Genomic DNA, 72,089 nt, shown 5'->3' on the forward strand with positions numbered 1-72,089 from the left:
CATGTTCACACACCACCAAGAAACTTGAAGACACAAAAGAGCATAGTAAAATCAAAAACACTCAGTTTCAAAAAATCACAGTAATCCGCAAGTGCTAGTAAAAAGATGTAACAAACAGGGTATTTGGTTGATACGTTTTTTGCAAAAAATGTATACTAAGCTGCTCCACCAAACGTCAATGTATACTCATATAGAGCAGTCCTAACTGACGTATGCAATCCCTATCTGATGTATTTAAAAACCTGATCATCTGTTTATTACCTCTGTGAACAGAGTTCAGAGAGGAAATGTCCATGTGGACATGCTGAGTGGAAGAGCTTTTGTGCAGATAGCCCACAAGGAGTGGTGGGTAACTCCCTAGTCTTGTAGACACAAGAGAACAATTATGGAAACAGGAACACGTGGGCTACTTGCACAGTGATCAAATCTGTAGGAACATGTTCACACACCACCAAGAAACTTGAAGACACAAAAGAGCATAGTAAAATCAAAAACACTCAGTTTCAAAAATCACAGTAATCCGCAAGTGCTAGTAAAAAGATGTAACAAACAGGGTATTTGGTTGATATGTTTTTTGCAAAAAATGTATACTAAGCTGCTCCACCAAATGTCAAGGTATACCCATATAGAGCAGTCACACACCACTTGTTCACTGTGCAAGCAGCCCATGTGTTCCTGTTTCCATAATTGTTCTCTTGTGTCTACAAGACTAAGGAGTTACCCACCACTCCTTGTGGGCTACCTGCACAAAAGCTGCTCCACTCAGCGTGTCCACATGGACATTTCCTCTCTGAACCCTGTTCACACAGCTAATATACAGATGATCAGGTTTTTAAATACATCAGATAGGGATTGCATGCATCAGTTAGGACTGCTCTGTATGGGTATACCTTGACGTTTGGTGGAGCAGCTTAGTATACATTTTTTGCAAAAAAACATCTACCAAATACCTTGTTTTTTACATCTTTTTACTAGCACTTGCGGATTACTGTGATTTTTTGAAATTGAATGTTTTTGGTTTTACTATGCTCTTTTGTGTCTTCAAGTTTCTTGGTGGTGTGTGAACATGTTCCTACAGACTTGTTCACTGTGCAAGTAGCCTATGATGTGTTCGTATTTCCATAGTGCTGTATAGAATTAGAGTATCAGACAGCAAAAAAAGAGGTATACCGGCATACACTGCCCAAACTTGGAGCATGCAGATATATGAGGGCTGTCACGGAAATACCACACTGGCAAATATGTGGACTTTTTTATGCTAAATAGTGCAGAATAGAATTATAGCATCAGACACCAAAAAAAGGGGTACACAGGCCTATAATGCCCAAACTTGGAGCACGCACATATATGAGTGCTGTAACGGAAATACCACACTGGCAAATATGTGGCATTTTTTTATATGCAAAACAGTGCTGTACAGAATTACAGTATCAGACAGCAAAAATAAGAGGTACACCGGATTGCAATGCCCAAACTTGGAGCACGCAGATATATGAGTGCTATAATGGAAATACCACACTAGCAAATATGTGGAATTTTTGTTTCTTATGCAAAATAGTTCTGTATAGAATTATAATATCAGACAGCAAAAATAGAGGTACACAGGCCTGCGATGCACAAACTTGGAGCACGCAGATATATGAGTGCTGTCATGGAAAAACCATACTGGCAAATATATAGCCTTTTTTATATGGAAAATAGTGCTGTATAGAATCACAGTATCAGACAGCAAATAAACGAGGTACACCTGTCTACAATGCCCAAACTTGGAGCACGCAGATATATGAGTGCTGTAAAGGAAATACCACACTGGCAAATATGTGGCGTTTTTTATATGCTAAATAGTGCTTTATGGAATTACAGTATCAGACAGCAAATAAAAGAGGTACACCAGCCTACAATGCCCAAACTTGGAGCACGCAGATATATGAGTGCTGTCACGGAAATACCACACTGGCAAATATATGGCCCTTTTTAAATGCAAAATAGTGCTGTATAGAATTAGAGTATCAGACAGCAAATAAAGAGGTACACCAGCCAGGAATGAGCAAACTTGGAGCATGCAGATATATGAGTGCTGTAAAGGAAATACCACACTGGCAAATATGTGGCCTTTTTATATGCATAACAGTGCTGTATAGAATTTCAGTATCAGACAGCAAATAAAAGAGGTACACCTGTCTACAATGCCCAAACTTGGGGCACGCAGATATACATAGTTACATATAGTTACATAGTTATTAAGGTTGAAGGAAGACTTTAAGTCCATCTAGTTCAACCCATAGCCTAGCATGCCCTAACATGTTGATCCAGGGGAAGGCAAAAAAAACCCATGTGGTAAGAGTAAGCTCCATCATGGGGAAAAAAATTCCTTCCCGACCCCACATACGGCAATCAGACTAGTTCCCTGGATCAACGCCTTATCAAGGAATCTAATATATATACCCTGTAATATTATACTTTTCCAGAAAGGTATCCAGTCCCCTCTTAAATTGAAGCAATGAGTCACTCATTACAACATCATACGGCAGAGAGTTCCATAGTCTCACTGCTCTTACAGTAAGGAATCCGTGTCTGTTATTATGCTTAAACCTTTTTTCCTCCAGACGTAGAGGATGCCCGCTTGTCCCTGTCACTGGTCTATGATTAAAAAGATCATCAGAAAGGTCTTTGTACTGTCCCCTCATATATTTATACATTAACATAAGATCACCCCTTAGTCTTCGTTTTTCCAAACTAAATAGCCCCAAGTGTAATAACCTATCTTGGTATTGCAGACCCCCCAGTCCTCTAATAACCTTGGTCGCTCTTCTCTGCACCCGCTCCAGTTCAGCTACGTCTTTCTTATACACCGGAGACCAGAACTGTGCACAGTATTCTAAGTGTGGTCGCACTAGTGACTTGTATAGAGGTAAAATTATGTTCTCCTCATGAGCATCTATGCCTCTTTTAATGCATCCCATTATTTTATTTGCCTTTGTAGCAGCTGCCTGACACTGGCCACTGAATATGAGTTTGTCATCCACCCATACACCCAGGTCTTTTTCATTGACGGTTTTGCCCAGAGTTTTAGAATTAAGCACATAGTTATACATCTTATTACTTCTACCCAAGTGCATGACCTTACATTTATCCCCATTAAAGCTCATTTGCCATTTATCAGCCCAAGCTTCTAGTTTACATAAGTCAGCCTGTAATATAAAATTGTCCTCCCCTGTATTGATTACCCTGCAGAGTTTACTGTCATCTGCAAATATTGAAATTCTACTCTGAATGCCCCCTACAAGGTCATTAATAAATATGTTAAAAAGAAGAGGGCCCAATACTGACCCCTGTGGTACCCCACTACTAACCGTGACCCAGTCCGAGTGTGCTCCATTAATAACCACCCTTTGTTTCCTATCCCTGAGCCAACTTTCAACCCACTTGCACATATTTTCCCCTATCCCCATTATTCTCATTTTATGTATCAACCTTTTGTGTGGCACCGTATCAAAAGCTTTTGAAAAGTCCATATACACTACATCTACTGGGTTCCCTTGGTCCAGTCCGGAACTTACCTCTTCATAGAAGCTGATCAAATTAGTCTGACATGATCGGTCCCTAGTAAACCCGTGCTGATACTGGGTCATGAGGTTATTCCTCTTCAGATACTCCAGTATAGCATCCCTTAGAATGCCCTCCAGGATTTTACCCACAGTAGAGGTTAAACTTACTGGCCTATAATTTCCGAGTTCAGTTTTTGTCCCCTTTTTGAATATTGGCACCACATTTGCTATACGCCAGTCCTGTGGTACAGACCCTGTTATTATGGACTCTTTAAAGATTAAAAATAATGGTCTATCAATGACTGTACTTAATTCCTGCAGTACTCGGGGGTGTATCCCATCCGGGTCCGGAGATTTGTCAATTTTTGTGATTTTTAGACGCCGCCGTACTTCCTGCTGGGTTAAGCAGGTAACATTAAATTGGGAATTATTATCACTAGTCATATTGGCTGCCATGGGATTTTCTTTTGTAAATACTGATGAAAAAAAGTCATTTAGCATATTGGCTTTTTCCTCATCCTCATCCACTATTTCACCCAGACTATTTTTAAGGGGGCCAACACTATCATTTTTTAGTTTCTTACTATTTATGTAGTTAAAGAATATTTTGGGGTTATTTTTGCTCTCTCTAGCAATGAGTCTCTCTGTCTCAATCTTTGCTGCCTTGATTTGCTTTTTACATAATTTATTTAATTTTTTGTATTTATTTAATGCCTCCTCACTACCTACTTCCTTTAATTCTCTAAATGCTTTCTTTTTGTCCCTTATTGCGCCCCTTACAGCTCTATTTAGCCATATTGGTTTCCTCCTATTTCTAGTATGTTTATTCCCATACGGTATATACTGTGCACAGGTCCTATCCATGATGCTAATAAACGTCTCCCATTTTCTTTGTGTACTTTTATGTCTCAGGATATTGTCCCAGTTAATTGCACCAAGATCCTCTCTCATCCGTTGGAAATTTGCCCTCCTGAAGTTTAGTGTCCTTGTCACCCCTCTACTACACATCTTATTAAAGGAGACATGAAAACTTATTATTTTGTGATCACTATTCCCCAAGTGACCCCCAACCCTTATATTTGATATGCGGTCTGGCCTGTTGGTTAATATTAGGTCTAGCAGTGCCCCCCTCCTTGTTGGGTCCTGAACCAGTTGTGAAAGGTAATTGTCTCTCATAGTTGTCAAAAACCGATTACCTTTACTGGAACTGCAGGTTTCTGTTCCCCAATCTATTTCAGGGTAGTTGAAGTCCCCCCTAATAATGACTTCTCCTTGAGTCGCAGCTTCATCTATTTGCTTTACAAGGATATTCTCCATTGCTTCCATTATTTTTGGAGATTTATAACAAACCCCTATCAGTAATTTATTATTTTTTCCCCCTCCCCTTATCTCCACCCACAGGGACTCTACATTTTCATTAGATTCACCTATATTATTACGCAGGATGGGTTTTAAGGTCGATTTTACAAACAGACACACCCCACCCCCTCGCTTATCTGTACGGTCATTTCTGAAAAGGCTATAGCCCTGCAAGTTAACAGCCCAGTCATGGCTCTCATCCAGCCATGTTTCAGATATCCCCACCATGTCATAATTATGTTCCAACAACATTAGTTCTAATTCGTCCATTTTGTTGGCAAGGCTTCTGGCATTAGTATACATGCACTTGATGTTCCTCTCTGTACCTCTATTCTTTCTTAAATTATTAATTGTTCTAACCCCACCCCCCATGCCACCGCCACCCCCAACTTCCTTATTTGTGCCCAGGTCTCTATCTGCACTATCTTCCCCACCTATAAAATGAATACCCTCCCCCCCATTCCCTAGTTTAAACACTCCTCCAACCTTCTAACCATTTTCTCCCCCAGCACAGCTGCACCTTCCCCATTGAGGTGCAGCCCATCCCTAGCGTAGAGCCTGTAGCCAACTGAGAAGTCGGCCCAGCTCTGCAGGAACCCAAACCCCTCCTTCCTACACCAATTCTTGAGCCACTTATTAACCTCCCTAATTTCCCGTTGCCTCTCTGGCGTGGCACGTGGTACAGGCAGTATTTCAGAAAATACCACGTTGGAGGTCCTTGCTTTCAGCTTGCAGCCTAATTCCCTGAAATCATCTTTAAGGACCTTCCACCTACCTCTAACTTTGTCATTTGTGCCAATGTGCACCATGACCGCTGGGTCCTCACCAGCCCCTCCCAATAACCTGTCAACCCGATCAGCGATGTGTCGGACTCGAGCGCCAGGTAGGCAGCACACCGTTCGACGATCCCTGTCTTTGTGACAGATTGCCCTATCTGTTCCCCTAATAATCGAGTCCCCCACTACCAGCACCTGTCTGGCCTGCCCTGCGCTCCTATTTCCCTCCTTACTGGAGCAGTCACTCCTCCGACTTTCAGAGGACATGCCTGGCTGCAGCAGTGCTACCCCTGTACTGGCACCCCCCTCATCTGCCAACTTAGCAAACTTATTGGGGTGTGAAAGATCAGGACTAGCCTCCCTGGCACTCTTCCCTCTACCCCGCTTCCTAACTGTCACCCAGCTAACTGCCTCACTGTATGAGCACTGTATGTCACTATATGAGTGCTGTAAAGGAAATAACACACTGGCAAATATGTAGCCTTTTTGTTTTATATGCAAAATAGTGCTGTATAAAATTACTGTATCAGATTGCAAAAAAAATAGGTACACCGGCCTACAATGCCCAAACTTGAGGAACGCAGATATATGAGTGCTGTAGCAGAAATACCACACTGGCAAATATATGGCCATTTTTTATGCTAAATAGTGCTGAATAGAATTATAGTATCAGACTGCAAAAAAAAGGGGTACACTGGCCTATATTGCCCAAACATGGAGCACGCAGATATATGAGTGCTGTAACGGAAAAACCACACTGGCAAAATGTGGCCTTTTTTATATGCTAAATAGTGCTGTATAGAATTACAGTATCAGACAGCAAAAAAAGAGGCACACCGGCATACAATGCCCAAATTTGGAGCACGCAGATATATGAGTGCTGTAACGGAAATACCACACTGGCAAATATGTGGCCTTTTTATATGCAAAATAGTGCTGTATAGAATTATATTATCAGACAGCAAAAAAATGGGTACACCGGCCTACAATGAGCAAACCTGGAGCATGCAGATATATGAGGGCTGTAACGGAAATAACACACTGGCAAATATGTGGCCTTTTTATATGCAAAATAGTGCTGTACAGTATAAAATTATAGTATCAGACAGCAAAAAAAGGGGTACACCGGCCTACAATGAGCAATCTTGGAGCATGCAGATATATGAGTGCTGTAACAGAAATACCACACTGGCAAATATGTGACTTTTTTTATAATAAGCTACATAGTGCTGTATAGAATTACAGTATCAGACAGCAAAAAAAGAGTTAAACCGGCCTACAATGCCCAAATTTGGAGCGTGCAGATATATGATTGCTGTAATGGAAATACCACACTGGCAAATATGTGGCCTTTTTATATGCAAAATAGTGCTCTATAGAATTACAGTATCAGACATCAAAAAAGAGGTACAACGGCCTACAATGCCCTAACTTGGAGAATGCAAATATATGATTGCTGTAAAGGAAATACCACACTGGCAAATATGTGGCCTTTTTTATATGCTAAATAGTGCTGTATAGAATTAGAGTATCAGACAGCAAAAAAAGAGGTACTCCAGCCAACAATGAGCAAACTTGGAGCATGCAGATATATGAGTGCTGTAAAGGAAATAACACACTGGCAAATATGTGGCCTTTTTTGTTTTATATGCAAAATAGTGCTGTATAAAATTACAGTACCAGACAGCAAAAATAAGAGGTACACCGGCCTTCAATGCCCAAACTTAGAGCATGCAGATACATGAATGCTGTAAAGGAAATACCACACTGGCAAATATGTGGCCTTTTTTATATGCTAAATAGTGCTGTATAGAATTTCAGTATCAGACAGCAAAAAAGAGGTAAACCAGCCTACAATGCCCAAACTTGGAGCATGCAGATATATGACTGCTGTAACGGAAATATCACACTGGCAAATATGTGGCCATTTTTTATATGCAATATAGTGCTGTATAGAATGATAGTATCAGACAGCAAAAAAAGGAGTACACTGGCTTACAATGAGCAAACTTGGAGCACGCAGATATACGAGGGCTGTTACGAAAATACAAGACTGGCAAATATGTAGCCTTTTTTATATGCAAAAGAGTGTTGTACACAATTATAGTATTAGACAGCAAAAAAAGGGGTACACCAGCCTACAATGAGCAAACTTGGAGCACGCAGATATATGAGTGCTGTAACTGAAATACCACACTGGCAAATATGTGACTTTTTTTATTATAAGCTTAATAGTGCTGTACAGAATTACAGCATCAGACAGCAAAAAAAAAAAGGCCGGCCTACAATGCCCAAACTTGGAGCATGCAGATATATGATTGCTGTAACGGAAATACCACACTGGCAAATATGTGGCCTTTTTATATGCAAAATAGTGCTGTATAGAATTACAGTATCAGACAGCAAATAAAAGAGGTACACTTGTCTACAATGCCCAAACTTGGAGCACGCACATATATGAGTGCTGTAAAGGAAATACCACACTGGCAAATACGTGGCGTTTTTTATATGCTAAATAGTGCTGATTGGAATTACAGTATCAGACAGCAAAAAAAGAGGTACACCGTCCTACAATGCCCAAACTTGGAGCACACAGATATATGATTGCTGTCACGGAAATACCACACTGGCAAATATGTGGCCTTTTTTATATGCAAAATAGTGCTGAATAGAATTAGAGTATCAGACAGCAAAAAAAGAGGTACACCAGCCAACAATGAGCAAACTTGGAGCACGCAGATATATGAGTGCTGTAAAGGAAAAAAAACACTGGCAAATATGTGGCCTTTTTGTTTTACAAGCAAAATAGTGCTGTATAATATTACAGTATTAGACAGCAAAAAAAGAGGTATACCGGCCTACAATGACCAAAATTGCAGCACGCAGATATATGAGTGCTGTATGGAAAAAACACACTGGCAAATATGTGGCCTTTTTTATATGCAAAATATTGCTGTACAGAATGACAGTATCAGACTGCAAAAAAAAGAGGTCCACCGGAATACAATGCCCAAACGCAGATATATGAGTGCTGTAACGGAAATACCAGACTGGCAAATATGTGGCCATTTTTTATGCTAAATAGTGCTGAAGAGAATTATAGTATCAGACTGCAAAAAAAAAGGGGTACACCGGCCTATATTCCCCAAACATGGAGCACGCAGATATATTATTTCTGTAACGAAAAACCACACTGGCAAAATGTGGCCTTTTATATGTTAAATAGTGCTGTATAGAATTACAGTATCAGACAGAAAAAAAAGAGGCACACTGGCATACAATGCCCAAATTTGGAGCGCGCAGATATGAGTGCTGTAATGGAAATACCACACTGGCAAGTATGTGGCCTTTTTTATATGCAAAATAGTGCTGTATAGAATTATATTATCAGACAGCAAAAAAAGGGGTACACCGGCCTACAATGAGCAAACCTGGAGCATGCAGATATATGAGTGCTGTAACGGAAATACCACACTGGCAAATATGTGACTTTTTTTATAATAAGCTACATAGTGCTGTATAGAATTACAGTATCAGACAGCAAAAAAAGAGGTAAACTGGCCTACAATGCCCAAACTTGGAGCATGCAGATATATGATTGCTGTAACGGAAATAGCACACTGGCAAATATGTGGCCTTTTTATATGCAAAATAGTGTTGTATAAAATTATAGTATCAGACAGCAAAAAGAGAGGTAAACCGGCCTACAATGAGCAAACTTGGAGCACGCAGATATATGATTGCTGTAACGGAAATACAACACTGGCAAATATGTGGCCTTTTTATATGCAAAATAGTGTTGTATAGAATTACAGTATCAGACAGCAAATAAAAGAGGTACACCTGTCTACAATGCCCAAACTTGGAGCACGCAGATATATGAGTGCTGTAAAGGAAATACCACACTGGCAAAAACGTGGTGTTTTTCATATGCTAAATAGTGCTGATTGTAATTACAGTATCAGACAGCAATAAAAGAGGTACACCGGCCTACAATGCCCAAACTTGGAGCACGCAGATATATGAGTGCTGTCACGGAAATAACACCCTGGCAAATATGTGGCCTTTTTTATATGCAAAATAGTGCTGTATAGAATTATAGTATCAGACAGCTGAAAAAGGGGTACACCGGCCTACAATGAGCAAACTTGGAGCACGCAGATATATGAGTGCTGTAACGGAAATACCACACTGGCAAATATGTGACTTTTCTTTTATTATAAGCTACATAGTGCTGTATAGAATTACAGTATTTGACAGCAAAAAAAGAGGTAAACCGGCCTACAATGCCCAAACTTGGAGCATGCAGATATATGAGTGCTGTATGGAAATACCTCACTGGCAAATATGTGGCCTTTTTATATGCAAAACAGTGCTGTATAGAATTTCAGTATCAGACAGCAAATAAAAGAGGTACACCTGTCTACAATGCCCAAACTTGGAGCACGCAGATATATGAGTGCTGTAAAGGAAATAACACACTGGCAAATATGTGGCCTTTTTTTTTAATATGCAAAATAGTGCTGTATAAAATGACAGTATCAGACAGCAATCAAAGAGGTACACTGGCCTACAATGCCCAAACTTGTTAGGAGTCGAGTCCCCGCCACTGCACAGGGGGAATCTCGAACCATGTCTGTTGCGGTCTCCCATTCTTCTCCAGCCGCAGTGGAGTCTGCTCAGCGGAGACGTCGGTCCCGGCGTCTTGCTCAGTCTCACTCTGTGCATAGGGTTACTGCTGCTTTTCCAGCTTCTGCCATTGAAGCCAGTGCTGGGCAGCGGTGAGCAGATGCTTTTGAGACTAAGTCCTGCTTTTCCCCTTCTGACCATGCTCAGGGCAAGATCTCCCATTGGAGATCGAGGGTCACATGCTCAGATACTGTAGCAGATCCCATTGGTCCTCCAGGAAGGTCCTGATGGTGCTCAACTTCTGTGGCAGCCTCCCATTGGTCCTTCTGGGAAGGTCCTGTACATGCTGCAGCTATAAAATGTTCGCATGACTGCACAGCCATGCGCTAGTGTAAACGTGTGTGTGTTGATGAGTGAAAGTCGTTCATTAATTATCCCCTCCCATGTGTATGACTGCTCGCGTAAGGTGGATGATTGCTATCTAGCGCCCGACTTAGCCATCAGCACGTAACACACAAAACAGCGTCTAATTGCTGTGACCGCCAGTGCGGCGCGGTGCGCTTTCACAGTGCTTTCCTGACCCAAGCCTGGGTGGTTAGTGGCGTCCGCCAGTGCGGCACCGCACGCACTCTCGTGCATCTTTATTATTATTTCTTTCTCTCTGACACCCCAGTTGCGGTGCCGAGCGCAAGAGGTCTATATGAACTCAAATCCTGTGTCTTGGGATTGAGTTCTGAGACTCCTTGCTTGCGCTCTTGGTGCGGTACCGCGGCCCTGTGACGCACAGGGTGAAGTTAACCCGTGTGTGTATCCACATTGTACCACCATATAGTCCGTCATTACTTGGCAGCAGGTTCCATCTCTGCCCGGTGGACCCCACGCTGCGAACGCACCTTACTCTATCTTTCTTATTATTTGGTGCATTCCGCTAGCCCTAACATTACTCTAGTGCCAGGGTCTGGCTAGTAATGAAGAACAAACAGCAATCCTTGTGGTGCATCCAGCAGCTGGAGGGTAGGTTGGCGGCTCTCGAGCGCACAACCTCAGCTGTGGGTGTAACCACAGTTGCTGTTCAGGCTGCTAGCGTGGCTGCAGCCACCTTGTCCACTGCCACCCCTGTACCGACTCTATCTCGGCTCCCGCTGCCAGAAAAATGTTCTGGTGATAGTAAGTCTTGTAGGGGTTTTGGGAGTCAGTGCTCTATACATATATCGTTTCCCTACAGAGCGGGCTAAGGTGGGGTTTATTGTGTCTCTCCTGTCGGACAGGGCGCTGGAGTGGGCTACGCCGCTGTGGGAGCGTGGCGATCATGTGGTGCAGAGTGCTTCGTTGTTCCTGAGCACTCTGAAAACAAGTCTTTTTAGGACCTCGTGTCACCCATGATACGGCGCTCCAACTGTTGGCATTGACTCAGGGCTCGTCCTTGGTCAGCCATTTTGCCATCCACTTCCGCACCCTAGCATCTGAGCTGGAGTGGTCGGATAAAGCCCTAATTCTGATATTTTGGAGGGGACTGGCTGACCACGTGAAGGACGCCCTGGCCACTAGGGAGATTCCCGTCACACTGGAGGGGTTAATAGCAGTGTCCACTCGTATTGACCTCCATTTTCACGAGCGGAGGTTAGAGCGAGCCCAGTGTAGGCAGAGGTTTCGGCTGGCTCCCACCTTCGCCAAACCTTTGGAATCTCCAGTTCAGGCTCCTGAGTCACATGAGGCCATGGAAGTGTCACGAGCGGGATCTAAGTCCCGGTCCGCTCATGCACTCCAGGTTTGTCATGTTTGCCAGCAGTCAGGACATCTTGCCACCAGATGTCCCCAGAGGTCGAGGAAACGTCAGCGTCTAGTGGTAGTAGGTGGAGGTACACTAGACACGGCAACTTATGCCTCCAAATTGTCCTTTAAGGGGACAATTACAATAGGCTCATTCACTCACTCGGTAGAGCTCTGCATAGATTCTGGGGCGGAGGGCAATTTTATATCTTCTGCCTTCGCCCAACATAACGCAATACCCCTGGTAATGCTAGCTCAACCAGTAACTGTACGAGTGGTGAATGGGTCAACACTGCCCTCACAGATAACACACCAGACCATCCCTTTCACTCTGTCCTTGTCGCCATCTCATCAGGAGATTATATCTCTGCTCGTCATTCCTGAGGGAATTGATGAGATCCTGTTAGGGATGCCTTGGCTACGATATCACTCTCCTCATATCGAGTGGTCCACAGGCAGAATTTTAGGATGGGGTGAATCTTGTGGGGGTAGATTTCAGAGGGAGAGTGTTCAGGTTGCTACTACTGAGGTTCCCGCAGATTTATCCTCTCTTCCCAAGCAATATTGGCCTTATGCGGACGTGTTCTCCAAAACCCTTCCGCCTCACCGCCCCTATAACTGTCCTATTGACCTCTTGCCTGGTGCTGAGCCTCCCCGGGGTCGAGTCTATCCTTTGTCTCTCACAGAGATGGAGGCAATGTCACAGTATATCCGAGAGAATCTGGCAAGAGGATTCATTAGGAAGTCAGTGTCACCTGCAAGGGCTGGGTTCTTCTTCGTACAGAAGAAGAGTGGAGAACTGCGTCCATGCATAGACTACAGGGGTCTTAACGCCATCACCATTAAAAATAAGTACCCACTACCCCTGATATCTGAGCTTTTTGATAGGCTACGGGGAGCAAGGGTATTTACTAAATTAGATCTGCGGGGTGCTTACAACCTGATTCGCATCTGTGAGGGGGACGAATGAAAGATGGCTTTTAACACCAGGGATGGGCACAATGAATATCTGGTGATGCCCTTTAGGCTCTGTAATGCCCCAGCCGTTTTCAAAGACTTTGTAAATGACATCTTCCGGGATATGCTTTCCACCTCGGTCATAGTTTATCTGAGTTCTGAGTTCTGAGACTCCTTGCTTGCGCTCTTGGTGCGGTACCGCGGCCCTGTGATGCAACAGGGTTTGCTTCCTTCACACAGGGTGAAGTTAACCCGTGTGTGTATCCACATCGTACCGCCATATAGTCCGTCATTACTTGGCAGCAGGTTCCATCTCTGCATGGTGGACCCCGGGCTGCGAACGCACCTTATTCTATCTTTCTTATTATTTGGTGCGTTCCGCTAGCCCTAACACTTGGAGCACGCAGATAAATGAGTGCGGTAACGGAAATACCACACTGGCAAATGGCTTTTTTTATATGCAAAATATTGCTGTACAGAATGACAGTATCAGACTGCAAAAAAAAGAAGTACACCGGCCTACAATGCCCAAACTTGGAGCACGCAGATATATGAGTGCTGTAACGGAAAAACCACACTGGCAAAATGTGGTCTTTTTATATGCTGAATAGTGCTGTATAAAATTACAGTATCAGATAGCAAAAAAAAGGCATACTGGCATACAATGCCCAAATTGGGAGCACGCAGATATATGAGTGCTGTAACGGAATTATCACGCTGGCAAATATGTACCCTTTTTTATGCAAAATAGTGCTGTATAGAATTATATTATCAGATAGAAAAAAAAGGGGTAATCCGGCCTACAATGCACAAACTTGGAGCATGCAGATATATGAGTGCTGTAACGGAAATATCAGACTGGCAAATATGTGGCCTTTTTATATGCAAAATAGTGCTCTATAGAATTAGAGTATCAGACAGCAAAATAAGAGGTACTCCAGCCAACAATGAGCAAACTTGGAGCATGCAGATATATGAGTGTTGTAAAGGAAATAACACACTGGCAAATACGTGGCCTTTTTGTTTTATATGCAAAATAGTGCTGTATAAAATTACAGTACTAGACAGCAAAAATAAAAGGTACACTGGCCTACAATGCCCAAACTTAGAGCACGCAGATACATGAATGCTGTAACAGAAGTACCACACATGGCCTTTTTTATATGCAAAATAGTGCTGTATATAATTTAAGTATCAGACAGCAAAAAAAGAGGTAAACCGGCCTACAATGCCCAAACTTGGAGCATGCAGATATATGAGATCTGTAACGGAAATACCACACTGGCAAATATGTGGCCTTTTTTATATGCAAAATAGTGCTGAATAGAATTAGAGAATCAGACTGCAAAAAAAGAGGTACACCAGCCATCAATGAGCAAACTTGGAGCACGCAGATATATGAGTGCTGTAAATGAAATAAAACACTGGCAAATATGTGGCCTTTTTGTTTTATATGCAAAATAGTGCTGTATAAAATTACAGTATTAGACAGCAAAAAAAGAGGTATATCGGCCTACAATGCCCAAAATTGGAGCACGCAGATATATGAGTGCTGTACGGAAATACAGTGCCTACAAGTAGTATTCAACCCCCTGCAGATTTAGCAGGTTTACACATTTGGAATTAACTTGGCATTGTGACATTTGGACTGTAGATCAGCCTGGAAGTGTGAAATGCACTGCAGCAAAAAAAGAATGTTATTTCTTTGTTTATTTTTTTTTAAATTGTGAAAAGTCTTTTCAGAGGGTCATTTAGTATTCAACCCCTCAACCCCTCAACCCACCAGAATTCTGTTTGGTTCCCCTAAAGTATTAAGAAGTAGTACAGGCACAAAGAACAATGAGCTTCACAAGTTTGGATTAATTATCTCTTTTTCCAGCCTTTTCTGACTATTTAAGACCCTCCCCAAACTTGTGAACAGCACTCATACATGGTCAACATGGGAAAGACAAAGGAGCATTCCAAGGCCATCAGAGACAAGATCGTGGAGGGTCACAAGGCTGGCAAGGGGTACAAAACCCTTTCCAAGGAGTTGGGCCTACCTGTCTCCACTGTTGGGAGCATCATCCGGAAGTGGAAGGCTTATGGAACTACTGTTAGCCTTCCATGGCCTGGACAGCCTTTGAAAGTTTCCTCCCGTGCCGAGGCCAGGCTTGTCCGAAGAGTCAAGGCTAACCCAAGGACAACAAGAAAGGAGCTCCGGGAAGATCTCATGGCAGTGGGGACATTGGTTTCAGTCAATACCATAAGTAACGTACTCCACCGCAATGGTCTCCGTTCCAGACGAGCCCGTAAGGTACCTTTACTTTCAAAGCGTCATGTCAAGGCTCGTCTACAGTTTGCTCATGATCACTTGGAGGACTCTGAGACTGACTGGTTCAAGGTTCTCTGGTCTGATGAGACCAAGATCGAGATCTTTGGTGCCAACCACACACGTGACGTTTGGAGACTGGATGGCACTGCATACGACCCCAAGAATACCATCCCTACAGTCAAGCATGGTGGTGGCAGCATCATGCTGTGGGGCTGTTTCTCAGCCAAGGGGCCTGGCCATCTGGTCCGCATCCATGGGAAGATGGATAGCACGGCCTACCTGGAGATTTTGGCCAATCCATCAAGGATCTTAAGATGGGTCGTCATTTCATCTTCCAACAAGACAACGACCCAAAGCACACAGCCAAGAAAACCAAGGCCTGGTTCAAGAGGCAAAAAATCAAGGTGTTGCAGTGGCCTAGTCAGTCTCCTGACCTTAACCCAATTGAAAACTTGTGGAAGGAGCTCAAGATTAAAGTCCACATGAGACACCCAAAGAACCTAGATAACTTGGAGAAGATCTGCATGGAGGAGTGGGCCAAGATAACTCCAGAGACCTGTGCCGGCCTGATCAGGTCTTATAAAAGACGATTATTAGCTGTAATTGCAAACAAAGGATATTCCACAAAATATTAAACCTAGGGGTTGAATAATAATTGACCCACACTTTTATGTTTAAAATTTATAAAAATTTAACTGAGCAACAAAACTTTTTGGTTTGTAAGATTTATGCATCTGTTAATAAATCCTGCTCTTGTTTGAAGTTTGAAGGCTCTAACTTATTTGCATCTTATTAAACCTGCTAAATCTGCAGGGGGTTGAATACTACTTGTAGGCATTGTACCACACTGGCAAATATGTGGCCTTTTTTATATGCAAAATATTGCTGTACAGAATGACAGTATCAGACTGCAAAAAAAGAGGTACACCGGCCTACAATGCCCAAACTTGGGGAACGCAGACTTATGAGTGCTGTAAAGGAAATATCACACTGGCAAATATGTGGCATTTTTTAATGCAAAATAGTGCTGAATAGAATTATAGTATCAGACTGCAAAAAAAGTGGTACACCGGCCTATATTGCCCGAACTTGGAGCACGCAGATATATGAGTGCTGTAAAGGAAATACCACACTGGCAAATATGTGGCCTTTTTTATATGCTAAATAGTGTTGAATGGAATTACAGTATCAGACAGCAAAAAAAGAGGTACACCATCCTACAATGCCCAAACTTGGAGCATGCAGATATATGATTGCTGTAACGGAAATACCACACTGGCAAAAATGTGGCCTTTTTATATGCAAAATAGTGCTGTATAGAATTAGAGTATCAGACAGCAAACAAAGAAGTACACCGGCCTACAATGCCCAAACTTGGAGCACGCAGATACATGAGTGCTGTAATGGAAATACCACACTGGCAAATGTGTGGCTTTTTTAATATGCAAAATATTGCTGTACAGAATGACAGTATCACACTGCAAAAAAAAGAAGTACACCGGCCTACAATGCCCCAACTTGGAGCACGCAGATACATGAGTGCTGTAAAGGAAATACCACACTGGCATATATGTGACTTTTTTTATTATACGCTACATAGTGCTGTATAGAATTGGAGTATCAGGCAGCAAAAAAAGAGGTAAACCGGCCTACAATGCCCAAACTTGGAGCATGCAGATATATGATTGCTGTAACGGAAATACCACACTGGCAAATATGTGGCTTTTTTATATGCAAAATAGTGCTGTATATAATTACAGTATCAGACAGCAAATAAAAGAGGTACACCAGTCGACAATGCCCAAACTTGGAGCATGCAGATATATGAGTGCTGTAAAGGAAATACCACACTGGCCAATATGTGGCCTTTTTTATATGCAAAATAGTGCTTTATAGAATGACATTATCAGACTGCAGAAAAAAAGAGGTACACCAGCCTACAATGCCCAAACTTGGAGCACGCAGATATATGATTGCTGTAACGGAAATTCCACACTGGCAAATATGTGGCCATTTTTTATGCTAAATAGTGCTGAATAGAATTATAGTATCAGACTGCAAAAAAGGGGTACACCGGCCTATATTGCCCAAACATGGAGCACGCAGATATATGAGTGATGTAACGGAAAAACCACACTGGCAAAATGTGGCCTTTTTTATATGCTAAATAGTGCTGTATAGAATTACAGTAAAAAAAAAATGAGGTACACAGGCCTACAATGCCCAAACTTGGGGAACGCAGATATATGAGTGCTGTGACGGAAATACCACACTGGCAAATATGTGGCCATTTTTTATGTGCTAAATAATGCTGTATAGAATTATAGTATCAGACAGCAAAAAAAGAGGCACACCGGCATACAATGCTCAAATTTGGAGCACGCAGATATATGTGTGCTGTAACGGAAATACCACACTGGCAAATATGTGGCCTTTTTTATATGCAAAATAGTGCTGTATAAAATTATAGTATCAGACAGCAAAAAAAGGGGTACACCAGCCTACAGTGAGCAAATTTGGAGCATACAGATACATGATTGCTGTAACGGAAATACCACACTGGCAAATATGTGGCCTTTTTTATATGCTAAATAGTGCTGTATAAAATTATAGTATCAGACAGCAAAAAAAGAGGTACACCGGCCTACAATGAGCAAACCTGGAGCATGCAGATATACGAGGGCTGTAACGGAAATACCACACTGGCAAAAATGTGCCCTTTTTATATGCAAAATAGTGCTGTATAGAATTAGAGTATCAGAAAGCAAAAAAAGAGGTACACAGGCAAACAATGAGCAAACTTGGAGCACGCAGATATATGATGCTGTAAAGGAAATAACACACTGGTAGTGTTGAGCATTCCGATACCGCAAGTATCGGGTATCGGCCGATACTTGCGGTATCGGAATTCCGATACCGAGTTCCGATACTTTTGTGGTATCGGGAATCGGTATCGGATCCATATTAATGTGTAAAATAAAGAATTAAAATAAAAAATATTGATATACTCACCTCTCCGGAGGCCCCTGCACCTTACCGCTGTTAACCGGCAGCCTTCTTTGCTTAAAATGAGCGTGTTTAGGGCCTTCCATGACATCACGGCTTCTGATTGGTCGCGTGCCGCTCATTTGACCGCCACGCGACCAATCACAAGCCGCGACGTCATTCTCAGGTCCTAAATTCCTAATTCTAGGAATTTAGGACGTGAGAATGACGTCACGGCTTCTGATTGGTCGCGTGCCGCTCATGTGACCGCCACACGACCAATCACAAGCCGCGAGGTCATTCTCAGGTCCTAAATTCCTAATTCTAGGAATTTAGGACCTGAGAATGACGTCGCGGCTTGTGATTGGTTGCGTGGCGGTCACATGAGCGGCTCGCAACCAATCAGAAGCCGTGACGTCATGGAAGGCCCTAAACGCACTCATTTTAAGCAAAGAAGGCTGCCGGTTAACAGCAGTGAGGTGCAGGGGCCTCCGGAGAGGTGAGTATATCAATATTTTTTATTTTAATTCTTTATTTTACACATTAATATGGATCCCAGGGCCTGAAGGAGAGTTTCCTCTCCTTCAGACCCTGGGAACCATCAGGATACCTTACGATACTTGGTGTCCCATTGACTTGTATTGGTATCGGGTATCGGTATTGGCGATATCCGATACTTTTCGGGTATCGGCTGATACTATCCGATACCGATACTTTCAAGTATCGGACGGTATCGCTCAACACTGCACACTGGCAAATATGTGGCCTTTTTGTTTTATAAGCAAAATTGTGCTGTATAAAAATACAGTATCAGACAGCAAAAAAAGAGGTACACCGGCCTGCAATGCCCAAAATTGGAGCACGCAGATATATGAGTGCTGTACGGAAATACCACTCTCAAATATGTGGCCTTTTTTATATGCAAAATAGTGCTGTACAGAATTATAGTATCAGACAGCAAAAAAAGAGGTACACCGGCCTGCAATGCCCAAAATTAGAGCACGCAGATATATGAGTGCTGTACGGAAATACCACTCTCAAATATGTGGCCTTTTTTATATGCAAAATAGTGCTGTACAGAATTATAGTATCAGACAGCAAAAAAAGAGGTACACCGGCCTGCAATGCCCAAAATTAGAGCACGCAGATATATGAGTGCTGTACGGAAATACCACTCTCAAATATGTGGCCTTTTTTATATGCAAAATAGTGCTGTACAGAATTATAGTATCAGACAGCAAAAAAAAGGGGTACACCGGCCTATAATGTCCAAACTTGGAGCACGCAGATATATGAGTGCTGTAACAGAAATAGCACACTGGCAATTATGTGGCTTTTTTATATGAAAAAAATATTGCTGTACAGAATGACAGTATCAGACTGCAAAAAAAGAGGTATACCGGCCTACAATGCCCAAACTTGGAGCACGCAGCTATATGAGTGCTGTAACGGAAATAGCACACTGGCAAATATGTAGCTATTTTTTATGCGAAATAGTGCTGAATAGAATTATAGTATCAGAGTGCAAAAAAAGAGGTACATCGTCCTATATTGCCCAAACATGGAGCACACAGATATATCAGTGCTGTAATGGAAAAACCACACTGGCAAAATGTGGCCTTTTTTTTATGCTAAATAGTGCTGTATAGAATTACAGTATCAGACAGCAAAAAAAGAGGCACACCGGCATACAATGCCCAAATTTGGAGCACACAGATGTATGAGTGCTGTAATGGAAGTACCACACTGGCAAATATGTGGCCTTTTTTATATGCCAAACAGTGCTGTATAAAGTTATAGTATCAGACAGCAAAAAAAGGGGTACACCGGCCTACAATGAGAAAACTTGGAACACGCAGATATAAGAGTGCTGTAACAGAAATAAAATACTGGCAAATATGTGACTTTTTTTATTATAAGCTACATAGTGCTGTATAGAATTACAGTATCAGACAGCAAAAAAAAGATGTAAACCGGCCTACAATGCCCAAACTTGGAGCATGCAGATATATGATTGCTGTAACGGAAATACCACACGGGCAAATATGTGGCCTTTTTATATGCAAAATAGTGCTGTATAGAATTTCAGTATCACAGCAAATAAAAGAGGTACACCTGTCTACAATGCCCAAATTTAGAGCACGCAGATATATGAGTGCTGTAAAGGAAATACCACACTGGCAAACATGTGGCCTTTTTGTTTTATATGCGAAATAGTGCTGTATAAAATTACAGTATCAGACAGCAAACAAAGAAGTACACAGGCCTACAATGCCCAAACTTGGAGCACGCAGATACATGAGTGCTGCAACGGAAATACCACACTGGCAAATGTGTGGCTTTTTTTATTTGCAAAATATTGCTGAACAGAATGACAGTATCAGACTTAAAAAAAAAGAAGTACACCGGCCTACAATGCCCAAACTTGGAGCACGCATATATATGAGTGCTGTAATGGAAAAACCACACTTGCAAAATGAGGCCTTTTTTATATGCTAAATAGTGCTGTATAGAATTAGAGTATTAGACAGAAAAAAAGAGGTACACCAGCCGACAATGAGCAAACTTGGAGCATGCAGATATAAGAGTGCTGTAAAGGAAATAACACACAGGCAAATATGTGGCCTTTTTATATGCTAAATATTGCTGAATAGAATGACAGTATCAGACAGCAAAAAAAGAGGTACACCGGCCTACAATGCTCAAATGTGGAGCACGCAGATATATGAGTGTTGTAACGGAAATACCACACTGGCAAATATGTGGCCTTTTTTATACGCAAAATAGTGCAGTATTGAATTATAGTATCAGACAGCAAAAAAAGGTGTACACCGCCCTATATTGCCCAAACATGGAGCACGCAGATATATGAGTGCTGTAACGGAAAAACCACACTGGCAAAATGTGGCCTTTTTTATGTGCTAAATAGTGCTGTATAGAATTACAGTATCAGACAGCAAAAAAAGAGGCACACCGGCCTACAATGCCCAAATTTGGAGCACTCAGATATATGAGTGCTGTAACGAAAATACCACACTGGCAAATATGTGGCCTTTTTTATACGCAAAATAGTGCAGTATTGAATTATAGTATCAGACAGCAAAAAAAGGGGTACACCGGCCTACAATGAGCAAACCTGGAGCACGCAGATATACGAGGGCTGTAACAAAAATACCACACTGGCAAAAATGTGCCCTTTTTTATATGCAAAATAGTGCTGTATAAAATTATAGTATCAGACAGCAAAAAAGGGGTACACCGGCCAACAATGAGCAAATTTGGAGCATGCAGATATATGATTGCTGTAACGGAAATACCACACTGGCAAATATGTGGCCTTTTTTATATGCTAAGTAGTGCTGTATAGAATTACAGTATCAGACAGCAAAAAAAGAGGTACACCAGCCAACAATGAGCAAACTTGGAGCACGCAGATATATGAGTGCTGTAAAGGAAATAACACACTGGCAAATATTTGGCCTTTTTCTTTTACATGCTAAATAGTGCTGTATAAAATTACAGTATCAGACAGCAAACAGAGAAGTACACCGGCCTACAATGCCCAAACTTGGAGCACGCAGATACATGAGTGCTGTAACGGAAATAGCACACTGGCAAATGTGTGGCCTTTTTTTATATGCAAAATATTGCTGTACAGAATGACAGTATCAGACTGCAATAAAAAGAAGTACACCGGCCTACAATGAACAAACTTGGAGCACGCAGATACATGAGTGCTGTAAAGGAAATACCACAATGGCAAATATGTGACTTTTTTTATTATACGCTAAATAGTGCTGTATAGAGTTGGAGTATCAGACAGCAAAAAAAGAGGTAAACCGGCCTACAATTCCCAAACTTGGAGCATGCAGATATATGATTGCTGTAACGGAAATACCAAACTGGCAAATATGTGGCTTTTTTACATGCAAAATAGTGCTGTATATAATTACAGTATCAGACAGCAAATAAAAGAGGTACACCAGTTGACAATGCCCAAACTTGGAGCATTAAGATATATGAGTGCTGTAAAGGAAATACCACACTGGCAAATATGTGGCCTTTTTTATATGCAAAATATTGCTGTATAGAATTATATTATCAGACTGCAAAAAAAGGGGTGCACCGGCCTACAATGAGCAAACCTGGAGCACGCAGATATACGAGGGTTGTAACGGAAATACCACACTGGCAAAAATGTGCCCTTTTTTATATGCAAAATAGTGCTGTATAAAATTATAGTATCAGACAGCAAAAAAAGGGGTACACTGGCCTACAATGAGCAAATATGAAGCATGCAGATATATGATTGCTGTAACGTAAATACCACACTGGCAAATATGTGGCCTTTTTTACATGCTAAATAGTGCTGTATAGAATTATAGTATCAGACAGCAAAAAAAGAGGTACACCAGCCAACAATGAGCAAACTTGGAGCACACAGATATATGAGTGCTGTAAAGGAAATAACACACTGGCAAATATGTGGCCTTTTTGTTTTATATGCAAAATAGTGCTGTATAAAATCACAGTATCAGACAGCAAAAAAAGAGGTATACCGGCCTGTAATGCCCAAAATCGGAGCACGCAGATATATGAGTGCTGTACGGAAAAACCACTCTGTCAAATGTGTGGCCTTTTTTATATGCAAATTAGTGCTGTACTGAATTATAGTATCAGACAGCAAAAAAAAGGGGTATACCGGCCTATAATGCCCAAACTTGGAGCACACAGCTATATGAGTGCTGTAATGGAAGTACCACACTGGCAAATATGTGGCCTTTTTTATATGCAAAACAGTGCTGTATAAAATTATAGTATCAGACAGCAAAAAAAAAGGGTACACTGTCCTACAATGAGAAAACTTGGAGCATGCACATATATGATTGCTGTAACAGAAATACCACACTGGCAAGTATGTGGCCTTTTTATATGGAAAATACTACTGTATAGAATTACAGTATCAGACAGCAAATAAGAGGTACACCTGTTTACAATGCCCAAACTTGGCGCACACAGATATATGAGTGCTGTAAAGGAAATACCACACTGGCAAATATGTGGCCTTTTTTATATGCAAAATAGTGCTGTGTAGAATTAGAGTATCAGACAGCAAAAAAAGAGATACACCAGCCAACAATGAGCAAACTTGGAGCACGCAGATATATGAGTGCTGTAAAGGAAATAACACACAGGCAAATATGTGACCTTTTTGTTTTATATGGAAAATAGTGCTGTATAAAATTACAGTATCAGACAGGGAAAAAAGAGGAATACAGGCCTACAATGCCTAAAATTGGTGCACGCAGACATATGAGGGCTGTACGGAAATACCACACTGGCAAATAAGTTGCTTTTTTTATATGCAAAATAGTGTTGTATAGAATTATAGTATCAGACAGCAAAAATAGGGGCACACCAACCTATAATGCCCAAACTTGGAGCACGCAGATATTTGAGTGCTGAAACGGAAATACCACACTGGCAAATATGTGGCTTTTTTATATTCAAAACATTGCTGTACAGAATGATAGTATCAGACTGCAAAAAAAAAAGAGGTACACCGGTCTACAATGCCAAAGCTTGGAGCACTCAGATATGAGTGCTGTAACGGAAAGACCACACTGGCAAATTTGTGACTTTTTTATATGCAAAATATTGCTGTACAGAATGATAGTATCAGAATGCAAAAAAAAAATGTACACCGGCATACAATGCCCAATCTTGGAGCACGCAGATATATGAGTGCTGTAATGGAAATATCACACTGGCAAATATGTGGCCATTTTTTATGCTAAATAGTGCTGAATAGAATTATAGTATCAGACAGCAAAAAAGGGGTACACCGGCCTACAACGAGCAAACCTGGAGCACGCAGATATACGAGGGCTGTAACGGAAATACCACACTGGCAAAAATGTGCCATTTTTTATATGCAAAATAGTGCTGTATTAAATTATAGTATCAGACAACAAAAAAAGGGGTACACCGGCCTACAATTAGCAAATTTGGAGCATGCAGCTATATGATTGCTGTAACAGAAATACCACACTGGCAAATATGTGGCCTTTTTATATGCAAAATAGTGCTGTATATAATTACAGTATCAGACAGCAAATAAAAGAGGTACACCAGTCGACAATGCCTAAACTATGAGCATGCAGATACTGTATATGAGTGCTGTAAAGGAAATACCACACTGGCAAATATGTGGCCTTTTTATATGCAAAATATTGCTGTATAGAATTATATTATCAGACTGCAAAAAAAGGGGTGCACCGGCCTACAATGAGCAAACCTGGAGCACGCAGATATACGAGGGATGTAACGGAAATACCACACTGGCAAAAATGTGCCCTTTTTTATATGCAAAATAGTGCTGTATAAAATTACAGTATCAGACAGCAAAAAAAGGGGTACACTGGCCTACAATGAGCAAATTTAGAGCATGCAGATATATGATTGCTGTAACGTAAATACCACACTGGCAAATATGTGGCCTTTTTCACATGCTAAATAGTGCTGCATAGAATTATAGTATCAGACAGCAAAAAAAGAGGTACACCAGCCAACAATGAGCAAACTTGGAGCACGCAGATATATGAGTGCTGTAAAGGAAATAACACACTGGCAAATATGTGGCCTTTTTGTTTTATATGCAAAATAGTGCTGTATAAAATCACAGTATCAGACAGCAAAAAAAGAGGTACACCGGCCTGCATTGCCCAAAATTGGAGCACGCAAATATATGAGTGCTGTACGGAAATACCACACTGTCAAATGTGTGGCCTTTTTTATATGCAAATTAGTGCTGTACAGAATTATAGTATCAGACAGCAAAAAAAGGGGTGTACCGGCCTATAATGCCCAAACTTGGAGCACGCAGCTATATGAGTGCTGTAATGGAAGTACCACACTGGCAAATATGTGGCCTTTTTTATATGCAAAACAGTGCTGTATAAAATTATTGTATCAGACAGCAAAAAAAGGGGTACACCAGCCTACAATGAGAAAACTTGGAGCACGCAGATTGTTGTGAACTCTGTTTTTGGGCTCCCTCTTGTGGTCACAAGTGGTACTGTGTGAGTGCTATCTTTGGGCTCCCTCTGGTGGCTCTTTTTGTCATTCTGCAGGTCTGTGGCTGGGATCAGCTGTCTCGTTATCTGCTGGTTGGTTTCCTATTTAGCTCACCTGGACTTTCAGTTGTTGCCTGCTGTCAATGTATTCAGTGCTATATTGATCTCTCCTGACTACCTTCGTTATCAGTCTCTCCAAGAGAAGCTAAGTTTCTGTTTGTTCATTTTTTGATCATCGGTGTTCAATATGTTTCTTGGTTTATTATCTGTCCTTGTCCAGCTTGCTAATATGTGATTTCCTCGCTTGCTGGTAGCTCTAGGGGGCTGAGTTTCTCCCCTCACACCGTTAGTTGGTGTGGGGGTTCTTGAATTCTCAGCGTGGATATTTTGTATAGGGTTTTCTACTGACCGCACAGTTTCCTATCTGTCTTCTGCTATCTAGTATTAGCGGGCCTCATTTGCTGAATCTGTTTCATTTCTACGTTTGTATTTTCCCCTTACCTTACCGTTATTATTTGTTGGGGGCTTTCTATATCTTTGGGGTTATTTCTCTGAGGCAAGTGAGGTCTTACTTTCTTTTTCTCTAGGGGTAGCTAGTTTCTCAGGCTGCGTCGAGACGTCTAGGAATTCAGGCACGTTCACCAGCTACCTTTAGTGTGTTCGGTTAGGATCAGGATTGCGGTGAGTCCAGTTACCACCTCCCTAGAGCTCGTTCTATGTTCAGTAACTTAGCTAGTCAGTTCTGTGATCCTCAGCCACTAAGGATCATAACAGTACAGCAGGCCAAAAAGTGTTTAATGCATCGCAGAAGTGGGATAAGAGAAGTCCTGAGTTCAATTTTTTTTTTCTCCCTTTGCTGCAGTCTGTCCAGCTTCTCTCATCCCCTTAATCTCTGAGTGGCTTTGAGTTCAGCTGCAGACATGGATATTCAGAGCCTGACTTCTAGTGTGGATCATCTTGCTGCAAGGGTGCAAAGCATTCAGGATTTTGTTGTTCACAGTCCTATGTCAGAGCCAAAAATACCTATTCCTGAGTTGTTTTCTGGAGATAGATGTAGGTTTCTGAATTTTAAGAATAATTGTTAATTATTTTTTTCCTTGAGACCTCGTTCCTCTGGTGATTCCGCTCAGCAAGTTAAAAATGTTATCTCCTTGTTACGTGGCGACCCTCAAGATTGGGCTTTCTCCCTGGCGCCAGGAGATCCTGCATTGCTGAATGTGGATGCATTTTTTCTGGCGCTTGGACTGCTTTATGAGGAACCTAATCTTGAGAACCAGGCAGAAAAGGCTTTGCTGGACCTCTGTCAGGGACAGGATGAAGCAGAGGTGTATTGTCAAAAATTTAGGAAATGGTCGGTGCTTACTCAATGGAATGAGTGTGCCCTGGCTGTAAATTTCAGAGAAGGTCTTTCTGAAGCCATTAAGAATGTTATGACTCAATGGCTTTGGCCATTCAGATTGATCGGCGTTTGCGGGAGCCAAATCTGCGCACCATCTGGCGGTGTTTTCTGAACAGAGACCTGAGTCTATGCAATGTGACAGAATTCTGACCAGAATTGAGCGGCAAAGTCATAGACGTCAAAATGGGTTGTGCTTTTACTGTGGTGATTCTACTCATGTTATCTCAGCATGCTCTAAGCGCTTAAAAAAAATCGCTAAACCTGTCACCGTTGGTACTATACAGCCTAAATTCATTTTGTCTGTTACTTTAATTTGTTCTTTGTCATCCTACTCGGTTATGGCTTTTGTGGATTCAGGTGCTGCCCTGAATCTGATGGATTTGTCATTTGCCAGGCGCTGTGGTTTGGTCCTGGAGCCTTTAGAATTCCCTATTCCACTGGGGGGAATTGATGCTACACCATTGGCTGAGAATAAGCCTCAGTATTGGACTCAAGTGATCATGTGCATGACTCCTGTACATCAGGAGGTGATTCGCTTTCTTGTGCTGCATAATTTGCATGATGTTGTCGTTTTGGGTCTGCCATGGCTGCAGGCCCATAATCCAGTTCTGGATTGGAAAACTATGTCTGTGTCAAGTTGGGGTTGCCAGGGGATTCATGGCGATGCTCCTTTGGTGTCAATTGCTTCTTCCACTCCTTCTGAGGTCCCTGAGTTTTTTTTGGACTACCAGGATGTATTTGATGAGCCCAGATCCGGTTCCCTACCTCCTCATAGGGATTGTGATTGTGCTATAAATTTGATTCCTGGTAGTAAGTTCCCTAAGGGACGACTTTTTAATTTGTCTGTACCAGAACATGCCGCTATGCGGAGTTATATAAAGGAGTCTTTGGAGAAGGGACATATTTGGCCGTCCTCATCCCCTCTTGGTGCAGGATTCTTTTTTGTGGCCAAGAAGGATGGTTCTCTGAGACCTTGTATAGATTATCGTCTTCTAAATAAAATCACGGTCAAATTTCAGTATCCGTTGCCATTATTGTCTGATCTGTTTGCTCGGATTAAGGGGTCCAGTTGGTTCACCAAGATAGATCTTCGTGGTGCGTATAACCTTGTGCGTATTAAGCAGGGGGCTGAATGGAAAACAGCATTTAATACGCCCGAAGGCCATTTTGAGTACTTGGTGATGCCTTTTGGACTCTCTAATGCTCCTTCTGTGTTTCAGTCCTTCATGCATGACATCTTCCGAGAATATCTGGATAAATTTATGATTGTGTATCTGGATGACATTTTGGTCTTTTCTGAGGATTGGGAGTCCCATGTGAAGCAGGTCAGGATGGTGTTTCAGGTCTTGCGTGCTAATGCCTTATTTGTGAAGGGCTCAAAATGTCTCTTCGGAGTACAGAAGGTTTCCTTTTTGGGTTTTATTTTTTCTCCTTCTACTATTGAGATGGACCCAGTCAAGGTCCAGGCTATTCATGACTGGACTCGGCCTACATCTGTTAAGAGTCTTCAGAAGTTCTTGGGTTTTGCTAATTTTTACTGTCGCTTCATTGCTAATTTTTCTGGCGTGGTTAAACCCTTGACGGATTTGACCAAGAAGGGTTCTGATGTGACTAATTGGTCTCCTGCGGCCGTGGAAGCCTTTCAGGAGCTGAAGCGCCGGTTTTCTTCGGCTCCAGTTTTATGTCAGCCTGATATCTCTCTTCCTTTTCAGGTCGAGGTTGATGCTTCTGAGATTGGAGCAGGGGCTGTTTTGTCGCAGAGAAGCTCTGATTGCTCTGTATTGAAGCCTTGTGCTTTCTTTTCAAGAAAGTTTTCGCCTGCCGAGCGGAATTATGATGATGGTAATTGGGAGTTGTTGGCTATGAAGTGGGCATTTGAGGAGTGGCGACATTGGCTCGAGGGAGCTAAGCATCGTGTGGTGGTCTTGACTGATCACAAAAATCTGATTTATCTCGAGTCTGCCAAGCGGCTGAATCCTAGACAGGCTCGTTGGTCGTTGTTTTTCTCCCGTTTCGATTTCGTGGTCTCGTACCTGCCTGGTTCGAAGAACGTGAAGGCTGATGCTCTTTCTAGGAGTTTTGTGCCTGACTCTCCGGGAGTTTCAGAGCCGGCTGGTATCCTCAGAGAGGGAGTGATTTTGTCTGCCATTTCCCCAGATTTGCGACGAGTGCTGCAGGAATTTCAGGCGGATAGACCTGACCGTTGCCCACCAGAGAGACTGTTTGTCCCAGATAGATGGACCAGCAGAGTTATTTCCGAGGTTCATTCTTCGGTGTTGGCAGGTCATCCTGGGATTTTTGGTACCAGAGATTTGGTGGCTAGATCCTTCTGGTGGCCTTCCTTGTCGCGGGATGTGCGTTCCTTTGTGCAGTCCTGTGGGATTTGTGCTCGGGCTAAGCCTTGCTGTTCTCGTGCCAGTGGTTTGCTTTTGCCTTCGCCTGTCCCGAAGAGGCCTTGGACGCACATTTCCATGGATTTTATTTCGGATCTTCCAGTCTCTCAGAGAATGTCTGTCATCTGGGTGGTGTGTGATCGTTTTTCTAAAATAGTCCATTTGGTGCCCTTGCCTAAGTTGCCTTCCTCCTCCGATTTGGTTCCTCTATTTTTTCAGAATGTGGTTCGCTTGCACGGCATCCCTGAAAATATTGTGTCTGACAGAGGATCCCAGTTTGTGTCCAGATTTTGGCGGATCTTTTGTGCTAAGATGGGCATTGATTTGTCTTTTTCGTCTGCCTTCCATCCTCAGACGAATGGCCAAACCGAGCTAACTAATCAGACCTTTGAAACTTATTTAGGATGTTTTGTTTCTGCTGATCCGGATGATTGGGTTACTTTTTTACCATTGGCCGAGTTTGCCCTTAATAATCGGGCTAGTTCTGCTACTTTGGTTTCGCCTTTTTTTTGTAATTCTGGCTTTCATCCTCGTTTTTCCTCGGGTCAGGTGGAGCCGTCTGACTGTCCTGGGGTGGATTCTGTGGTGGATAGGTTGCAGCAGATTTGAAACCATGTGGTGGACAATTTGAAGTTGTCACAGGAGAAGGCTCAGCGCTTTGCCAACCGCCGTCGCGGTGTGGGTCCCCGAATTCGTGTTGGGGATTTGGTATGGCTGTCTTCTCGGTATGTTCCTATGAAGGTCTCCTCTCCTAAGTTCAAGCCTCGCTTCATCGGTCCTTATAAGATTTTGGAAATCCTTAACCCTGTGTCATTTCGTTTGGACCTCCCAGCGTCGTTTGCCATTCATAATGTGTTCCATAGGTCTTTGTTGCGGAGGTATGTGGTGAATGTGGTTCCTTCTGTTGAGCCCCCTGCTCCGGTGCTGGTTGAGAGCGAATTGGAGTATGTGGTGGAGAAGATCTTGGATTCTCGTATTTCTAGACGGAGGCTTCAGTATTTGGTTAAGTGGAAGGGCTATGGTCAAGAGGATAATTCCTGGGTTGTCGCCTCTGATGTTCATGCGGCCGATTTGGTTCATGCCTTCCATGTTGCTCATCCTGATCGCCCTGGGGGTTTTGATGAGGGTTCGGTGACCCCTCCTCAAGGGGGGGGTACTGTTGTGAACTCTGTTTTTGGGCTCCCTCTTGTGGTCACAAATGGTACTGTGTGAGTGCTATCTTTGGGCTCCCTCTGGTGGCTCTTTTTGTCATTCTGCAGGTCTGTGGCTGGGATCAGCTGTCTCGTTATCTGCTGGTTGGTTTCCTATTTAGCTCACCTGGACTTTCAGTTGTTGCCTGCTGTCAATGTATTCAGTGCTATTTTGATCTCTCCTGACTACCTTCGTTATCAGTCTCTCCAAGAGTAGCTAAGTTTCTGTTTGTTCATTTTTTGATCATCAGTGTTCAATATGTTTCTTGGTTTATTATCTGTCCTTGTCCAGCTTGCTAATATGTGATTTCCTCGCTTGCTGGTAGCTCTAGGGGGCTGAGTTTCTCCCCTCACACCGTTAGTTGGTGTGGGGGTTCTTGAATTCTCAGCGTGGATTTTTTGTATAGGGTTTTCTACTGACCGCACAGTTTCCTATCTGTCTTCTGCTATCTAGTATTAGCGGGCCTCATTTGCTGAATCTGTTTCATTTCTACGTTTGTATTTTCCCCTTACCTCACCGTTATTATTTGTTGGGGGCTTTCTATATCTTTGGGGTTATTTCTCTGAGGCAAGTGTGGTTTTACTTTCTTTTTCTCTAGGGGTAGCTAGTTTCTCAGGCTGCGTCGAGACATCTAGGAATTCAGGCACGTTCACCAGCTACCTTTAGTGTGTTCAGTTAGGATCAGGATTGCGGTCAGTCCAGTTACCACCTCCCTAGAGCTCGTTCTATGTTCAGTAACTTAGCTAGTCAGTTCTGTGATCCTCAGCCACTAAGGATCATAGCAGATATATGAGTGCTGTAACAGAAATACCATACTGGCAAATATGTGACTTTTTTTATTATAAGCTACACAGTGCTGTATAGAATTACAGTATCAGACAGCAAAAAAAAGAGGTAAACCGGCCTACAATGCCCAAACTTGGAGCATGCACATATATGATTGCTGTAACAGAAATACCACACTGGCAAATATGTGGCCTTTTTATATGCAAAATAGTGTTGTGTAGAATTAGAGTATCAGACAGCAAAAAAAGAGATACACCAGCCAACAATGAGCAAACTTGGAGCACGCGGATATATGAGTGCTGTAACGGAAATAACACACAGGCAAATATGTGACCTTTTTGTTTTATATGCAAAATAGTGCTGTATAAAATTACAGTATCAGACATGAAAAAAAGAGGAATACAGGCCTACAATGCCTAAAATTGGTGCACGCAGACATATGAGGGCTGTACGGAAATACCACACTGGCAAATAAATTGCTTTTTTTATATGCAAAATAGTGTTGTATAGAATTATAGTATCAGACAGCAAAAATAGGGGCACACCGGCCTATAATGCCCAAACTTGGAGCACGCAGATATATGAGTGCTGAAACGGAAAAACCACACTGGCAAATATGTGGCTTTTTTATATTCAAAACATTGCTGTACAGAATGATAGTATCAGACTGCAAAAAAAAAGAGGTGCACCGGTCTACAATGCCAAAGCTTGGAGCACGCAGATATATGAGTGCTGTAACGGAAATACCACACTGGCAAATATGTGGCCATTTTTTATGCTAAATAGTGCTGAATAGAATTATATTATCAGACTGCAAAAAAGGGGTACACCGGCCTATATTGCCCAAACAAGAAGCACGCAGATATATGAGTGCTGTAAAAGAAAAACCACACTGGCAAAATGTGGCCTTTTTTATATGCTAAATAGTGCTGTATAGAATTACAGTATAAGACAGCAAAAAAAGAGGCACACCGCCATACAAACTTGGAGCATGCAGATATATGAGGGATGTAACGGAAATACCACACTGGAAAATATGTGGCCTTTTTATATGCAAAATAGTGCTGTATAGAATTACAGCATCAGACAGCAAATAAAAGAGGTATACCTGTCTACAATGCCCAAACTTGGAGCACGCAGATATATGAGTGCTGTAAAGGAAATACCACACTGGCAAATATGTCGCCTTTTTTATATGCTAAATAGTGCTGAACGGAATTACAGTAACAGACAACAAAAAAAGAGGTACACCGGCCTACAAGGCCCAAACTTGGAGCATGCAGATATATGATTGCTGTCATGGAAATACCACAATGGCAAATATGTGGCCTTTTTTACATGCAAAATAGTGCTGTATAGAATTAGAGTATTAGGCCGGCGTCACACTCGGCGTAAGACAATACGGTCCGTATTTTACGGCCGTAATACGGCCGAAATACGGTGAAATGTTCCCAAAATAGTGATCCGTAGGCAGGGTGTGTCAGCGTATTTTGCGCATGGCATCCTCCGTATGTAATCCGTATGGCATCCGTACTGCGAGATTTTCGCGCAGGCTTGCAAAACCGACATCTAATGGATTTATGTGCTCAAATGTTCATTAAAACATATATACAGTATATATATATATATATATATATATGTCATTGAGACACATATATATATATTCTGTATTTAGATTTCATTCAGCGCGATATCTGTGAACAGCCGGTAATTCAATTGCCGGCTTTTCATTTCTCCTGCACAAACCCGACAGGATATGAGACATGGTTTACATACAGTAAACCATCTCATATCCCCTTTTTTTTTGCATATTCCACACTACTAATGTTAGTAGTGTGTATGTGCAAAATTTCAGCGCTGTAGCTGCTAAAATAAAGGGTTAAATGGCGGAAAAAATTGGCGTGGGCTCCCGCGCAATTTTCTCCGCCAGAGCGGTAAAGCCAGTGACTGAGGGCAGATATTAATAGCCAGGAGAGGGTCCATGGTTATTGGCCCCCCCGTGGCTAAAAACATCTGCCCCCAGCCACCCCAGAAAAGGCACATCTGGAAGATGTGCCTATTCTGGCACTTGGCCACTCTCTTCCCACTCCCTGTAGCGGTGGGATATGGGGTAATGAAGGGTTAATGCCACCTTGCTATTGGAAGGTGACATTAAGCCAGATTAATAATGGAGAGGCGTCAATTATGACACCTATCCATTATTAATCCAATTGTTGGAAAGGGTTAAAAAACACACACACACATGATTAAAAAGGATTTTAATGAAATAAACACAGCGGTTGTTGTAATAATTTATTGTTCTCTCAAATCCATTTGCAGTCCCTCGCTTGGCAACATAATAAACGCACAAGATACATACCTTCTGATGTACTGTCAGGTCCAACGATGTAATCCATCTGAAGGGGTTAACTAATATTACAAGCAGGAGCCCTGCTATAATGCAGCTGTGCTCCGTGCTTGTAATTCCCCTGCGAATGAATGAAATGTAGGTCATTGACCTACATTTCATTCATTCGCGGTGAGGCGCCCTCTGGTGGATGTTCTCATGAACTGCAGCCTGGGAACTTTTTCCCACGCTCCAGGTCATATGAGGACATCCACCAGGGGGCGCCTCACCGCGAATGAATGAAATGTAGGTCAATGACCTACATTTCATTCATTCGCAGGGGAATTACAAGCACGGAGCACAGCTGCATTATAGCAGGGCTCCTGCTTGTAATATTAGTTAACCCCTTCAGATGGATTACATCGTTGGACCTGACAGTACATCAGAAGGTATGTATCTTGTGCGTTTATTATGTTGCCAAGCGAGGGACTGCAAATGGATTTGAGAGAACAATAAATTATTACAACAACCGCTGTGTTTATTTCATTAAAATCCTTTTAAATCATGTGTGTGTGTGTTTTTTAACCCTTTCCAACAATTGGATTAATAATGGATAGGTGTCATAATTGACGCCTCTCCATTATTAATCTGGCTTAATGTCACCTTCCAATAGCAAGGTGGCATTAACCCTTCATTGCCCCATATCCCACCGCTACAGGGAGTGGGAAGAGAGTGGCCAAGTGCCAGAATAGGCACATCTTCCAGATGTGCCTTTTCTGGGGTGGCTGGGGGCAGATGTTTTTAGCCACGGGGGGGCCAAAAACCATGGACCCTCTCCTGGCTATTAATATCTGCCCTCAGTCACTGGCTTTACCGCTCTGGCGGAGAAAATTGCGCGGGAGCCCACGCCAATTTTTTCCGCCATTTAACCCTTTATTTTAGCAGCTACAGCGCTGAAATTTTGCACATACACACTACTAACATTAGTAGTGTGGAATATGCAAAAAAAAGGGGGATATGAGATTGTTTACTGTATGTAAACCATGTCTCATATCCTGTCGGGTTTGTGCAGGAGAAATGAAAAGCCGGCAATTGAATTACCGACTTTTCACTAACAGCGCTGCGTATTTCTCGCAAGTCACACTGCTGGTCCGTGTGGAATCCGTATTTTTCTCGCCCCCATAGACTTTCATTGGCGATTTTTTTGCGCAGTACGCTGACAAACGCAGCATGCTGCGATTTTGTACGGCCGTAGAAAGCCGTATAATACTGAACCGTAATATACGGCTAATAGGAGCAGCCCCATTGAGAATAATTGTGCCGTATGTTATGCGAGTTTTACGGACGTAGTTTCTGCGCTCTTACGTCCGTAAAACTCGCCAGTGTGACACCGGCCTTAGACAGCAAAAAAAGAGGTACACCAGCCAACAATGAGTAAACTGGTAGCACGCAGATATATGAGTGTTGTAAAGGAAATAACACACTGGCAAATATGCGGCCTTTTTGTTTTATATGCAAAATAGTGCTGTATAGAATAACAGTTTCAGACTGCAAAAAAAGGGGTACACAGGCCTACAATGCCCAAACTTGGAACACGCAGATATATGAGTGCTGTAACGGAAATACCACACTGGCAAATATGTGGCCATTTTTTATGCTAAATAGTGCTGAATAGAATTATAGTATCAGACAGCAAAAAAAGGGGTACACCGGCCTACAATGAGCAAACTTGGAGCACGCAGATAATGAGTGCTGTAAAGGAAATACCACACTGGCAAATAAGTGGCCTTTTTTATATGCAAAATAGTGCTGTATAGAATTATATTATCAGACAGCAAAAAAAAGGGGTACAGCGGCCTACAATGAGCAAACCTGGAACATGCAGATATACGAGGGCTGTAACGGAAATACCACACTGGCAAATATGTGGCCTTTTTTATATGCAAAATAGTGCTGTATAAAATTATAGTATCAGACAGCAACAAAAGGGGTACACCGGCCTACAATGAGCAAACTTGGAGCACGCAGATATATGAGTGCTGTAACGGAAATACCACACTGGCAAATATGTGAATTTTTTCATTACAAGCTACATAGTGCTGTATAGAATTGCAGTTTCAGACAGCAAAAAAGGAGGTAAACCGGCCTACAATGCCCAAACTTGGAGCATGCAGATATATGATTGCTGTAACAGAAATACCACACTGGCAAATATGTGGCCTTTTTATATGCAAAATAGTGCTGTATAGAATTACAGTATCAGACAGCAAATAAAAGAGGTATACCTGTCTACAATGCCCAAACTTGGAGCACGCAGATATATGAGTGCTGTAAAGGAAATACAACACTGAAAAATATGTGGCCTTTTTTATATGAAAAATATTGCTGTATAGAATTAGAGTATCAGACAGCAAAAAAGAGGTAAACCAGCCAACAATGAGCAAACTTGGAGCACGCAGATATACGAGTGCTGTAAAGGAAATATCACAATGGCAAATATGTGGCCTTTTTGTTTTATATGCAAAATAGTGCTGTATAAAATTACAGTATCAGACAGCAAAAAAAAGGTACACCGGCATACAATGCCCAAAATTGGAGCATGCAGATATATGAGTGCTGTACGGAAATACCACACTGGCAAATATGTAGCTCTCTTATATACAAATTAGTGCTGTGTAGAATTATAGTATCAGACAGCAAAAAAAGGGGTACACCGACCTATAATGCGCAAACATGGAGCACGCAGATATACGAGTGCTGAAACGGAAATACCACACTGGCATATATGTGGCTTTTTTATATGCAAAATATTGCTATACAGAATGACAGTAACAGACTGAAAAAAAGAGGTACACCGGACAATAATGCACAAACTTGGAGCACGCAGATATATGAGTGCTGTAACGGAAATACCACGGAAATACCACACTGGCAAATATGTGGCCTTTTTTTTATATATGCAAAATAGTGCTGTACAAAATTACAGTATCAGACAGCGAAAAAAAGAGGTACACCGGCCTACAATGCCCAAAATTGGAGCACGCAGATGTGAGTGCTGTAACGGAAATGCCACACTGGCAAATATGTGGCTTTTTTATATGCAAAATAGTGCTTTATAGAATTATAGTATCAGACAGCAAAAAAAAGAGGTACACCGGCCTACAATGCCCAAACTTGGAGTATGCAGATATATGAGTGCTGTAACGGAAATACCACGGAAATACCACACTGGCAAATATGTGGCCATTTTTTATGCTAAATACTGCTGAATAAAATTATAGTATCAGACGGCAAAAAAAGTGGTACACAGGCCTATATTGCCCAGACATGAAGCACGCAGATATATGAATGCTGTAATGGAAAAACCACACTGGCAAAATGTGGCCTTTTATATGCTAAATAGTGCTGAATAGAATTACAGTATTAGATAGCAAAAAAAGAGGTACACTGGCCTACAATGCCCAAAATTGGAGCATGCAGATATTTGAGTGCTGTAAAGGAAATACCACACTGGCAAATATGTGGCCTTTTTTATATGCTAATTAGTGCTGAATGGAATTACAGTATCAGACAGCAAAAAAAGAGGTACACCAGCCAACAATGAGCAAACTTGGAGCACGCAGATATATGAGTGCTGTAAAGGAAATAAGACATTGGCAAATTTGTGGCCTTTTTGTTTTATATGCAAAATAGTGCTGTATAAAATTACAGTATCATACAGCAAAAAAAGAGGTACACCAGCCTACAATGCCCAAAATTGGAGCACGCAGATATATGATTGCTATACGGAAATACCACGCTGGCAAATATGTGGCTTTTTTATATGCAAAATATTGCTGTACAGAACGACAGTATCATACTGCAAAAAAAAAGAAGTACACCGGCCTACAATGCCTAAACTTGGAGCACGCAGATATATGAGTGCTGTAACGGATATAACACACTGGCAAATATGTGGCCATTTTTTATGCTAAATAGTGCTGAATAGAATTATAGTATCAGACAGCAAAAAAAGGGGTACACCGGCCTATAAAGCCCAAACTTGGAGCACGCAGATATATGAGTGCTGAAACGGAAATACCACACATGCAAATATGTGGCTTTTTTATATGCAAAATATTGCTGTACAGAATGACAGTATCAGACTGCAAAAAAAAAGAGGTACAACGGCTTACAATGCCCAAACTTGGAGCACGCAGATATGTGAGTGCTGTAACAGAAATACCACACTGGCAAATATGTGGCTTTTTTTTAATGCGAAATATTACTGTACAGAATTACAGTATCAGATTGAAAAAAAAAGAGGTACACCAGCCTAAAATGCCCAAACTTAGAGCACGCAGATATATGAGTGCTGTTACGGAAAAACCACAATGGCAAAATGTGGCCTTTTTTATGTGCTAAATAGTGCTTTATAGAATTACAGTATCAGACAGCAAAAAAAGAGGCACACCGGCCTACAATGTCCAAATTTGGAGCACGCAGATATATGAATGCTGTAACGGAAATACAACACTGGCAAACATGTGGCCTTTTTATATGCTAAATAGTGCTGAATGGAATTACAGTATCAGAGAGCAAAAAAAGTGGTACACCGGCCTACAGTGACCAAACCTAGAGCACGCAGATATACGAGGGCTGTAACGGAAATACCACACTGGCAAATATGTGGCCTTTTTTTATATGCAAAATAGTGCTGTATAAAATTATAGTATCAGACAGCAAAAAAAAGGGGTACACTGGCCTACAATGAGCAAACTTAGAGCACGCAGATACATGAGTGCTGTAACAGAAATACGACACTGGCAAATATGTGACTCTTTTTATTTTAAGCTACATAGTGCTGTATAGAATTACAGTATCAGACAGCAAAAAAGAGGAAAACTGGCCTACAATGCCCAAACTTGGAGCATGCAGATATATGATTGCTGTAACGGAAATACCACACTGGCAAATATGTGGCATTTTTATATGCAAAATAGTGTTGTTTAGAATTACAGTATCAGACAGCAAATAAAAGAGGTACACCTGTCTACAATGCTCAAACTTGGAGCACTCAGATATATGAGTGCTGTAAAGGAAATACCACACTGGCAAATATGTGGCCTTTTTTATATGCTAAATAGTGCTGTATAGAATTAGAGTATCAGACAGCAAAAAAAGAGGTACACCAGCCAACAATGAGCAAACTTGGAGCACACAGATATATGAGTGCTGTAACGGAAAAACCACACTAGAAAAATGTGGCCTTTTTAATATGCTAAATAGTGCTGTATAGAATTAAAGTGTCAGACAGCAAAAAAAGAGGCACACCGGCATACAATGACCAAATCTGGAGCACGCAGATATATGAGTGCTGTAACGGAAATACCAAACTGGCAAATATGTGGCCTTTTTTATATGCAAAATAGTGCTGTATAGAAGTATATTATGAGACAGCAAAAAAAGTGGTACAGCGGCCTACAATGAGCAAACCTGGAGCACGCAGATATACGAGGGCTGTAACGGAAATACCACACTGGCAAATATGTGGCATTTTTATATGCAAAATAGTGTTGTTTAGAATTACAGTATCAGACAGCAAATAAAAGAGGTATACCTGTCTACAATGCCCAAACTTGGAGCACGCAGATATATGAGTGCTGTAAAGGAAATAACACACTGGCAAATATGCAGCCTTTTTGTTTTATATGCAAAATAGTGCTGTATAAAATTACAGTATCAGACAGCAAAAAAAGAGGTACACTGGCCTACAATGCCCAAACTTTGAGCACGCAGATAAATGAGTGCTGTACGGAAATACCACACTGGCAAATATGTGGCTATTTTATATGCAAAATAGTGCTTTATAGAATTATAGTATCAGACAGCAAAAAAAAGAGGTACACTGGCCTACAATGCCCAAACTTGGAGCATGCAGATATATGAGTGCTGTAACGGAAATACTACAGAAATACCACACTGGCAAATGTGTGGCCATTTTTTATGCTAAAGAGTGCTGAATAAAATTATAGTATCAGACTGCAAAAAAAGGGGTACAGAGGCCTATATTGCCCAGACATGGAGCATGCAGATATATGAGTGCTGTAATGGAAAAACCACACTGACAAAATGTGGCCTTTTTATATGCTAAATAGTGCTGAATAGAATTACAGTATCAGATAGCAAAAAAAGAGGTACACCGGCCTACAATGCACAGACTTGGAGCATGCAGATATTTGAGTGCTGTAACGGAAATACCACACTGGCAAATATGTTGCCTTTTTATATGCAAAATAGTGCTGCATAGAATTACAGTATCAGACAGCAAATAAAAGGGTACACCTGTCTGCAATGCCCAAACTTGGAGCACGCAGATATATGAGTGCTGTAAAGGAAATACCACACCGGCAAATATGTGGCCTTTTTATATGCTAAATAGTGCTGAATGGAATTACAGTATCAGACAGCAAAAAAAGGGGTACACCGGCCTACAATGCCCAAACTTGGAGCACGCAGATATATGGGTGCTGTCTCGGAAATACCACAATGGCAAATATGTGACCTTTTTATATGCAAAATAGTGCGGTATAGAATTACAGTATCAGACAGCAAAAAAAGAGGTACACCAGCCAACAATGAGAAAACTTGGAGCACACAGATATATGAGTGCTGTAAAGTAAATAACACACTGGCAAATATGCAGCCTTTTTGTTTTATATGCAAAAGAGTGCTGTATAAAATTACAGTATCAGACTGCAAAAAAATGAGGTACACAGGCCTACAATGCCCAAACGTGGAGAACGCAGATATATGAGTGCTGTGACGGAAAAACCACAATGGCAAATATGTGGCCATTTTTTATGTGCTAAATAGTGCTGTATAGAATTACATTATCAGACAGCAAAAAAGGAGGCACACCGGCCTACAATGCCCACATTTGGAGCACGCAGATATATGAGTGCTGTAACGGAAAAACCACACTGGCAAATATGTGGCCTTTTTTATAAGCAAAATATTGCAGCATTGAATTATAGTATCAGACAGCAAAAAAAGGGGTACACCCTCCTACAATGAGCAAACCTGGAGCACGCAGATATACGAGGGCTGTAACGGAAATACCACACTGGCAAATATGTGGCCTTTTTTATATGCAAAATAGTGCTGTATAAAATTATAGCATCAGACAGCAAATAAAAGAGGTACACCTGTCTACAATGCCCAAACTTGGAGCACGCAGATATATGGGTGCTGTCACGGAAATACCACAATGGCAAATATGTGACCTTTTTATATGCAAAATAGTGCTTTATAGAATTACAGTATCAGACAGCAAAAAAAGGGGTACACCGGCCTATAATGAGCAAACTTGGAGCACGCAGATATATGAGTGCTGTAAAAGAAATACCTCACTGGCAAATATATGACTTTTTTTATTATAAGCTACATAGTGCTGTATAAAAGTACAGTATCAGACAGCAAAAAAAGAGGTACACCGGCCTACAATGCCCAAAATTGGAGCACGCAGATATATGATTGCTATACGGAAATACCACACTGGCAAATATGTGGCTTTTTTATATGCAAAATATTGCTGTACAGAAGGACAGTATCAGACTGCAAAAAATAAGAGATACACTGGCCTACAATGCCCAAACTTGGAGCACGCAGATATATGAGTGCTGTAACGGAAATACCACACTGGCAAATATGTGGCCTTTTTTTATATGCAAAATAGTGCTGTATAAAATTATAGTATCAGACAGCAAAAAAAAGGGGTACACTGGCCTACAATGAGCAAACTTAGAGCACGCAGATACATGAGTGCTGTAACAGAAATACGACACTGGCAAATATGTGACTCTTTTTATTTTAAGCTACATAGTGCTGTATAGAATTACAGTATCAGACAGCAAAAAAGAGGAAAACTGGCCTACAATGCCCAAACTTGGAGCATGCAGATATATGATTGCTGTAACGGAAATACCACACTGGCAAATATGTGGCATTTTTATATGCAAAATAGTGTTGTTTAGAATTACAGTATCAGACAGCAAATAAAAGAGGTACACCTGTCTACAATGCTCAAACTTGGAGCACTCAGATATATGAGTGCTGTAAAGGAAATACCACACTGGCAAATATGTGGCCTTTTTTATATGCTAAATAGTGCTGTATAGAATTAGAGTATCAGACAGCAAAAAAAGAGGTACACCAGCCAACAATGAGCAAACTTGGAGCACACAGATATATGAGTGCTGTAACGGAAAAACCACACTAGAAAAATGTGGCCTTTTTAATATGCTAAATAGTGCTGTATAGAATTAAAGTGTCAGACAGCAAAAAAAGAGGCACACCGGCATACAATGACCAAATCTGGAGCACGCAGATATATGAGTGCTGTAACGGAAATACCAAACTGGCAAATATGTGGCCTTTTTTATATGCAAAATAGTGCTGTATAGAAGTATATTATGAGACAGCAAAAAAAGTGGTACAGCGGCCTACAATGAGCAAACCTGGAGCACGCAGATATACGAGGGCTGTAACGGAAATACCACACTGGCAAATATGTGGCATTTTTATATGCAAAATAGTGTTGTTTAGAATTACAGTATCAGACAGCAAATAAAAGAGGTATACCTGTCTACAATGCCCAAACTTGGAGCACGCAGATATATGAGTGCTGTAAAGGAAATAACACACTGGCAAATATGCAGCCTTTTTGTTTTATATGCAAAATAGTGCTGTATAAAATTACAGTATCAGACAGCAAAAAAAGAGGTACACTGGCCTACAATGCCCAAACTTTGAGCACGCAGATAAATGAGTGCTGTACGGAAATACCACACTGGCAAATATGTGGCTATTTTATATGCAAAATAGTGCTTTATAGAATTATAGTATCAGACAGCAAAAAAAAGAGGTACACTGGCCTACAATGCCCAAACTTGGAGCATGCAGATATATGAGTGCTGTAACGGAAATACTACAGAAATACCACACTGGCAAATGTGTGGCCATTTTTTATGCTAAAGAGTGCTGAATAAAATTATAGTATCAGACTGCAAAAAAAGGGGTACAGAGGCCTATATTGCCCAGACATGGAGCATGCAGATATATGAGTGCTGTAATGGAAAAACCACACTGACAAAATGTGGCCTTTTTATATGCTAAATAGTGCTGAATAGAATTACAGTATCAGATAGCAAAAAAAGAGGTACACCGGCCTACAATGCACAGACTTGGAGCATGCAGATATTTGAGTGCTGTAACGGAAATACCACACTGGCAAATATGTTGCCTTTTTATATGCAAAATAGTGCTGCATAGAATTACAGTATCAGACAGCAAATAAAAGGGTACACCTGTCTGCAATGCCCAAACTTGGAGCACGCAGATATATGAGTGCTGTAAAGGAAATACCACACCGGCAAATATGTGGCCTTTTTATATGCTAAATAGTGCTGAATGGAATTACAGTATCAGACAGCAAAAAAAGGGGTACACCGGCCTACAATGCCCAAACTTGGAGCACGCAGATATATGGGTGCTGTCTCGGAAATACCACAATGGCAAATATGTGACCTTTTTATATGCAAAATAGTGCGGTATAGAATTACAGTATCAGACAGCAAAAAAAGAGGTACACCAGCCAACAATGAGAAAACTTGGAGCACACAGATATATGAGTGCTGTAAAGTAAATAACACACTGGCAAATATGCAGCCTTTTTGTTTTATATGCAAAAGAGTGCTGTATAAAATTACAGTATCAGACTGCAAAAAAATGAGGTACACAGGCCTACAATGCCCAAACGTGGAGAACGCAGATATATGAGTGCTGTGACGGAAAAACCACAATGGCAAATATGTGGCCATTTTTTATGTGCTAAATAGTGCTGTATAGAATTACATTATCAGACAGCAAAAAAGGAGGCACACCGGCCTACAATGCCCACATTTGGAGCACGCAGATATATGAGTGCTGTAACGGAAAAACCACACTGGCAAATATGTGGCCTTTTTTATAAGCAAAATATTGCAGCATTGAATTATAGTATCAGACAGCAAAAAAAGGGGTACACCCTCCTACAATGAGCAAACCTGGAGCACGCAGATATACGAGGGCTGTAACGGAAATACCACACTGGCAAATATGTGAATTTTTTCATTACAAGCTACATAGTGCTGTATAGAATTGCAGTTTCAGACAGCAAAAAAGGAGGTAAACCGGCCTACAATGCCCAAACTTGGAGCATGCAGATATATGATTGCTGTAACAGAAATACCACACTGGCAAATATGTGGCCTTTTTATATGCAAAATAGTGCTGTATAGAATTACAGTATCAGACAGCAAATAAAAGAGGTATACCTGTCTACAATGCCCAAACTTGGAGCACGCAGATATATGAGTGCTGTAAAGGAAATACAACACTGAAAAATATGTGGCCTTTTTTATATGAAAAATATTGCTGTATAGAATTAGAGTATCAGACAGCAAAAAAGAGGTAAACCAGCCAACAATGAGCAAACTTGGAGCACGCAGATATACGAGTGCTGTAAAGGAAATATCACAATGGCAAATATGTGGCCTTTTTGTTTTATATGCAAAATAGTGCTGTATAAAATTACAGTATCAGACAGCAAAAAAAAGGTACACCGGCATACAATGCCCAAAATTGGAGCATGCAGATATATGAGTGCTGTACGGAAATACCACACTGGCAAATATGTAGCTCTCTTATATACAAATTAGTGCTGTGTAGAATTATAGTATCAGACAGCAAAAAAAGGGGTACACCGACCTATAATGCGCAAACATGGAGCACGCAGATATACGAGTGCTGAAACGGAAATACCACACTGGCATATATGTGGCTTTTTTATATGCAAAATATTGCTATACAGAATGACAGTAACAGACTGAAAAAAAGAGGTACACCGGACAATAATGCACAAACTTGGAGCACGCAGATATATGAGTGCTGTAACGGAAATACCACGGAAATACCACACTGGCAAATATGTGGCCTTTTTTTTATATATGCAAAATAGTGCTGTACAAAATTACAGTATCAGACAGCGAAAAAAAGAGGTACACCGGCCTACAATGCCCAAAATTGGAGCACGCAGATGTGAGTGCTGTAACGGAAATGCCACACTGGCAAATATGTGGCTTTTTTATATGCAAAATAGTGCTTTATAGAATTATAGTATCAGACAGCAAAAAAAAGAGGTACACCGGCCTACAATGCCCAAACTTGGAGTATGCAGATATATGAGTGCTGTAACGGAAATACCACGGAAATACCACACTGGCAAATATGTGGCCATTTTTTATGCTAAATACTGCTGAATAAAATTATAGTATCAGACGGCAAAAAAAGTGGTACACAGGCCTATATTGCCCAGACATGAAGCACGCAGATATATGAATGCTGTAATGGAAAAACCACACTGGCAAAATGTGGCCTTTTATATGCTAAATAGTGCTGAATAGAATTACAGTATTAGATAGCAAAAAAAGAGGTACACTGGCCTACAATGCCCAAAATTGGAGCATGCAGATATTTGAGTGCTGTAAAGGAAATACCACACTGGCAAATATGTGGCCTTTTTTATATGCTAATTAGTGCTGAATGGAATTACAGTATCAGACAGCAAAAAAAGAGGTACACCAGCCAACAATGAGCAAACTTGGAGCACGCAGATATATGAGTGCTGTAAAGGAAATAAGACATTGGCAAATTTGTGGCCTTTTTGTTTTATATGCAAAATAGTGCTGTATAAAATTACAGTATCATACAGCAAAAAAAGAGGTACACCAGCCTACAATGCCCAAAATTGGAGCACGCAGATATATGATTGCTATACGGAAATACCACGCTGGCAAATATGTGGCTTTTTTATATGCAAAATATTGCTGTACAGAACGACAGTATCATACTGCAAAAAAAAAGAAGTACACCGGCCTACAATGCCTAAACTTGGAGCACGCAGATATATGAGTGCTGTAACGGATATAACACACTGGCAAATATGTGGCCATTTTTTATGCTAAATAGTGCTGAATAGAATTATAGTATCAGACAGCAAAAAAAGGGGTACACCGGCCTATAAAGCCCAAACTTGGAGCACGCAGATATATGAGTGCTGAAACGGAAATACCACACATGCAAATATGTGGCTTTTTTATATGCAAAATATTGCTGTACAGAATGACAGTATCAGACTGCAAAAAAAAAGAGGTACAACGGCTTACAATGCCCAAACTTGGAGCACGCAGATATGTGAGTGCTGTAACAGAAATACCACACTGGCAAATATGTGGCTTTTTTTTAATGCGAAATATTACTGTACAGAATTACAGTATCAGATTGAAAAAAAAAGAGGTACACCAGCCTAAAATGCCCAAACTTAGAGCACGCAGATATATGAGTGCTGTTACGGAAAAACCACAATGGCAAAATGTGGCCTTTTTTATGTGCTAAATAGTGCTTTATAGAATTACAGTATCAGACAGCAAAAAAAGAGGCACACCGGCCTACAATGTCCAAATTTGGAGCACGCAGATATATGAATGCTGTAACGGAAATACAACACTGGCAAACATGTGGCCTTTTTATATGCTAAATAGTGCTGAATGGAATTACAGTATCAGAGAGCAAAAAAAGTGGTACACCGGCCTACAGTGACCAAACCTAGAGCACGCAGATATACGAGGGCTGTAACGGAAATACCACACTGGCAAATATGTGGCCTTTTTTTATATGCAAAATAGTGCTGTATAAAATTATAGTATCAGACAGCAAAAAAAAGGGGTACACTGGCCTACAATGAGCAAACTTAGAGCACGCAGATACATGAGTGCTGTAACAGAAATACGACACTGGCAAATATGTGACTCTTTTTATTTTAAGCTACATAGTGCTGTATAGAATTACAGTATCAGACAGCAAAAAAGAGGAAAACTGGCCTACAATGCCCAAACTTGGAGCATGCAGATATACGAGGGCTGTAACGGAAATACCACACTGGCAAATATGTGGCATTTTTATATGCAAAATAGTGTTGTTTAGAATTACAGTATCAGACAGCAAATAAAAGAGGTATACCTGTCTACAATGCCCAAACTTGGAGCACGCAGATATATGAGTGCTGTAAAGGAAATACCACACTGGCAAATATGTGGCCTTTTTTATATGCTAAATAGTGCTGTATAGAATTAGAGTATCAGACAGCAAAAAAAGAGGTACACCAGCCAACAATGAGCAAACTTGGAGCACACAGATATATGAGTGCTGTAACGGAAAAACCACACTAGAAAAATGTGGCCTTTTTAATATGCTAAATAGTGCTGTATAGAATTAAAGTGTCAGACAGCAAAAAAAGAGGCACACCGGCATACAATGACCAAATCTGGAGCACGCAGATATATGAGTGCTGTAACGGAAATACCAAACTGGCAAATATGTGGCCTTTTTTATATGCAAAATAGTGCTGTATAGAAGTATATTATGAGACAGCAAAAAAAGTGGTACAGCGGCCTACAATGAGCAAACCTGGAGCACGCAGATATACGAGGGCTGTAACGGAAATACCACACTGGCAAATATGTGGCATTTTTATATGCAAAATAGTGTTGTTTAGAATTACAGTATCAGACAGCAAATAAAAGAGGTATACCTGTCTACAATGCCCAAACTTGGAGCACGCAGATATATGAGTGCTGTAAAGGAAATAACACACTGGCAAATATGCAGCCTTTTTGTTTTATATGCAAAATAGTGCTGTATAAAATTACAGTATCAGACAGCAAAAAAAGAGGTACACTGGCCTACAATGCCCAAACTTTGAGCACGCAGATAAATGAGTGCTGTACGGAAATACCACACTGGCAAATATGTGGCTATTTTATATGCAAAATAGTGCTTTATAGAATTATAGTATCAGACAGCAAAAAAAAGAGGTACACTGGCCTACAATGCCCAAACTTGGAGCATGCAGATATATGAGTGCTGTAACGGAAATACTACAGAAATACCACACTGGCAAATGTGTGGCCATTTTTTATGCTAAAGAGTGCTGAATAAAATTATAGTATCAGACTGCAAAAAAAGGGGTACAGAGGCCTATATTGCCCAGACATGGAGCATGCAGATATATGAGTGCTGTAATGGAAAAACCACACTGACAAAATGTGGCCTTTTTATATGCTAAATAGTGCTGAATAGAATTACAGTATCAGATAGCAAAAAAAGAGGTACACCGGCCTACAATGCACAGACTTGGAGCATGCAGATATTTGAGTGCTGTAACGGAAATACCACACTGGCAAATATGTTGCCTTTTTATATGCAAAATAGTGCTGCATAGAATTACAGTATCAGACAGCAAATAAAAGGGTACACCTGTCTGCAATGCCCAAACTTGGAGCACGCAGATATATGAGTGCTGTAAAGGAAATACCACACCGGCAAATATGTGGCCTTTTTATATGCTAAATAGTGCTGAATGGAATTACAGTATCAGACAGCAAAAAAAGGGGTACACCGGCCTACAATGCCCAAACTTGGAGCACGCAGATATATGGGTGCTGTCTCGGAAATACCACAATGGCAAATATGTGACCTTTTTATATGCAAAATAGTGCGGTATAGAATTACAGTATCAGACAGCAAAAAAAGAGGTACACCAGCCAACAATGAGAAAACTTGGAGCACACAGATATATGAGTGCTGTAAAGTAAATAACACACTGGCAAATATGCAGCCTTTTTGTTTTATATGCAAAAGAGTGCTGTATAAAATTACAGTATCAGACTGCAAAAAAATGAGGTACACAGGCCTACAATGCCCAAACGTGGAGAACGCAGATATATGAGTGCTGTGACGGAAAAACCACAATGGCAAATATGTGGCCATTTTTTATGTGCTAAATAGTGCTGTATAGAATTACATTATCAGACAGCAAAAAAGGAGGCACACCGGCCTACAATGCCCACATTTGGAGCACGCAGATATATGAGTGCTGTAACGGAAAAACCACACTGGCAAATATGTGGCCTTTTTTATAAGCAAAATATTGCAGCATTGAATTATAGTATCAGACAGCAAAAAAAGGGGTACACCCTCCTACAATGAGCAAACCTGGAGCACGCAGATATACGAGGGCTGTAACGGAAATACCACACTGGCAAATATGTGGCCTTTTTTATATGCAAAATAGTGCTGTATAAAATTATAGCATCAGACAGCAAATAAAAGAGGTACACCTGTCTACAATGCCCAAACTTGGAGCACGCAGATATATGGGTGCTGTCACGGAAATACCACAATGGCAAATATGTGACCTTTTTATATGCAAAATAGTGCTTTATAGAATTACAGTATCAGACAGCAAAAAAAGGGGTACACCGGCCTATAATGAGCAAACTTGGAGCACGCAGATATATGAGTGCTGTAAAAGAAATACCTCACTGGCAAATATATGACTTTTTTTATTATAAGCTACATAGTGCTGTATAAAAGTACAGTATCAGACAGCAAAAAAAGAGGTACACCGGCCTACAATGCCCAAAATTGGAGCACGCAGATATATGATTGCTATACGGAAATACCACACTGGCAAATATGTGGCTTTTTTATATGCAAAATATTGCTGTACAGAAGGACAGTATCAGACTGCAAAAAATAAGAGATACACTGGCCTACAATGCCCAAACTTGGAGCACGCAGATATATGAGTGCTGTAACGGAAATACCACACTGGCAAATATGTGGCCTTTTTTTATATGCAAAATAGTGCTGTATAAAATTATAGTATCAGACAGCAAAAAAAAGGGGTACACTGGCCTACAATGAGCAAACTTAGAGCACGCAGATACATGAGTGCTGTAACAGAAATACGACACTGGCAAATATGTGACTCTTTTTATTTTAAGCTACATAGTGCTGTATAGAATTACAGTATCAGACAGCAAAAAAGAGGAAAACTGGCCTACAATGCCCAAACTTGGAGCATGCAGATATATGATTGCTGTAACGGAAATACCACACTGGCAAATATGTGGCATTTTTATATGCAAAATAGTGTTGTTTAGAATTACAGTATCAGACAGCAAATAAAAGAGGTACACCTGTCTACAATGCTCAAACTTGGAGCACTCAGATATATGAGTGCTGTAAAGGAAATACCACACTGGCAAATATGTGGCCTTTTTTATATGCTAAATAGTGCTGTATAGAATTAGAGTATCAGACAGCAAAAAAAGAGGTACACCAGCCAACAATGAGCAAACTTGGAGCACACAGATATATGAGTGCTGTAACGGAAAAACCACACTAGAAAAATGTGGCCTTTTTAATATGCTAAATAGTGCTGTATAGAATTAAAGTGTCAGACAGCAAAAAAAGAGGCACACCGGCATACAATGACCAAATCTGGAGCACGCAGATATATGAGTGCTGTAACGGAAATACCAAACTGGCAAATATGTGGCCTTTTTTATATGCAAAATAGTGCTGTATAGAAGTATATTATGAGACAGCAAAAAAAGTGGTACAGCGGCCTACAATGAGCAAACCTGGAGCACGCAGATATACGAGGGCTGTAACGGAAATACCACACTGGCAAATATGTGGCATTTTTATATGCAAAATAGTGTTGTTTAGAATTACAGTATCAGACAGCAAATAAAAGAGGTATACCTGTCTACAATGCCCAAACTTGGAGCACGCAGATATATGAGTGCTGTAAAGGAAATAACACACTGGCAAATATGCAGCCTTTTTGTTTTATATGCAAAATAGTGCTGTATAAAATTACAGTATCAGACAGCAAAAAAAGAGGTACACTGGCCTACAATGCCCAAACTTTGAGCACGCAGATAAATGAGTGCTGTACGGAAATACCACACTGGCAAATATGTGGCTATTTTATATGCAAAATAGTGCTTTATAGAATTATAGTATTAGACAGCAAAAAAAAGAGGTACACTGGCCTACAATGCCCAAACTTGGAGCATGCAGATATATGAGTGCTGTAACGGAAATACTACAGAAATACCACACTGGCAAATGTGTGGCCATTTTTTATGCTAAAGAGTGCTGAATAAAATTATAGTATCAGACTGCAAAAAAAGGGGTACAGAGGCCTATATTGCCCAGACATGGAGCATGCAGATATATGAGTGCTGTAATGGAAAAACCACACTGACAAAATGTGGCCTTTTTATATGCTAAATAGTGCTGAATAGAATTACAGTATCAGATAGCAAAAAAAGAGGTACACCGGCCTACAATGCACAGACTTGGAGCATGCAGATATTTGAGTGCTGTAACGGAAATACCACACTGGCAAATATGTTGCCTTTTTATATGCAAAATAGTGCTGCATAGAATTACAGTATCAGACAGCAAATAAAAGGGTACACCTGTCTGCAATGCCCAAACTTGGAGCACGCAGATATATGAGTGCTGTAAAGGAAATACCACACCGGCAAATATGTGGCCTTTTTATATGCTAAATAGTGCTGAATGGAATTACAGTATCAGACAGCAAAAAAAGGGGTACACCGGCCTACAATGCCCAAACTTGGAGCACGCAGATATATGGGTGCTGTCTCGGAAATACCACAATGGCAAATATGTGACCTTTTTATATGCAAAATAGTGCGGTATAGAATTACAGTATCAGACAGCAAAAAAAGAGGTACACCAGCCAACAATGAGAAAACTTGGAGCACACAGATATATGAGTGCTGTAAAGTAAATAACACACTGGCAAATATGCAGCCTTTTTGTTTTATATGCAAAAGAGTGCTGTATAAAATTACAGTATCAGACTGCAAAAAAATGAGGTACACAGGCCTACAATGCCCAAACGTGGAGAACGCAGATATATGAGTGCTGTGACGGAAAAACCACAATGGCAAATATGTGGCCATTTTTTATGTGCTAAATAGTGCTGTATAGAATTACATTATCAGACAGCAAAAAAGGAGGCACACCGGCCTACAATGCCCACATTTGGAGCACGCAGATATATGAGTGCTGTAACGGAAAAACCACACTGGCAAATATGTGGCCTTTTTTATAAGCAAAATATTGCAGCATTGAATTATAGTATCAGACAGCAAAAAAAGGGGTACACCCTCCTACAATGAGCAAACCTGGAGCACGCAGATATACGAGGGCTGTAACGGAAATACCACACTGGCAAATATGTGGCCTTTTTTATATGCAAAATAGTGCTGTATAAAATTATAGCATCAGACAGCAAATAAAAGAGGTACACCTGTCTACAATGCCCAAACTTGGAGCACGCAGATATATGGGTGCTGTCACGGAAATACCACAATGGCAAATATGTGACCTTTTTATATGCAAAATAGTGCTTTATAGAATTACAGTATCAGACAGCAAAAAAAGGGGTACACCGGCCTATAATGAGCAAACTTGGAGCACGCAGATATATGAGTGCTGTAAAAGAAATACCTCACTGGCAAATATATGACTTTTTTTATTATAAGCTACATAGTGCTGTATAAAAGTACAGTATCAGACAGCAAAAAAAGAGGTACACCGGCCTACAATGCCCAAAATTGGAGCACGCAGATATATGATTGCTATACGGAAATACCACACTGGCAAATATGTGGCTTTTTTATATGCAAAATATTGCTGTACAGAAGGACAGTATCAGACTGCAAAAAATAAGAGATACACTGGCCTACAATGCCCAAACTTGGAGCACGCAGATATATGAGTGCTGTAACGGAAATACCACACTGGCAAATATGTGGCCTTTTTTTATATGCAAAATAGTGCTGTATAAAATTATAGTATCAGACAGCAAAAAAAAGGGGTACACTGGCCTACAATGAGCAAACTTAGAGCACGCAGATACATGAGTGCTGTAACAGAAATACGACACTGGCAAATATGTGACTCTTTTTATTTTAAGCTACATAGTGCTGTATAGAATTACAGTATCAGACAGCAAAAAAGAGGAAAACTGGCCTACAATGCCCAAACTTGGAGCATGCAGATATATGATTGCTGTAACGGAAATACCACACTGGCAAATATGTGGCATTTTTATATGCAAAATAGTGTTGTTTAGAATTACAGTATCAGACAGCAAATAAAAGAGGTACACCTGTCTACAATGCTCAAACTTGGAGCACTCAGATATATGAGTGCTGTAAAGGAAATACCACACTGGCAAATATGTGGCCTTTTTTATATGCTAAATAGTGCTGTATAGAATTAGAGTATCAGACAGCAAAAAAAGAGGTACACCAGCCAACAATGAGCAAACTTGGAGCACACAGATATATGAGTGCTGTAACGGAAAAACCACACTAGAAAAATGTGGCCTTTTTAATATGCTAAATAGTGCTGTATAGAATTAAAGTGTCAGACAGCAAAAAAAGAGGCACACCGGCATACAATGACCAAATCTGGAGCACGCAGATATATGAGTGCTGTAACGGAAATACCAAACTGGCAAATATGTGGCCTTTTTTATATGCAAAATAGTGCTGTATAGAAGTATATTATGAGACAGCAAAAAAAGTGGTACAGCGGCCTACAATGAGCAAACCTGGAGCACGCAGATATACGAGGGCTGTAACGGAAATACCACACTGGCAAATATGTGGCATTTTTATATGCAAAATAGTGTTGTTTAGAATTACAGTATCAGACAGCAAATAAAAGAGGTATACCTGTCTACAATGCCCAAACTTGGAGCACGCAGATATATGAGTGCTGTAAAGGAAATAACACACTGGCAAATATGCAGCCTTTTTGTTTTATATGCAAAATAGTGCTGTATAAAATTACAGTATCAGACAGCAAAAAAAGAGGTACACTGGCCTACAATGCCCAAACTTTGAGCACGCAGATAAATGAGTGCTGTACGGAAATACCACACTGGCAAATATGTGGCCTTTTTTATATGCAAAATATTGCTGTATAGAATGAGAGTATCAGACAGCAAAAAAAGAGGTACACCGGCCTTCAATGCCCAAACTTGGAGCAAGCAGATATATGAGTGCTGTAACGGAAATACCACACTGGCAAATATGTGGCCATTTTTTATGCTAAGTAGTGCTGAATAGAATTATAGTATCAGACTGCAAAAAAAAGGGTACACCGGCCTATATTGCCCAAACATGGAGCACGCAGATATATGAGTGCTGTAACAGAAATACCTCACTGGCAAATATGTGGCTTTTTTTATACGCAAAATAGTGCAGTATTGAATTATAGTATCAGAAAGCAAAAAAAGGGGTAGAGCGGCCTACAATGATCAAACCTGGAGCACGCAGCTATACGAGAGCTGTAACGGAAATAACACACCGGTAAATATGTAGCCTTTTTTTATGCAAAATTGTGCTGTATAAAATTATAGTATCAGTCAGCAAAAAAAGGGGTACACTGGCCTACAATGAGCAAACTTGGAGCACGCAGATATATGAGTGCTGTAAAGGAAATATCACACTGGCAAATATGTGTCCTTTTTGTTTTATATGCAAAATAGTGCTGTATAAAATTACAGTATCAGACAGCAAAAAAAGAGGTACACCGACATACAATGCCCAAAATTGGAGCATGCAGATATATGAGTGCTGTACGGAAATACCACACCTGCAAATATGTTTCTTTTTTTTATACAAAATAGTGCTGTATAGAATTATAGTATCAGACAGCAAAAAAAGGGGTACACCGGCCTATAATGCGCAAACATGGAGCACGCAGATATATGAGTGCTGAAACGGAAATACCACACTGGCATATATGTGACTTTTTTATATGCAAAATATTGCTGTACAGAATGACAGTAACAGACTGAAAAAAAAGAGGTACACCGGACAATAATGCACAAACTTGGAGCACGCAGATATATGAGTGCTGTAACGGAAATACCACACTGGCAAATCTGTGATCTTTTTTATATGCAAAATAGTGCTGTATAGAATTAGAGTATCAGACAGCAAAATAAAGAGGTACACCAGCCTACAATGCCCAAAATTGGAGCACGCAGATATATGAGTGCTGTAACGGAAATACCACACTGGCAAATATGTGGCTATTTTATATGCAAAATAGTGCTTTATAGAATTATAGTATCAGACAGCAAAAAAAAGAGGTACACTGGCCTACAATGCCCAAACTTGGAGCATGCAGATATATGAGTGCTGTAACGGAAATACTACAGAAATACCACACTGGCAAATGTGTGGCCATTTTTTATGCTAAAGAGTGCTGAATAAAATTATAGTATCAGACTGCAAAAAAAGGGGTACAGAGGCCTATATTGCCCAGACATGGAGCATGCAGATATATGAGTGCTGTAATGGAAAAACCACACTGACAAAATGTGGCCTTTTTATATGCTAAATAGTGCTGAATAGAATTACAGTATCAGATAGCAAAAAAAGAGGTACACCGGCCAACAATGCACAGACTTGGAGCATGCAGATATTTGAGTGCTGTAACGGAAATACCACACTGGCAAATATGTTGCCTTTTTATATGCAAAATAGTGCTGCATAGAATTACAGTATCAGACAGCAAATAAAAGGGTACACCTGTCTGCAACGCCCAAACTTGGAGCACGCAGATATATGAGTGCTGTAAAGGAAATACCACACCGGCAAATATGTGGCCTTTTTATATGCTAAATAGTGCTGAATGGAATTACAGTATCAGACAGCAAAAAAAGGGGTACACCGGCCTACAATGCCCAAACTTGGAGCACGCAGATATATGGGTGCTGTCTCGGAAATACCACACCGGCAAATATGTGACCTTTTTATATGCAAAATAGTGCGGTATAGAATTACAGTATCAGACAGCAAAAAAAGAGGTACACCAGCCAACAATGAGAAAACTTGGAGCACACAGATATATGAGTGCTGTAAAGTAAATAACACACTGGCAAATATGCAGCCTTTTTGTTTTATATGCAAAAGAGTGCTGTATAAAATTACAGTATCAGACTGCAAAAAAATGAGGTACACAGGCCTACAATGCCCAAACGTGGAGAACGCAGATATATGAGTGCTGTGACGGAAAAACCACAATGGCAAATATGTGGCCATTTTTTATGTGCTAAATAGTGCTGTATAGAATTACATTATCAGACAGCAAAAAAGGAGGCACACCGGCCTACAATGCCCACATTTGGAGCACGCAGATATATGAGTGCTGTAACGGAAAAACCACACTGGCAAATATGTGGCCTTTTTTATAAGCAAAATATTGCAGCATTGAATTATAGTATCAGACAGCAAAAAAAGGGGTACACCCTCCTACAATGAGCAAACCTGGAGCACGCAGATATACGAGGGCTGTAACGGAAATACCACACTGGCAAATATGTGGCCTTTTTTATATGCAAAATAGTGCTGTATAAAATTATAGTATCAGACAGCAAATAAAAGAGGTACACCTGTCTACAATGCCCAAACTTGGAGCACGCAGATATATGGGTGCTGTCACGGAAATACCACAATGGCAAATATGTGACCTTTTTATATGCAAAATAGTGCTTTATAGAATTACAGTATCAGACAGCAAAAAAAGGGGTACACCGGCCTATAATAAGCAAACTTGGAGCACGCAGATATATGAGTGCTGTAAAAGAAATACCTCACTGGCAAATATATGACTTTTTTTATTATAAGCTACATAGTGCTGTATAAAAGTACAGTATCAGACAGCAAAAAAAGAGGTACACCGGCCTACAATGCCCAAAATTGGAGCACGCAGATATATGATTGCTATACGGAAATACCACACTGGCAAATATGTGGCTTTTTTATATGCAAAATATTGCTGTACAGAAGGACAGTATCAGACTGCAAAAAAAAGAGGTACACTGGCCTACAATGCCCAAACTTGGAGCACGCAGATATATGAGTGCTGTAACGGAAATACCACACTGGCAAATATGTGGCTTTTTTTATATGCAAAATATTGCTGTACAGAACGACAGTATCAGACTGCAAAAAAAAGAGGTACACAGGCCTACAATGCCTAAACTTGGAGCACACAGATATATGAGTGCTGTAACGGAGATAACACAGTGGCAAATATGTGGCCATTTTTTATGCTAAATAGTGCTAAATAGAATTATAGTATCAGACAGCAAAAAAATGGGTACACAGGCCTACAATGCCCAAGCTTGGAGCACGCAGATATATGAGTGCTGTGACGGAAATACCACACTGGCAAATATGTGGCCATTTTTTATGTGCAAAATATTGCTGTACAGAATGACAGTATCAGACTGCAAAAAAAAAGAGTTACACCGGCCTACAATGCCCAAACTTGGAGCACGCAGATATGTGAGTGCTGTAACAGAAATACCACACTGGCAAATATGTGGCTTTTTTTATATGCAAAATATTGCTGTACAGAATGACAGCATTAGACTGAAAAAAAAGAGGTACACCGGCCTAAAATGCCCGAACTTGGAGCACGCAGATATATGAGTGCTGTAACGGAAAAACCACAATGGCAAAATGTGGCCCTTTTTATGTGCTAAATAGTGCTGTATAGAATTACAGTATCAGACAGCAAAAAAAGAGGCACACCGGCCTACAATGCCCAAATTTGGAGCACGCAGATATATGAGTGCTGTACGGAAATACCACACTGGCAAATATGTGGCCTTTTTTATATGCAAAATATTGCTGTATAGAATGAGAGTATCAGACAGCAAAAAAAGAGGTACACCGGCCTACAATGCCCAAACTTGGAGCAAGCAGATATATGAGTGCTGTAACGGAAATACCACACTGGCAAATATGTGGCCATTTTTTATGCTAAATAGTGCTGAATAAAATTATAGTATCAGACTGCAAAAAAAAGGGTACACCGGCCTATATTGCCCAAACATGGAGCACGCAGATATATGAGTGCTGTAACAGAAATACCTCACTGGCAAATATGTGGCTTTTTTATACACAAAATAGTGCAGTATTGAATTATAGTATCAGAAAGCAAAAAAATGGGTACAGCGGCCTACAATGAGCACACCTGGAGCACGCAGATATACGAGGGCTGTAACGGAAATACCACACTGGCAAATATGTGGGTTTTTTTATGCAAAATAGTGCTGTATAAAATTATAGTATCAGTCAGCAAAAAAAGGGGTACACCGGCCTACAATGAGCAAACTTGGAGCACGCAGATATAGGAGTACTGTAACGGAAATACCACACTGGCAAATATGTGGCCTTTTTATGCTAAACAGTGCTGATTAGAATTATAGTATCAGACAGCAAAGAAAGGGGTACACCGGTCTATAATGCCCAAACTTGGAGCACGCAGATATATGAGTGCTGTAAAGAAAAAAATCTCACTCTGGCAAATATGTGGCCTTTTTGTTTTATATGCAAAATAGTGCTGTATAAAATTACAGTATCAGACAGCAAAAAAAGAGGTACACCGGCATACAATGCCCAAAATTGGAGAATGCAGATATATGAGTGCTGTACGGAAATACCACACTGGCAAATATGTAGCTCTCTTATATACAAATTAGTGCTGTGTAGAATTATAGTATCAGACAGCAAAAAAAGGGGTACACCGGCCTATAATGCGCAAACATGGAGCACGCAGATATATGAGTGCTGAAACGGAAATACCACACTGGCATATATGTGGCTTTTTTATATGCAAAATATTGCTATACAGAATGACAGTAACAGACTGAAAAAAAGAGATGTACACCGGACAATAATGCACAAACTTGGAGCACGCAGATATATGAGTGCTGTAACGGAAATACCACACTGGCAAATATGTGGTCTTTTTTATATGCAAAATAGTGCTGTATAGAATTAGAGTATCAGACAGCAAATAAAGAGGTACACCAGCCAACAATGAGCAAACTTGGAGCCCGCAGATATATGAGTGCTGTAAAGGAAATACCACACTGGCAAATATGTGGCTTTTTTATATGTAAAATAGTGCTTTATAGAATTACAGTATCAGACAGCAAAAAAAGGGGTACACCGGCCTATAATGAGCAAACTTGGAGCACGCAGATATATGAGTGCTGTAAAAGAAATACCTCACTGGCAAATATATGACTTTTTTTATTATAAGCTACATAGTGCTGTATAGAATTACAGTATCAGACAGCTAATAAAAGAGGTAAACCGGCCTACAATGCCCAAACTTGGAGCTTGCAGATATATGATTGCTGTGACGGAAATACCACACTGGCAAATATGTGGCCTTTTTTATATGCAAAATAGTGCTGTATAGAATTAGAGTATCAGACAGCAAAAAAAGAGGTACACCAGCCAAAAATGAGCAAACTTGGAGCATGCAGATATATGAGTGCTGTAAAGGAAATAAGACATTGGCAAATTTGTGGCCTTTTTGTTTTATATGCAAAATAGTGCTGTATAAAAGTACAGTATCAGACAGCAAAAAAAGAGGTACACCGGCCTACAATGCCCAAAATTGGAGCACACAGATATATGATTGCTATACGGAAATACCACACTGGCAAATATGTGGCTTTTTTATATGCAAAATATTGCTGTACAGAATGACAGTATCAGACTGCAAAAAATAAGAGATACACTGGCCTACAATGCCCAAACTTGGAGCACGCAGATATATGAGTGCTGTAACGGAAATACCACACTGGCAAATATGTGGCTTTTTTTATATGCAAAATATTGCTGTACAGAACGACAGTATCAGACTGCAAAAAAAAAAGAGGTACACAGGCCTACAATGCCTAAACTTGGAGCACACAGATATATGAGTGCTGTAACGGAGATAACACAGTGGCAAATATGTGGCCATTTTTTATGCTAAATAGTGCTAAATAGAATTATAGTATCAGACAGCAAAAAAAGGGGTACACAGGTCTACAATGCCCAAGCTTGGAGCACGCAGATATATGAGTGCTGTGACGGAAATACCACACTGGCAAATATGTGGCCATTTTTTATGTGCAAAATATTGCTGTACAGAATGACAGTATCAGACTGCAAAAAAAAAGCGTTACACCGGCCTACAATGCCCAAACTTGGAGCACGCAGATATGTGAGTGCTGTAACAGAAATACCACACTGGCAAATATGTGGCTTTTTTTATATGCAAAATATTGCTGTACAGAATGACAGCATTAGACTGAAAAAAAAGAGGTACACCGGCCTAAAATGCCCGAACTTGGAGCACGCAGATATATGAGTGCTGTAACGGAAAAACCACAATGGCAAAATGTGGCCCTTTTTATGTGCTAAATAGTGCTGTATAGAATTACAGTATCAGACAGCAAAAAAAGAGGCACACCGGCCTACAATGCCCAAATTTGGAGCACGCAGATATATGAGTGCTGTACGGAAATACCACACTGGCAAATATGTGGCCTTTTTTATATGCAAAATATTGCTGTATAGAATGAGAGTATCAGACAGCAAAAAAAGAGGTACACCGGCCTACAATGCCCAAACTTGGAGCAAGCAGATATATGAGTGCTGTAACGGAAATACCACACTGGCAAATATGTGGCCATTTTTTATGCTAAATAGTGCTGAATAAAATTATAGTATCAGACTGCAAAAAAAAGGGTACACCGGCCTATATTGCCCAAACATGGAGCACGCAGATATATGAGTGCTGTAACAGAAATACCTCACTGGCAAATATGTGGCTTTTTTTATACACAAAATAGTGCAGTATTGAATTATAGTATCAGAAAGCAAAAAAATGGGTACAGCGGCCTACAATGAGCACACCTGGAGCACGCAGATATACGAGGGCTGTAACGGAAATACCACACTGGCAAATATGTGGGTTTTTTTATGCAAAATAGTGCTGTATAAAATTATAGTATCAGTCAGCAAAAAAAGGGGTACACCGGCCTACAATGAGCAAACTTGGAGCACGCAGATATAGGAGTACTGTAACGGAAATACCACACTGGCAAATATGTGGCCTTTTTATGCTAAACAGTGCTGATTAGAATTATAGTATCAGACAGCAAAGAAAGGGGTACACCGGTCTATAATGCCCAAACTTGGAGCACGCAGATATATGAGTGCTGTAAAGAAAAAAATCTCACTCTGGCAAATATGTGGCCTTTTTGTTTTATATGCAAAATAGTGCTGTATAAAATTACAGTATCAGACATCAAAAAAAGAGGTACACCGGCATACAATGCCCAAAATTGGAGAATGCAGATATATGAGTGCTGTACGGAAATACCACACTGGCAAATATGTAGCTCTCTTATATACAAATTAGTGCTGTGTAGAATTATAATATCAGACAGCAAAAAAAGGGGTACACAGGCCTATAATGCGCAAACATGGAGCACGCAGATATATGAGTGCTGAAACGGAAATACCACACTGGCATATATGTGGCTTTTTTATATGCAAAATATTGCTATACAGAATGACAGCAACAGACTGAAAAAAAGAGATGTACACCGGACAATAATGCACAAACTTGGAGCACGCAGATATATGAGTGCTGTAACGGAAATACCACACTGGCAAATATGTGGTCTTTTTTATATGCAAAATAGTGCTGTATAGAATTAGAGTATCAGACAGCAAATAAAGAGGTACACCAGCCAACAATGAGCAAACTTGGAGCCCGCAGATATATGAGTGCTGTAAAGGAAATACCACACTGGCAAATATGTGGCTTTTTTATATGCAAAATAGTGCTTTATAGAATTATAGTATCAGACAGCAGAAAAAGAGGTACACCGGCCTACAATGCCAAAACTTGGAGCATGCAGACATATGAGTGCTGTAACGGAAATACCTGTTATGACCCCAATGGCGAGGGTCTCAGAGGAACGTGGAAGTCTGCAGAATACAAAAATCCAGCTCATAGGGCAGTGGTAACTGGGTTGACCATATATCTACTCCTAACGCCAACACTAGAAGTAGCCGGGGATCATTCCTACGTTGATTCTAGATGACACGTGCCAGCCGGAGAATCTAGCTACCCCTAGTAGAGGAAAAACAAAGACCTTTCTTGCCTCCAGAGAAGGGGACCCCAAAGCTGGATAGAAGCCCCCCACAAATAATAACGGTGAGGTAAGAGGAAATGACAAACACAGAAATGAACCAGGTTTAGCACAGAGAGGCCCGCTTACTGATAGCAGAATAAAGAAAGGTAACTTATATGGTCAACAAAAACCCTATCAAAATCCACACTGGAAATTCAAGAACCCCCGAACCGTCTAACGGTCCGGGGGGAGAACACCAGCCCCCTAGAGCTTCCAGCAAAGGTCAGGATACAGATTTGGAACAAGCTGGACAAAAATACAAAACCAAAACAAATAGCAAAAAGCAAAAGGCAGACTTAGCTGATATAACTGGAACCAGGATCAGTAGACAAGAGCACAGCAGACTAGCTCTGATAACTACGTTGCCAGGCATAGAACTGAAGGTCCAGGGAGCTTATATAGCAACACCCCTAACTAACGACCCAGGTGCGGATAAAAGGAATGACAGAAAAACCAGAGTCAAAAAACTAGTAACCACTAGAGGGAGCAAAAAGCAAATTCACAACAGTACCCCCCCCTTAGTGAGGGGTCACCGAACCCTCACCACGACCACCAGGGCGATCAGGATGAGCGGCATGAAAGGCACGAACTAAATCGGCCGCATGAACATCAGAGGCGACCACCCAGGAATTATCCTCCTGACCATAGCCCTTCCACTTGACCAGGTACTGAAGCCTCCGCCTGGAGAGGCGAGAATCCAAGATCTTCTCCACCACGTACTCCAACTCGCCCTCGACCAACACCGGAGCAGGAGGCTCAGCAGAAGGAACTACAGGCACAATGTACCGCCGCAACAAGGACCTATGAAATACATTGTGAATAGCAAACGACACAGGAAGATCCAGACGAAAAGATACAGGATTAAGGATTTCCAATATCTTGTAAGGCCCAATAAAACGAGGTTTAAATTTGGGAGAGGAGACCTTCATAGGAACAAAGCGGGAAGAAAGCCATACCAAATCCCCAACGCGTAGTCGGGGACCCACACCGCGGCGGCGGTTGGCAAAGCGCTGAGCCCTCTCCTGTGACAACTTCAAGTTGTCCACCACATGATTCCAGATCCGCTGCAACCTATCCACCACAGAATCCACCCCAGGACAGTCAGAAGGCTCCACATGACCCGAAGAAAAGCGAGGATGGAAACCAGAGTTGCAGAAAAAAGGCGAAACCAAGGTGGCGGAACTAGCCCGATTGTTAAGGGCAAACTCAGCCAACGGCAAGAATGTCACCCAATCGTCCTGATCAGCAGAGACAAAACACCTCAAATAAGCCTCCAAAGTCTGATTGGTTCGCTCCGTCTGTCCATTAGTCTGAGGATGGAAAGCAGACGAAAACGACAAATCAATGCCCATCCTACTACAAAAGGATCGCCAGAACCTGGAAACGAACTGGGATCCTCTGTCTGACACAATATTCTCAGGGATGCCGTGCAAACGAACCACGTTCTGGAAAAACACAGGAACCAGATCGGAAGAGGAAGGCAGCTTAGGCAAAGGAACCAAATGGACCATCTTGGAGAAGCGATCACATATCACCCAGATAACGGACATGCCCTGAGATAGCGGAAGATCAGAAATGAAATCCATGGAGATATGTGTCCAAGGTCTCTTCGGGACAGGCAAGGGCAAGAGCAAACCGCTGGCACGAGAACAGCAAGGCTTAGCTCGAGCACAAGTCCCACAGGACTGCACAAATGACCGCACATCCCTTGACAAGGAAGGCCACCAAAAGGACCTGGCCACCAGATCTCTGGTGCCAAAAATTCCCGGGTGACCTGCCAACACCGAGGAATGAACCTCGGAAATGACTCTGCTGGTCCACTTATCCGGGACAAACAGTCTGTCAGGTGGACAAGACTCAGGCCTATCAGCCTGAAATCTCTGCAACACACGTCGCAGATCCGGAGAAATAGCTGACAAGATAACTCCATCTTTAAGAATACCAACAGGATCAGCGACTTCAGGAGCATCAGGCACAAAGCTCCTAGAAAGAGCATCGGCCTTCACATTCTTTGAACCTGGTAAATACGAGACAACAAAATCAAAGCGGGAGAAAAACAATGACCAGCGGGCCTGTCTCGGATTAAGGCGTTTAGCAGACTCGAGATACATCAGATTTTTGTGATCAGTCAAGACCACCACACGATGCTTAGCACCCTCGAGCCAATGACGCCACTCCTCAAATGCCCATTTCATGGCCAACAACTCCCGATTGCCCACATCATAATTTCGCTCGGCAGGCGAAAACTTCCTAGAGAAAAAGGCACAAGGTTTCATAGCAGAGCAACCAGGACCTCTCTGCGACAAAACGGCCCCTGCTCCAATCTCTGAAGCATCCACCTCAACCTGAAAGGGAAGTGAGACATCGGGCTGGCACAAAACAGGCGCCGAAGTAAACCGGCGTTTCAACTCCTGGAAAGCCTCCACGGCAGCAGGAGCCCAGTTAGCTACATCGGAGCCCTTCTTGGTCATATCCGTCAAAGGTTTCACAATGCTAGAAAAATTAGCGATAAAACGACGGTAGAAGTTAGCGAAACCCAAGAACTTCTGAAGACTCTTAACTGACGAGGGCTGAGTCCAATCAAGAATAGCTCGGACCTTGACTGGGTCCATCTCCACAGCAGAAGGGGAAAAAATGAACCCCAAAAAGGGAACCTTCTGTACACCAAAGAGACACTTTGAGCCCTTGACAAACAAAGAATTTTCACGCAAAATTTTAAAGACCAACCTGACCTGCTCCACATGCGAATCCCAATTATCAGAAAAAACCAAAATATCATCCAGATAAACAATCAAAAATTTATCCAGATACTTCCGGAAAATGTCATGCATAAAGGACTGAAAAACTGAAGGCGCATTGGAGAGCCCAAAAGGCATCACCAAGTACTCAAAATGACCTTCGGGCGTATTGAATGCGGTTTTCCATTCATCACCTTGCTTAATGCGCACAAGGTTGTACGCACCACGAAGGTCTATCTTGGTGAACCACTTGGCACCTTTAATCCGGGCAAACAAGTCAGACAACAGCGGTAAAGGATACTGAAATTTGACAGTGATCTTATTTAAAAGCCGATAATCAATACAAGGCCTCAAAGATCCGTCCTTTTTTGCCACAAAAAAGAATCCCGCACCAAGAGGGGAAGAAGACGGACGAATATGTCCTTTCTCCAGAGACTCCTTGATATATGAACGCATAGCGGTATGTTCAGGTACCGACAGATTAAACAGTCTTCCCTTAGGAAATTTACTGCCTGGGATCAAATCTATAGCACAGTCACAGTCCCTATGAGGAGGCAGTGCACTGGACTCAGACTCACTGAAGACATCCTGATAATCAGACAAATACTCAGGAACTTCCGAAGGCGTAGAAGAAGCAATAGACACAGGCAGGGAATCCCCATGAATACCACGACAGCCCCAACTAGAGATTGACATAGCCTTCCAGTCCAGGACTGGATTATGGGTCTGTAACCATGGCAGCCCTAAAACAACCAAATCATGCATTTTATGTAAAACCAGGAAACGTATCACCTCGCGGTGTTCAGGAGTCATGCACATGGTAACCTGTGTCCAATACTGCGGTTTATTTGCTGCCAATGGCGTAGCATCAATACCCCTAAGAGGAATAGGATTTTCTAATGGTTCAAGAGTAAAACCACAGCGCTTAGCAAATGACAGATCCATAAGACTCAGGGCAGCACCTGAATCAACAAACGCCATGACAGGATAAGACGACAGTGAGCAAATCAAAGTTACAGACAGAATAAATTTAGGTTGCAAATTACCAACGGTGACAGGACTAACAACCTTAGCTATACGTTTAGAGCATGCTGAGATAACATGTGTAGAATCACCACAGTAGTAGCACAAGCCATTCCGGCGTCTATGAATTTTCCGCTCATTTCTAGTCAGGATTCTATCACATTGCACCGAATTAGGTGTCTGTTCAGACAACACCATGAGGGAATTTGCGGTTTTGCGCTCCCGCAACCGCCGGTCAATTTGAATAGCCAGTGCCATAGTATCATTCAGACCTGTGGGAATGGGAAAACCCACCATAACATTCTTAATGGCTTCAGAAAGGCCATTTCTAAAATTAGCGGCCAGTGCACACTCGTTCCAATGTGTCAGCACGGACCATTTCCGAAATTTTTGGCAATACACTTCAGCCTCGTCCTGCCCCTGAGACATAGCCAGCAAGGCCTTTTCTGCCTGAATCTCAAGATTGGGTTCCTCATAAAGTAAACCGAGCGCCAGAAAAAACGCATCAATATCAGCCAATGCCGGATCTCCTGGCGCCAGCGAAAAAGCCCAATCCTGAGGGTCGCCCCGTAAGAACGAAATAATAATTTTTACTTGCTGAGCAGAGTCTCCAGATGAACAGGGTCTCAGGGACAAAAACAATTTACAATTATTCCTGAAATTCCCAAACTTAAACCTGTCTCCGGAAAACAGTTCAGGAATCGGTATTTTAGGTTCTGACCTAGGATTTCTGATAACATAGTCTTGTATGCCCTGCACACGAGTAGCCAGCTGGTCCACACTTGTAATCAAGGTCTGGACATTCATGTCTGCAGCAAGCATAGCCACTCTGAGGTAAAGGGGAAGAAGAAAAAAAAAAAAAAAAAAAACTCAGAATCTTCTTTCTTATAATCCCTCTTCTGCAATGCATTAAACATTTAATACTGGCCTGGCAAACTGTTATGACCCCAATGGCGAGGGTCTCAGAGGAACGTGGAAGTCTGCAGAATACAAAAATCCAGCTCATAGGGCAGTGGTAACTGGGTTGACCATATATCTACTCCTAACGCCAACACTAGAAGTAGCCGGGGATCATTCCTACGTTGATTCTAGATGACACGCGCCAGCCGGAGAATCTAGCTACCCCTAGTAGAGGAAAAACAAAGACCTTTCTTGCCTCCAGAGAAGGGGACCCCAAAGCTGGATAGAAGCCCCCCACAAATAATAACGGTGAGGTAAGAGGAAATGACAAACACAGAAATGAACCAGGTTTAGCACAGAGAGGCCCGCTTACTGATAGCAGAATAAAGAAAGGTAACTTATATGGTCAACAAAAACCCTATCAAAATCCACACTGGAAATTCAAGAACCCCCGAACCGTCTAACGGTCCGGGGGGAGAACACCAGCCCCCTAGAGCTTCCAGCAAAGGTCAGGATACAGATTTGGAACAAGCTGGACAAAAATACAAAACCAAAACAAATAGCAAAAAGCAAAAGGCAGACTTAGCTGATATAACTGGAACCAGGATCAGTAGACAAGAGCACAGCAGACTAGCTCTGATAACTACGTTGCCAGGCATAGAACTGAAGGTCCAGGGAGCTTATATAGCAACACCCCTAACTAACGACCCAGGTGCGGATAAAAGGAATGACAGAAAAACCAGAGTCAAAAAACTAGTAACCACTAGAGGGAGCAAAAAGCAAATTCACAACAAATACCACGGAAATACCACACTGGCAAATATGTGGCCATTTTTTGTGCTAAATAGTGCTGAATAAAATTATAGTATCAGACTGCAAAAAAAGGGGTACACAGGCCTATATTGCCCAGACATGGAGCACGCAGATATATGAGTGCTGTAATGGAAAAACCACACTGGCAAAATGTGGCCTTTTTATATGCTAAATAGTGCTGAATAGAATTACAGTATCAGATAGCAAAAAAAGAAGTACACCGGCCTACAATGCCCAAACTTGGAGCATGCAGATATATGAGTGCTGTCACGGAAATACCACAATGGCAAATATGTGGCCTTTTTAAATGCAGAATAGTGCTGTATAGAATTACAGTATCAGACAGCAAATAAAAGAGGTACACCTGTCTACAATGCCCAAACTTGGAGCACGCAGATATATGAGTGCTGTAAAGGAAATACCACACCGGCAAATATGTGGCCTTTTTTATATGCTAAATAGTGCTGAATGGAATTACAGTATCAGACAGCAAAAAAAGGGGTACACCGGCCTACAATGCCCAAACTTGGAGCACGCAGATATATGAGTGCTGTAAAGGAAATACCACACTGGCACATGCGTGGCATTTTTTATATGCTAAATAGTGCTGAATGGAATTAGAGTATCAGACAGCAAAAAAAGAGGTACACCAGCCAACAATGAGAAAACTTGGAGCACGCAGATATATGAGTGCTGTAAAGGAAATAACACACTGGCAAATATGCAGCCTTTTTGTTTTATATGCAAAAGAGTGCTGTATAAAATTACAGTATCACACAGAAAAAAAAGAGGTACACCGGCCTACAATGCCCAAATTTGGAGCACGCAGATATATGAGTGCTGTAACGGAAATACCAAACTGGCAAATATGTGGCCTTTTTTATTTGCAAAATAGTGCTGTATAGAAGTATATTATGAGACAGCAAAAAAAGTGGTACAGCGGCCTACAATGAGCAAACTTAGAGCATGCAGATACATGAGTGCTGTAACAGAAATACCACACTGGCAAATATGTGACTCTTTTTATTTTAAGCTACATAGTGCTGTATAGAATTACAGTATCAGACAGCAAAAAAGAGGAAAACTGGCCTACAATGCCCAAACTTGGAGCATGCAGATATATGATTGCTGTAACGGAAATACCACACTGGCAAATATGTGGCATTTTTATATGCAAAATAGTGTTGTATAGAATTACAGTATCAGACAGCAAATAAAAGAGGTACACCTGTCTAAAATGCTCAAACTTGGAGCACTCAGATATATGAGTGCTGTAAAGGAAATACCACACTGGCAAATATGTGGCCTTTTTTATATGCAAAATAGTGCTGTATAGAATTAGAGTATCAGACAGCAAAAAAAGAGGTACACCAGCCAACAATGAGCAAACTTGGAGCACACAGATATATGAGTGCTGTAACGGAAAAACCACACTAGAAAAATGTGGCCTTTTTAATATGCTAAATAGTGCTGTATAGAATTAAAGTGTCAGACAGCAAAAAAAGAGGCACACCGGCATAAAATGACCAAATCTGGAGCACGCAGATATATGAGTGCTGTAACGGAAATACCAAACTGGCAAATATGTGGCCTTTTTTTATGCAAAATAGTGCTGTATAGAAGTATATAATGAGACAGCAAAAAAAGTGGTACAGCGGCCTACAATGAGCAAACCTGGAGCACGCAGATATACGAGGGCTGTAACGGAAATACCACACTGGCAAATATGTGGAATTTTTTAATGCAAAATAGTTCTGTATAAAATTATAGTATCAGACATCAAAAAAGGGGTCCACCTGTCTACAATGCATTAACTTGGAGCACGCAGATATATGAGTGCTGTAAATGAAATACCACACTGACAAATATGTGGCCTTTTTTATATGCTAAATAGTGCTAAATGGAATTACAGTATTATACAGCAAAAAAAGAGGTACACCAGCCAACAATGAGCAAACTTGGAGCACGCAGATATATGAGTGCTGTAAAGGAAATAACACACTGGCAAATATGCAGCCTTTTTGTTTTATATGCAAAATAGTGCTGTATAAAATTACAGTATCAGACAGCAAAAAAAGGGGTACACTGGCCTACAATGCCCAAACTTTGAGCACGCAGATAAATGAGTGCTGTACGGAAATACCACACTGGCAAATATGTGGCCTTTTTTATATGCAAAATATTGCTGTATAGAATGAGAGTATCAGACAGCAAAAAAAGAGGTACACCGGCCTACAATGCCCAAACTTGGAGCAAGCAGATATATGAGTGCTGTAACGGAAATACCACACTGGCAAATATGTGGCCATTTTTTATGCTAAATAGTGCTGAATAAAATTATAGTATCAGACTGCAAAAAAAAGGGTACACCGGCCTATACTGCCCAAACATGGAGCACGCAGATATATGAGTGCTGTAACAGAAATACCTCACTGGCAAATATGTGGCTTTTTTTATACACAAAATAGTGCAGTATTGAATTATAGTATCAGAAAGCAAAAAAATGGGTACAGCGGCCTACAATGAGCACACCCGGAGCACGCAGATATACGAGGGCTGTAACGGAAATACCACACTGGCAAATATGTGGTTTTTTTTATGCAAAATAGTGCTGTATAAAATTATAGTATCAGTCAGGAAAAAAAGGGGTACACCGGCCTACAATGAGCAAACTTGGAGCACGCAGATATAGGAGTACTGTAACGGAAATACCACACTGGCAAATATGTGGCCTTTTTATTCTAAACAGTGCTGATTAGAATTATAGTATCAGACAGCAAAGAAAGGGGTACACCGGTCTATAATGCCCAAACTTGGAGCACGCAGATATATGAGTGCTGTAAAGAAAAAAATCTCACTCTGGCAAATATGTGGCCTTTTTGTTTTATATGCAAAATAGTGCTGTATAAAATTACAGTATCAGACAGCAAAAAAAGAGGTACACCGGCATACAATGCCCAAAATTGGAGAATGCAGATATATGAGTGCTGTACGGAAATACCACACTGGCAAATATGTAGCTCTCTTATATACAAATTAGTGCTGTGTAGAATTATAGTATCAGACAGCAAAAAAAGGGGTACACCGACCTATAATGCGCAAACATGGAGCACGCAGATATATGAGTGCTGAAACGGAAATACCACACTGGCATATATGTGGCTTTTTTATATGCAAAATATTGCTATACAGAATGACAGTAACAGACTGAAAAAAGAGATGTACACCGGACAATAATGCACAAACTTGGAGCACGCAGATATATGAGTGCTGTAACGGAAATACCACACTGGCAAATATGTGGTCTTTTTTATATGCAAAATAGTGCTGTATAGAATTAGAGTATCAGACAGCAAATAAAGAGGTACACCAGCTAACAATGAGCAAACTTGGAGCCCGCAGATATATGAGTGCTGTAAAGGAAATACCACACTGGCAAATATGTGGCTTTTTTATATGCAAAATAGTGTTTATAGAATTACAGTATCAGACAGCAAAAAAAGGGGTACACCGGCCTATAATGAGCAAACTTGGAGCACGCAGATATATGAGTGCTGTAAAAGAAATACCTCACTGGCAAATATATGACTTTTTTTATTATAAGCTCCATAGTGCTGTATAGAATTACAGTATCAGACAGCTAATAAAAGAGGTAAACCGGCCTACAATGCCCAAACTTGGAGCTTGCAGATATATGATTGCTGTGACGGAAATACCACACTGGCAAATATGTGGCCTTTTTTATATGCAAAATAGTGCTGTATAGAATTAGAGTATCAGACAGCAAAAAAAGAGGTACACCAGCCAAAAATGAGCAAACTTGGAGCATGCAGATATATGAGTGCTGTAAAGGAAATAAGACATTGGCAAATTTGTGGCCTTTTTGTTTTATATGCAAAATAGTGCTGTATAAAAGTACAGTATCAGACAGCAAAAAAAGAGGTACACCGGCCTACAATGCCCAAAATTGGAGCACGCAGATATATGATTGCTATACGGAAATACCACACTGGCAAATATGTGGCTTTTTTATATGCAAAATATTGCTGTACAGAATGACAGTATCAGACTGCAAAAAATAAGAGATACACTGGCCTACAATGCCCAAACTTGGAGCACGCAGATATATGAGTGCTGTAACGGAAATACCACACTGGCAAATATGTGGCTTTTTTTATATGCAAAATATTGCTGTACAGAACGACAGTATCAGACTGCAAAAAAAAAAGAGGTACACAGGCCTACAATGCCTAAACTTGGAGCACACAGATATATGAGTGCTGTAACGGAGATAACACAGTGGCAAATATGTGGACATTTTTTATGCTAAATAGTGCTAAATAGAATTATAGTATCAGACAGCAAAAAAAGGGGTACACAGGCCTAAAATGCCCAAGCTTGGAGCACGCAGATATATGAGTGCTGTGACGGAAATACCACACTGGCAAATATGTGGCCATTTTTTATGTGCAAAATATTGCTGTACAGAATGACAGTATCAGACTGCAAAAAAAAAGAGTTACACCGGCCTAAAATGCCCGAACTTGGAGCACGCAGATATATGAGTGCTGTAACGGAAAAACCACAATGGCAAAATGTGGCCCTTTTTATGTGCTAAATAGTGCTGTATAGAATTACAGTATCAGACAGCAAAAAAAGAGGCACACCGGCCTACAATGCCCAAATTTGGAGCACACAGATATATGAGTGCTGTACGGAAATACCACACTGGCAAAGATGTGGCCTTTTTTATATGCAAAATATTGCTGTATAGAATGAGAGTATCAGACAGCAAAAAAAGAGGTACACCGGCCTACAATGCCCAAACTTGGAGCAAGCAGATATATGAGTGCTGTAACGGAAATACCACACTGGCAAATATGTGGCCATTTTTTATGCTAAATAGTGCTGAATAAAATTATAGTATCAGACTGCAAAAAAAAGGGTACACCGGCCTATATTGCCCAAACATGGAGCACGCAGATATATGAGTGCTGTAACAGAAATACCTCACTGGCAAATATGTGGCTTTTTTTATACACAAAATAGTGC

Source organism: Ranitomeya variabilis, chromosome 5, assembly GCF_051348905.1.
Source record: "Ranitomeya variabilis isolate aRanVar5 chromosome 5, aRanVar5.hap1, whole genome shotgun sequence".
In the NCBI taxonomy this organism is placed as follows: Eukaryota; Metazoa; Chordata; class Amphibia; order Anura; family Dendrobatidae; genus Ranitomeya; species Ranitomeya variabilis.